Genomic DNA, 60,948 nt, shown 5'->3' with positions numbered 1-60,948 from the left:
AATGACTAGAAAATAAATTTAAGTCCCTAACAATTCAGATTAAGTGCAACTATGCTGATGTTCTTGGTCAGAACTCCATTGACTTTTACCGGTTGTTTTATGTATATGTAGATGTTCATTGCAATCTGAATGCAGAAACAGCATCTTGAAATGGTTAAGAAAAAAAAATGTAGAACGCATGTCTTGAAGACCTCTAATTAAAACAATGCTTTTCAACAGACATCACCATCTTCCCCTTTTTCCCCACAACTGAACAAAAACTGCATCTTGATCTCTGTAGGATTTTGCTTGTTTTTCTTCAAATTTATTAGCTTCTGTAATTATATAGTCCATTTTATTGTTAAATCAGAAACAGTAAGAGAACACTCTAGGTTGGTATAGTCATTTTACAATGAGCATATCAGCTACGATACCTTTACCTAATGTTTTCAGAAAACCAAAACAGAACCAGAACAGCAATTTTTTTTTTTTTTTTTTGACAAACCTGCTTATTGAGATATCACCTATTCTGTAAGGAAGAAAATACTTGAAAAATAAAAAAGTTAAAATTTAGTTAAAAGCTTTACTTGTCTGGGAGCAATCTCATAAAACTCTTTTTAATATGAGCACTTCACTTCACAAAATGAAAAACTATTTACAAATTTTGCTTGCAGTTTGGTCACATTATCTACACACATCTGCAGAAGATCTTAGGCAAAATAGGTATGTATCTTCTTCTGACATAGGCTATCAGATTGATTGCACATTTTCCTTTTATATAATGGCTCTCCTATAGTGCACTGAAGTCAGTGATCACTGTCTAATTACATTCTCATTTTAATTTATGGCTCAACAATAAAATCAATACCACTTCAAACCCAAATATCTGAGCGGCTGAATTATATATACTGTGAAACATGTGGATTCTACTTTTTTGGACCTGATTTTCAAAAGAATAATTCACCTCACTAGCACAATTAGTGAATTGTGCAAAGAAATAAAGGGTCTGTGCATCTCATTCATTTGAAAATCAAGGCATCTTATCAAATTCTCCCAACTGATTTCCCTCTAGTTACAGCTCATTTAAAAAATGTTCATTTCCCTATGGCACTATAATGAACTTTTCAGCACGCTATTACTGAATTACAGTATCTTTTACATATATACTATATTTTGGCCAATAACGTAATTTCCATGTTACACAATATCATTGCCTTCACAAGCAGAGTTGCTACATACATTCACAGTTTCAACAGATTGTAATTAGCTTCTCCAGTTGTGCTTTAAAAATTCCAAATATTTTCCAACAGTAAGTGCAAAGCAAATGTCCTATGCAGCTACAATTGGTCACAGAGTTATAAACTCCATAATTACGAGAAGAGCGTTCTCTCATTCTCCATTTTCATCACCTGCTTTTTCAGGTATGACCTCCAGACTTCGACGGGGCTTTGAGATTTCTGCATTTTCAGTGCCTGGCTTATTGAGTCCACATGAAAGAGTGGCATAATGGATTTGTTTCAGATTCTCCAGCGCTTCATTTTTAGCATATTTGAGAAGATCAGCTTGTCCCTGTAAGAGAAAAATGCAGTTAGAATACACAATTGATAATAGGATTCTCTCTCCCCCCCCCTTCTGTTTGTTTCAGATTGATAGTACAGTTGCCCTGCTCAAAAAGAACCACCAAAACCCCAAAATAAAACTCAAAATCGGATTACTTGAAGTTAGTAAGAACCAAGCTCTTTGCTTTCTCTGGAGCCAACCGGTTGCGTAAGCAAATGGATAGGGAGCAATCCACCTAACAGCTTTCAGGAAAGTAATCTGCGCTACATTTTTAATCCATGGGGACTATAAATGTTTCTGCATAGAGAAAATTGTGAAGGCTGATTTTACTACTTCAGGGAGTACTTAAACTGTTTTGGCTTTGGGTTCCTTGAGATTTTTTTTCCTAGCAATGTGATTCATTCAATAGTAGCATGGTAAAGAATCAATGTTTGTCAAAGCATGAAATAGGAAAATACAGGTTGGCAAGCAACATGTAAAAAGGACAGTGATGACAAAGACTTCACAGGATTGTTTGCAGTTCAGCGCTATTGCTAGCCCTCTTTACTTGCACTCTTCCTCTTCACAGTGATTAAGTTTTAAGTAAAGCTGTAAGAGAAACTGTCCCAGACTTAGGTGATTTGGCTCTGTCCTGCAGTGTTAGCTACTCCATCTCTCTGTGTTGATTAAAGCCCTCTAACAGCAACAGCTCTCATTAGCAGACCATGGACTGCCTCTTCTGCAGCCATTACCTGCCTACCCTGCTTATATGCAGGGAATGAACAAGCCTATAGTGCACGGCGAGCATGTGTGTCTTACTGGTGGACATGGGGAAGTTCACAAACACGTGCAGAAAGTCTGCAAGGGCCAAAGTGATTGCGCTGTGTCTGCACTCCCGAAGGAGAACTGCCCCATAGGTTACAGAAAAGCAAATGATGCTTCAAAATACCGTATCTTAAACAGTGTCATTTCCAACTGAATGGGAGAAAAACACACACGCAAACAAACAAACAAAAAACCCCAAGTACTGCAGTTCCTTGAGGCTGTCCTATAACGTCTAATAAGGTATGAACACTGACTGCACCTTTTCCTCTAACTGGCGTACTCATGTCTGTCCTGTGTAAATTCTGGCTCCAGACAGACACTTCTCTTGAAGCGGTGCTGATGTCTCTTCTAGAAACGTAACAGCTATGTTGCCTCTCCTCCTCTGCCAAATAAGGTTGAAATCCAACTTTACTTTTTGATTTAAAAAATAAAGGAGGAGAGGTAGAACAGCAGTCAGACAAAAACATGTGTGCACTCATGGTGTGACACTTCAGCCTTTCGTCTTTAGCAACTCAAAATATAAAATGCTATCCTATGAAGTAAGCAGAATTACGCACTTGAGGCACACAAATTGAAAACAAACATTGCTTTCTTCAAAGAAATAATGCCCCCCTCCTTATCCAAGACTATAATAGCCAAAGTGTTTTTTTCTGATTACCAGACAAGAAAAAAATCTAGAAGTTCACCAATCGCAGCACAAGCTTCAGTAGTATTTTCTTCTACAGAAAACCAGGGCTACGTTTTTTTAAAATCACATACTTTTTTCCAAACTGACAAACAACTAAAGGCTAATTTAAAACACTCCAGCAGACTAAATGAGTCATATCTGGAGTGCATCTGTTTCTAGCCCAAGTTCCATTTTACATGGATTAGTAGAATATAGTTCTGGAACTTTAATCAAGTTGTTTATTATAGGCAAAGCTGCTAGCAACAGTCTATTAATAAGGTTGCCCAAAACTTTTCATTAAAAAAACCCTGCTTTCAGTTGCTTATATGCTTGCCAAACTTTAACTACTTCAGCTGATACTCTCTATGCAGGATTTTTGCCATTGGCAGACTTTATTATTATTAATGTTCAATATTATTCTTTAACCTCATCTATATGGTTCCTTCAGTTCTGAGAATAAAGACAGGAAAATGCTGTCAGAATTTTTTAAGAATCTTCCATCCTTCCCTCCCCACTCCCACTTGGGGTAGGGACTTGTAATTCAAATGACTTCAGGGACCCAGAGTAGTGGATCCAAGTTACGAGCTTCTAATAACAAAAATCAGATTTTGAATGTTGTTAGTACAATCACTCAGGATTTCATTCTCGATCATTCTTCATCTCTTGACAGCTCCAGCAATGTGGCAAGACAATGCATATTCCATTCCCACACAGTAATGAATATGCATTAGAAGAAAAAGTTGGGTTTTTCCTGTATGGCTTCTCCAAGTTGTCTACCACCACCATTTGCTTGCCAATGCAGGCAGTCCAAAAGCCAGACTGGAGGAGGGGAAGGAAGAGCTGGAAGAGGGACTCTGGCAAGGAGGAGGATGGAGAAAAGGAGGGGGCAAGAGCAATCTCCGAGACTGACCTGGCAAGAAGTCTAGGACTGAAGAAAGGGAAGTTGGACTGTACTATACAAAGCAGAGACTAGATCTTACTGAAGGAGGAGATTGTGAAATAATGAAAAACAAACATAGTGTAGCAACACTGAATTTGGACCAGACAGGTGAGTGGAGAAAGGGGAAGATTGAGGCAACATTTCGGATTGGAATACAGAAAGAAAACGGATTGACAAAATCCACCATGTTGAAAGAAGCCTGAAAATGACAGACAAGTAGAAGGACTAACAACTCAAAAAGAGTGAGAGAGCTTGGTAATGAGACTAAAAGCAGGTGAGCGAGAAAAACAAACAAAAATGTAGAGCAGGGAAAAGACTGCAGAATACAATGAAATCGGGTAAGGTGATGAGAGAACTAAAATTAAGATTCGTCGTGAAGGATCTTTAAAGGAGGCAAAGAGGGGGCAATATGAACTCAAAAGCGATGGGAAAAAACTGCCAGAAGAGAAAATTAGGCACCAAGTGGGAAGAGAATACTGGATGGAGGGGAGCAGGGAAGGAGGAAGCCAGGAATTAGCAGGAATGGCTGGATTTTCAGCAGGGAACTGGGAATGTCTGGACGAGACTCATCAGGGAAGATGAACTTTGTAGACAAGTGAGGATCTGGGATAAGGGGCTGGATTATTGCAGACAACAGGGGTTCAGACTAAACACATTCGGCCAAGTGGGATCAAGTTTAGACCAGGGTGAAATAGAAAAATGAATCTGTGTACACTAGATACTCCCTTCTCCAACACTACGAATGAAGCAATTGATTTCTGAATGCCACTGAACTCAGAAAAATGTTTGTGAAACCGTGTTGTCATTATCTGCTGGCATGTCTTGATCCAAAGACAAAACAAGAGCCAACCACTGCTACCAAATATGGCACAAGCTCAAGTGAGAGAGGTCTGCACAATTGATGTAAAGTGCCTAACTCTGTTGATGTACCATCCTGAGGCCATATGCTGGGGAAAAAAAGCAGTATGCATATTAAAAATTCAAGTTGTAGTCATGGTGAACACTGTTGAACAGTAATACAATGCATCTGAAAGGCAGAAAAGTAAAAAAGTCATCCAGATCTGAAAAAATTGCTCCCCCCGCAATTAAAAGAACTCAAAGACCTTCCTTCTAGTTATCTATCAAATGCCTCTTGCCCAAGGGCTCTCAAGATTCAGTTTCAATTCTTTATATTTGCATTCTGTAGCTGCATAAGACCCTGTGCCATTGATTTAGTAAGTAAATTAACAGTACAGTCAGTTGACTACAAGCTGGAACACGGGAATCTCTCACATCTGCGGGCTACTCAGAGGTCTGTCACCTTCTTACCAGCCCCAAACGGCTGTACACTACTTGCTCTTAAAATGCATACTGTAAAGCTGTAAAATACTGTAAAATACAAGAAACCTATCAATGGCTCAAACCCTAGTCAAGCAGATTTATCATGAGGACGTATAAAAAAACCCTACATTCAGAGAGACAAAGCTGGTCCATAGGGACAACTCAATGCTGGAATCTGGAGCTGGTGCAGAAACAAACCCATATAATGTTTCTCACTATACGGTAGGGCTGGCTCTGTCAGCCTTTCACCTCAGGTAAGCATAAATGAATTCAGTCCTTTATTGTTGCCTGGCAAACACACCACAAAACTCAAATTTACTCCCAGGACTGCGGTTAACAGGCATTTTGTGATAATTCCCATCTAGGAACAGGACGAATACGGGTCTTGCACATCACAAGACTACTGTCCTCACAGCAGCAGACGGCAATTGCTGCTCCCTTTCCTTCATCATGGTTAAAATTCACTAACAGAACTGAGCACTATGTAACTTTAATACCTATTTTACATATTGACGCTTACAAGCTTCAGAAAATGAATCAAGCATCAAGCTGTTTTGTAGGCAGACATGAAAAAGACCTTAAAGAACATCAAAAAACAAAACTGATATTCATTCATAAGCTTTTAATAAACAGCAACAATAAAGGATGAGAAGTAATGTGGAAGCCCAATTCAGTATCATTCATACCTCTCTGTCCCAATATGCCTGCATCAACTACTCTGTTTTGTTTTTTTTTTTAAATCAACATTAAAAATCTTCTGTTTGTTTTGATGCTTTTGGCTAAGAGGCAGTGTTTTTATACCACACAGCTCCTGAAAGGTAATTAAAACCAAAACCAAAATGGTTTCTATCAGTTCTCATACCTATGAAATATCATTTCAGAGTCATTCAGATATAGCATCAACTAGAATGTGTCAGCTACCTTTATAATTTGATATGTATTCACTCATGATTTTTGGTCAACAGGTTCTTCAGTGAGCGCGTGAGCATGAAAGTAAAACTGTAGAGGTGACATTTGAAATAACTGCATGAGCACCCTTTACCCCCCAAAAGCCCAAGAAACTGTATCAGTAATGACTGGGCTTTAGCTCAGGTTCTGGGACCCAAAGCTCATATCAGGAAAAGTAAGAAGCCAGTATCCCTTTCTTAAAGCGTTTCTCTGAGCAGTGGCTGTTAGGTACAATGGGACATGCCACAGTGCTCCATGCCCGGCTGACGTATGCTGAGTGCACCTACAGAATCAGGACGTAAAGGACTTGTTAACTTCTAAATGTGGTTTTAATTACAAGTCAAAATCCCCTCAGTCCAGCAACATCAAGAGACTAGTAGTTTTAGATATTTAAATTGAACTGGGATGTGGGAGGTTTTCTGAGTACCTACAGGACTAGGCAGCAGCTATCAAGAGGCTTTACGAATGCCCCATGGTGCCAACAGTGCTGTCTGAATCCGCTTGTAGATTTGGTCCATAAAATTCAGATGATTTTTTTAAAAAAAATATATATATATATATTTAAGAAGTTGTATCGCTGTAAGTGCCTTGAGTGTTCCACTTATACATACATTTCTAAAAATAATGCAGGTGCAGAACCAACATCATTACAGAGGTAAGAGATACCATGAACTGCATGCCTTGGGATTTCTTTCAAGAGAAAGTAATTCACGTTGTCTAATGTGACATGTCTAAAAACTCATAGTCAACACGAAGCATCTAACAAATGCTGGAGTTAGGAGTCCCACCTTCACTCCAAGTACTTCCACTGAACTCTCCCTATGTGTTTAGAACAGCTCTTTTGTTGGAAAGACTAATTTAAAGATGCTGTTATGCTTTTCGTATAGGCATCTCAAATTTGGAGCCTATACAGGTTTTTTTCAAAGTTTTGCTGTGCCAGGAAGGTCTGTAAATTGTTACATTATGTTGTTTATAGGAGTCTGCTGCAACAGTACTTAGAGTGATTTTCTTTCTTCAACTGTGTACTCTTTCTGGCAGGAAATGTGATTATCTATGTTTAGAAAATATGAGTGCTATCAGTCTGAGTAATAACAATAAATAAATTTCAAGCAAATGATATTGCAAACTGCCTATTTGAAAGAGAGGAATACTCTAATACTGTACAATCTCTAAATCTCTCAGATAGGCAACAAAGCTCACTAAAGCAGACTAAATTTACTCTTAAGCGATGTTCTGAAGTTAACATATATGTGCACATACGGGGTGCGTAAGAATGGGAATGTGTGCATATATACATACACAAATTGAATAGAGATATTTCAGCTGAATTCAATATACTATACCAATAATAAATTTGGCTATGTGGCTTCAAATTAAGAAAAATAAAATCCTTTAAAATAGTAACGCATGTGCGCATACAGACACACACAGCTATTTAATAGCTATGTCAGATGTTCTAAACAAAGAGTTCCCCTAGAATTAAGCTGTCAATTTTGTTATTTTATCAAAGTTTCCATTGCATCAACTGTAGTCAAAATGTCCCAACTGAAAAAAAAGATCAGTATGTACCTTGAGGCAAAATGCAGCTTAATCGGTTTGGAAAATACATCAGCCACACCATGTGAGCATTCAGTGATTCCTCTGTGAGAGAGCTGAGGATGGCGCTCATGCAGAATTATTTAGTAATGCTGTTCAGAGCCACACAGCAATTCCTAAATCATAGCTTAGAGACCATGTAAAATACTGTTCTTAATTACAAGAATAAAAAAAAAATCTATCTAAGCATGGCACTGCCTTCAGTGTGTTGGTTGCTCAACTGTCTTGCTTGTTGAACAGCAAAATTTGGGGCCATTGAATAGACAGGGGTTTATTTTTGTGTTGTTCAAGAGAGAAGTTAACTTGACGTAGGCAGGGAATTCAACAGAAAAAAATTTTCTTCTTGAAGTGGCTCAGATTGTCACTCTCCCTATCAACGTTTACTCTAAAAAATGTGGGCATTCACTGTCCATCCCTGTCCTCACATATTTTTAAGAAACTGGAGAACTGGAAAAATGGAAAAACATAGTATTAGATCAAAATTATGATTGTAGGTCTTTTTCTCCAGACAGGAAAAGTAGTGTCTTAAAAACCGATAAACTCTATCTATTTAATTATGTAATGCAAGACAAGTTATGGTTACAGCCTATAGTTAAAGAGTCTGGAGTGAAAAAGCTCAATGTGCTACTTCAAACAAATCAAAACCTCTAACTTTCTGTACATCCAAATGTGAATAACAGCACTTAATAGATGCCTATGTGAACTGTAATACTTGTAAATAACTTTTAAGATATAACAACATACCAGAACTTTCTGTAACACCTCCTGTTAAAGTTTCGACAACAGGCTGATTAAACATGTCACCAATTTTTTTGATAAAGTATAAAGTATTAATTATGGGACAAATTGTACCCTCCTACCGAAAGGACCTTAATCTGTGAGTAGAAAAAAACACAAGTCAATGTTGAAGGGATCTTCTCCATAATCTCTTCGAAAGGAAGGCCTGCTAACTTCATAATTATGTTAATGCCAAGGATTTGCACAAAGGCCGTTCAATGCTCTGAAGAGCCAGATCTACCATGCGGGTTCTCCGATTCCTGGCTTAGGCAGAGATCACGACTTCACGTTTCAGTCACTCATCAACAACAAACTTCCGCCCCCCGAGCCCTTATGTTCTGAATGAAAGCAGAGATGAAGCAAAGGTACTGCTATTTCAGGCAGCATTAAAACAGATTTGCTGATATCCAATACCTTTGATGGAAAAGTGAAGGGATAAGCATTTATTTCCTTGACATTTGCCCAAACCCACTGAACTGACTCCCCTCCTCCCTATCCCTAGGTAGCACAGGCATGGTACTTGACACGTCCCATACACTGTCTTCAGGAAACTCCGCTCTAATAAAGCAAAACTGATAGTCTGGTCCTTTTACCTATAAGCAGAACCTGCACGCATATTTTTAGAATGTATTAACTGTACACGCTGTAGCAAATTTAACTGCTTTTTGATTCTCCTCTGCACTGGACTTGTGCAGTGTAACACAAGGGGGACCGGAGTACCAAGCAATACCGTGAAAAGTTTAACAGTTGAAACCAAAATGGAAAGCTGGAGAAATACATGTGTATTACTGCTTTTCTGTAGTAGTTCACTGTAAGAAGTGGTGATAGGGAATTCTATTTTCAGTAAACTAAAAATAAAAAAAAATATGTGGGAGAAAATAATTTTATTTATAATTAAAACAGACTTTAAAGTTTAATGTAGTCATGACATATCTGATTGAGTGGGAGAGAAGAACTCATTAGTGGATGTAAACACAAAATTTGAATAATTGGGGATAGAAGTATAGTGTCAAGGGAATAAATTAAGGGAGACAGTTTTGCTATCTCTATAAATTTTGATATACTCTGCTGAGATGAAAGACAGGGATAAGAAACCTGAACTGTTCCACATGTCCCTCTAGTTTCCCGAGGGTCTCTGGCTGAACGCTTTTTTATACTTCATCACTTACTCTTGTGTCAAAACGTAAGCAAATGCACTCAACAAAATGCAAAGAGAATCTCCCGCTCATACACACTCAACTTACTCCAGTCTCGATTACTAATATAATTCATATGTATCATTAATCACCATTCATCACTGACTCCAGTTTCAACAGCTTCCCTTTTGTTTCACAACAACTGCATTAACCTTAAACACTCTTGCTCCCTTTCAAATCACAAAGCAGGGTTTAAACAGCGGCGTAACTTTCCCCCAGCCCGAATCACTTCACCAGAATCAATATTCATTGCTTCACCCATGTAAGATTACAGTGGATCCCGTTAACAAACTAAATGAAAGTGCCCTACAACAATAGAAAGTAAGAAAAATTCACATTGCAAGTCTGCTGTGTTTTCAAGTTATATAAGCTAAACTGAATATGGTTATAAAAGTGAATAAATCCAGTTGAACTGTGACACATAAGAATGACCAGTAACAATATTAGAATGTCAGTTATGAATGGAAAAATATAGTAACTAACCAAAGGAAGACACATTACCTTTAAAATTGTAATGTTCCATGTAAAACTTTCTACGGATTTTTGCAGTTTTCTTTCTTTTAAGCCTTCTCTTGCTCCTATATTGTGCAGGTTTTCATGAAACTCCATTGCTGTGGAGAATAAGAGAGGGAGGAATATAGTATCTATTTTAATGCACATTTGTGATCACAGAGAGAGTGATTTGAAACTATTAAGGCAAAACGACAGTGAAAAAGCTTCAGAAATTTTACTCTTCAAGCACAAATGTATCTGATCTAGTAATGTGCAATGTTATACAACATGCCAATATACACAAATCTCTCTAAGCTAAAATCCACACTGAAGTACCTGTTGGTTCACTGCCATACAAAGATGGAGCCAAGCAAACATTTACTATACAAAAATATTCTTTAAGCACAACTGAATTTGTTGCACCACATGTAAAAACCTTTTTGTGAGTTGCTATAAAACAAACAGTAATTCAGTAATTTCATGAAATACGCTATCCCAACAAATTTATTTTGTGCCTTGCTCTTTTATGCACTAAATTTACATCACAGTTGTCCAGCTAACAGCTTATGTGCAGGGGCCAGCCCCTGAGGAGAAAAGGAAAAGCTGTGAAGGAGGAGAGCCAAGCAAACCCCCAATGACATTTTACCACACCCATGTAAACTACTGTGTTTACAAACCAAAAATTTTTGGCAAAGTTCAGATTAGCTTGATCTAAACATTGAGTAGAGTGACCAGAACTTTAGTTTTAACCCAGCACACTGCACAGATGTAAGAAAAATAATCTGCTTTCCATGTTGCTGTTACAAGTCATACAAAAATATATTTGAAACAGTTTCCTTCATACAGGGGAAGTAAAATGTCCTTCCACGGGTACACACATCAACCCAACATGGATTCCAGCAACTCTCCTACGGAAGTCATACATTAAATTTCACTCTCAGGATCTCCATCAGTGATAATATAAAGGATATTTTGAGGGCAAAAGTTGGCAAGTGGTTGTGACTTACATCTATGAACGTAAAACCAAGTTATAGCTTAATTACAAATTATAATTTTGACTATGTTGATTGAGAACTTCTATTTGCCCAGTGAATATACATGCTTCAAAATTTACATGTAATTAATTATCATGGAATAAGCATACAAACTTGCATTGGCTGTCAATCCTAGGGCAGACTGACTTTTAAGGACATTATAGTATCTATTCTCCATAATCTCTCTACCCCACACTCATGTCTCATTACAAGAAAGAGATGTGACTGAATGTTTTCATTGTACATTCCCTTACCTTACTCCCACATATATATACACACATTTTAAAAATTATTCATAAATTCATTTGCAAGACAAGATTGTTCTTTTTAGCTTTTCTTGCTATTTTACATTTTTCTGCAAGGAAAATAAATGGCAAATATTTTCCCTGAATTAAACTACTGTATCATTTTTATTTCAAACACTTCTCCATAGCTCTGACTCTGCCTCTAGAGTACAGCCTCAAGTAAACCATTCATACTATATTTCCCCCAGTTTTCTAACCAGGTGAGAAATTACAGCTCATTCATCCATCACAGTTTCCAAATATCCATTTGCTGTTCACATCATCCAAAAAAATAAACTCCCAATATGATCATGGAAAGATTATGCACAGATCCATATTTACAACATTGTATTTCTAGAGCCACCATGAAAATACAGATTTTCTGATCTGTACCATGAATTCTGACACTATATTGCTAAACTTCTTCCATCTTTATCAATACTGCCCTTCAAATCCATGGGCACTAGTGATCGATGATAACCTTGAACTGAAGCTGCTCACAGAGAGATTAAGAATAATCCTGAGGGCCTGCATGATCGATGTGAAATTGGTGCTTTGCAGATTTCAGATTATTCTTAGGTATAGAAAGTCACTAGTATCTCAAACGCAAAGGCAGTGGTGACCACATATTCTGCTAGCCAGAAGAGCTCTTTTCTGGTTCACTGAATACTTTCTATGGTGACTCTCTTCCTTCTTTACACTTATGCCATGTTACATTTCTGTTCTGTCAAAGTCACTCCACTCTAGCTAAATATTAATACTCAGCAACATCTCAGTGCCCTTTTTCAGAATATGAAACAAAGTCAGATCATCCTACCAGACCACACACATGTGAACCCTCAGCAAACAAGTGCCTTCTGCTTAAAGAGCACTCATCATGCCCCTCTCCTCAACACCTCTTACAGAGTGGATAGGGCAACTCCCCATTACCGTGCTAAACTAAAGCTATCCTACTCAGCCAAAACATACAAGCAAGGACAAGAAGATATGAATTTTATTTCTATTACTAGCTTGCCTGATAAATTGAAATGGATTATTTCACCTCTAAGTCTCAGTTTTTCCATCTGTTGAATGGAAGGAATTATATTTGCTATGCAATATATGGCCAGCTTAATTTTAAAGTATGAATACAGCACAGCATTTAACTGTTGGCTACATCTCTCTTGGTATTCGCCTTCTACGTTCCTGCTTGTTTTTCTTGCATTTTGTCTTGGAACTGACTATTTAATGCATTAATAGTGGCAAGGTTATAACAAAAGTTTTAAATTCCAAACCAAAACTGACTACTTAGAAGATAAAAGAAAAAGGAAAAAAGAGTGAAGAGCTTTGCATTTGCAGCAAAATTAATAAAATGAAAAATATGTTCATATAAACTCATGCAAAAATGCCTTTACTATTCATGAAAGAGAACTGGATGTTAACTATCTTTTTTTTTTAATAAATATGCATACTTTTCTATCTCCTTGCAAGTAAAAATTAAGATACAGTAAGCAAATTACTTTCACGAGGCTTAACTATTTGTAGAATTACTAGTCCACTAGTCACTCACTAAGAGCTCTTGGATGATAACAATAATACTAACCTGATTTATCATTCTTTAATATATTTCTGCATATACCACCTGCTTAATCCAAAAAGTACATTACTCATGTTTTCCATTTTTACTGGCAGACATTAAAAAGGATATCATCTATAAGCTTCTCAGTGATCATGAAGATTAGGTAGGATGTGTGTTCTTCTTGTCCTCAGATGGAATTTCCTGGTTTTTAATTTGTGCCCATTCCACAAACATTTTTATCTATAATGAAGTTACTATTCATTGTTATCTTGAGCCAGAAAGCTCCGTTCTAAAAGTTCTTTTTCATTAGAGATGTCAACTTTACTAAAATCCTTATTTACATACAATCGTTGAGGTTGGAAGGCACCTCTGGAGATCGTCTAGTCCTTGCTCAAAGCACGGTTAGGTAGAGCAGATTGCCCAGGACTGTGTCCAGTTGGCTGTTCAATAGCACCAAGAAGCGAGACTCTGCAACCTCTCTGGGCAACCTCTTCCAGTGTTTGACCACCCAAGATCCCCACTGAGCCTCCTCTGCTCCAAGCTGAACAGTCCCAGCTCCCTCAGCCTCTCCTCCTATGAAAGATGCTCCAGTCCCTTAACTCTCTTTGTGGCCCTGCACTGGACAGTAAGTCCATCTCTTTCTTGTACTGGAAAGCCCCAAACTGAACTGAACACTCCAGCTGTCACCTCACCAATGCCAAGTAGAGGGGAAGGACCGACTCCCTCGGTCTTCTGGCGATGCACTTGCTCAGGTATGTTCAACTTGTTGTCCATCAGGACACCCAGGCCCTTTTCTCTGAAGCTGCTTGCCAGCCAGTCAGCCTCCAGCCTACACTGGGGTGTGCATGGGGTCATTCCTCTCCAGGTACAGGACTCAGCACTTCCCTTCGCTGAACTTCATGAGGTTCCTGGCACCCCACTTAAGTCTACAGCTTATCAAAGTTCCTCTGAGTAGCAGCACAACCATCTGCTGTATCCAACCACCTCCATGTTTTGTACCTTCTGTCAACTTGCTGAGGATGTGCTCTGTGCCCCGTCATCCGGGTGATAAATGAAGATGTTTAATCAGTAGTAGCTCCAGTATCAACCCCTGGGGCACACCACTGGTGACTGTCCTCCAGATGGACTTCATGCTGCCGATCACAATGCTTTGAGCCTGGCTGGTCAGCTAGTTTTCAGCCCCCCTCACTGCCCACTTCTCTGGCCTCTACTTCCTTCCTTCGTTTCTCTCTGAAGATGTTGCGAGAGGCAGTGTTGAAAGCCTCAGTAAAATCAAAATAAAAAACATCCACTGCCGTCCCCTCCTCTGTCAAGCCACTCACCACCTCATTGTAGAAGGCTGTCAGGTTGGTTAACTCTGATTTCCCCTTTGCAAACCCATGCTGACTTTTCCCAATCACCTTCTTGTCCTTCATGTGTTTGGAAATGGTTTCCAAGTGGATTTACTCCTACCTTCCCACGGATTGAAGTGGGGCTGACTGGCTTGCTCCTACTTTTGACCCTTCTTGAACTTGTTAAATTGTGGTAACTCTACCACCTATGTCAGTGTGATGAGGTTTCAACTTCCTTACTTGATTCTCTTCTGAGTTTCTGCTTGTGGAATATCAGGGCACTTAGTTTGCCTAAACTGCATTAAGAAGGCTGGTCACCCCTATTCCTCTGGAAGTAAGGGCTAGTTGACAGAAGCCATACAATTTCCTAAGTGCTTGTAAAATAAAAACACTTCCATCTTTCATAATCTGATTTATCTTCCATGTTAAGGGCCAGCTTTTCAGTGAAACATTCATCCCAACTATTGTAGTCATGTAAATACAGTTACATATGTAACAAGATAGCAACAGCATGATTCAACAGCAGGTTTTAAAACTGAACAAAATACTACCAACAATTTTTCCCAGTCATAATCAAAGATTTCACAGCATATCCTTCTCCACTGCAGTACACTTATTTTTTTTAAGCTTTATCATAAGCAGTTCTTCAGTATTTCCTAATATTAGTTTTCCTCCCTCATTGCAGAATCACTTGCTGGTTCCCCAGTGAATGCTGATTAGTTTAGTTTGAATTTTACTATTGTCTCAGCTTTTCCTTCTCTCTCAGACCTTCTCTCCCACCCCTGGAATGTATTAGATGGCTTTAACACTTCATCCCTCCTGGGAATACCTTACCATTGAAGATGCTCTTCTGAGATTTTATGTACAATTCTTTTCACCCATTTTCAGTAACTTCAAACAGCATGGGGAAAAGAGAAGTGCTATAAAGTTATCAATGCAATAGGAACCCTTCATCATGCGAGGACACTAATAAAATTTTGCTTGGTTAGTCTAGCAAAAAGAAAACCAAAAGAGGAGCAATTGCTCTCTAGACACACATCAGTCAGGTAAGACCTTGGACATCAAAGAGTCATCATTTCAGCTAAAGGACAATATTAGAATGAACATCCATCAGTAAAATTGGAATTTATGCAAAATTTATAACTATTGTAGATGTGATTCTGTAAGCAGCCTTGAAAAGGAGAAAATTACTCAAATAAAAAACTCATATTCATTTTAAAATTGAGCTTGATATATTCAATTTCCAAAAATTGTACCTGGGAGTAGACTTCAGGACCTACCAGTCCTGTGTTTCCTCAAGCAGCTGTGTGATGAATCCTCTAAATAATATTACATGGCAGACCTCAAATCTGCTATAATTTATGCTCAGCATATTGTGATGGAGTGTTTATGTCCATAAACTGAACAAGAACTGATATGACAGTATAGAGACTGGGGTGTCTTATTGCTATGACATAATGCAATAACAAAAATCTCTTTCCTAAATAAAACATACAAGGCAATACAACAGTCTTCATGGGCTGCTAAGAATTCTGCGCTATCACTTGTCAGAATAACTTCCAGATTAGAACCTTAGCTTTATTTTATAGCCTGGATTTTTTAATCAGTATTTTAATTGTTACAAATATGTTCAGAAGATACAAAACCTTAAAAGTATGTGAGCTTATAATATTTATGTTATTCTTTTGCTGATGCTTGAAATGCTGCCCTGAATATTGGATATGTTGGCTTTGTAGTGCCACCATTGTACCTTCAGGAAAAAACGTTTTATTTGTGGATATATTTCAGAAACAACATTGTAGATACTATTAAAAGTTACTAATTTCCAACTATATTTAGCTTGGAAAAAATCGCTTCTTAATTTCTTCAAAATGAAATAACCTCATATGAAATTCAGTATCCTTAATTACTAACTAGAAATGACACCTATTGAAAGTCAGTTAGCAATTCCTCCTACTACTGGGCTTTCACTATAGTTCCAAGGTACTAGACTGAAGATATTGATTAAAATGTGACATATAAAGCAGCATTAAGTGATTCTGCTATTTTTAAACTACTGAAGATGCATATATTAAAAAAGCAAGTAGCCTTAAGTCAATGAGCTCAATGTAAGTCAATGTATTTATATTTTTGCTTTTGTACTGTACCATACACATATATCTGTTGGAAAACTCTCATGTTAACTACATGGTTATTAAAATCAAGATGTGAAGAGAGACCGAAACATGGAGAATCGGAGTGCATGCGTGTAAGGCAGGAGTTCAGACCGTTTGGAACTCTGCAATTTGTTTGCTTTTGTAAGAGTTACTATCACAAAGCCCTGGCATACAACTTAAGTTGATAGGAAAAAAATTCACACCTTTTCTTTAACTGAGAGTTTAGATACTAATTTTCAAGGAATCCTTAGCAAAACAGTCAGCACAACACTTGCTATACTGTATTTCTAAAGCCAAATTTCTACTTGACATACTCGTTTGTTGTCTTTGATGAAAGCTTTCTTGCCGAGAGCATGATTTACAACCTAGCCAAGACATGACTACACAGCAGGTGGGCTCCTCCTGGTATAGGTTTTTTCTCTTAACAAAGAACTTTATCAATGAAATAGCACAATGGTAAAACTTTGGCAATAAATGTATATACTGAGTAGGCCTACTATGAAATGGGCAGCAAACAACGTTTGTCTATACCTATATAAAAGACACACTGATTATACTGCAGGTAAGCATTTAACTTCAGTCAAGCCAAATGTATTTTATTTCATTCTTGGTAGAGAATTTTGATTTAAAAGCAAACTTTTCAGAAACAAATTTTTAAATACTTTTCAAGAGAGTAATAAGTAAGTAATAAAAATGAAATAAAGTTTAAATATTTTTAAAATGGAAGGAAAATACCATACAGCTCTTGATTAGGTTACCACATATTGCAGCTCAATTACTATGTACACTCATCACGAATCTTACAAAGTTCTGTATTTCTGAATAATTTGCACACAGATTTGTTCTTTACAAGAAAAAAGAAATCCAAGAAAGCACTTTATACATTAAAATATTTCTTCCTACACTCTGTAGGTTAAATGGTAATATAGGAAAGGAAAGAATTCTAGGAAAGAGTTTATGCTGTAAGTACTCATTTCCACATATAAATATTTCATCTGCACATACAACTGGCACACTTAGCCACATCTTTGAAAGCTGGGGCTTTAATTTTTTACAGCATTAAATTTGTTTCTTAATATTTTTATTTCAGATTATATTCCTTCAACACTCAGGTATTTCAGCCTCTCAAACAATTTCCTCTTAAAACAAAGTTTATTAGAAAAGTGATTGGGAAAGGAGCCTGACTACCAGATCACCTCAACAACAAATCAAGGAAGTCATGTTAGAGAAGCAACAGAAGTCACTATACTTGTAAATTCTCGCATATTTTGCTTACAGAACACTTTACACAAAGATTTAAAATGTACCTTAATAAATAATACTTAGAGCACCTCTGTATTATCTTAAGTATCACTACTAACTTGAGAAACTGAGTCTTAACAGGAACAAGGATGAGATCCTCAAGTACTTCCAAGCACCTACTTCCCACTGAATTCACCCAAAACATTTTATGTCATAACTAGAGAATCAGAATTTCTTTGCAGACTCTGAGTGTGCTGTGCTTCAGCTTCAAGAAGCTCCAGGTCTGAATTATTTGCATTCAAAATACTTAGATTAATACTTGACAAAATAATGCATTAAGTAAATTAGTTGTTCAGTATTTTTTCATTATTTCAATTTCTTTGGCAATGTGCAGGATCTCCACAGTAACTGGAAATGTTCCCAAGACACAGACAGCCTCTACTTAGATGGTTAAAAATACATTTTGGTGCCTGTTGCCCTTTGATTCTTTAAAAGCAGCAAAGACAAATTCTATGCCTGACATAACCTTCTTATCCCAACATCCTAAACAACAATGGCATCATAGCCTGCTGAAAGCCATCCTCTCTGAAAGGACTGTATTAGTACTTAGTCTTCCAATCCAGACTCATACAGTTCCATACACAATCACAGTAATTCAGTTGTCAACATAAGACAATTTCTTTAATGCTGGGGAACCACTTATAACATAAGATGGTCACCAACTTCTTTATGAACCACTATCAGAAGAGATTCAAAGTCGTTGCAGCACCAAGCTTACAGTTGCGAAGTTACAAAGAGGACATCTGTGACATTTGGCCTTCATTTAACTAAAAGTCGGTTACTTCCAGGGGTTGAGTAACCAGCTCCACCTTCCTCAAACACTTTCAAGAACACTCCTATGTAACATTAATCTTCTAGACACCAAAGTCAACAAAATGCATATCAAGCTACAAAACACATAAAATCCACACACCAACACTTTTTGTGTACCTCCAAAACAGCAGTCCTACAAAATACACAGAAAACCAGGCCTTCACATTTTAAAACATTTGCTCTGAAAAGAAGATTCTTGGTATTTCACCCCCAAGGTAGGGAAAACTTTGATCCACAAGGACAGTCCTCCAGGCAGTCAGACTACATTTCTGAACGTGGGTGAAATTAAGCAACTACCATGTATGAGAATTAATTAATCCTGTCAATAAAGGGCAGAAACACAGAGCTATGAAGGCAGAGGATTTTTTCCACAAACTGCTGTTTCCATCTTTTATTTATCAGCCTTGATCCTCAAGAGAGACCAATGAAAGTCTAAGGAAAAAAGATCCTGATTTTACTGAATGCTAGAAAACAGACTTAATAAAGACATTGACTTATGGCACGTTATAATTTCTCCCAGTCTCCAGATCCTGCTAAGCCAACGTTGTTTCACTGGAAATAGTAATGACTATCTCTTTCGCTTCCACAGCAATGTAACTTCCCCTTTCTTTAATATCACTTTCTGCTCCGTAGAAGTTGGGTACCTTTTTCTTTCAGATTGCCTGATTAACACAATTAGTTAAACCCAGAGCCATTTCCCCAACATGTAACTGTTACTGTTGGTAGCTATTGTTTAAAATATGAAGGGGAATGTGTATCTGAAAGCCTGTTCAACTTTTCAGCGCTTCAGCTAATAACACGTTACAAAATTTGTCTTTTGACCATACCGATTATAACGCTTTACTAACTCTGCTTTTTTTTAAACCCTGTCTATGGCTAGTAAAAGAAACAGCTCAGTAAACATGTTGCTTTGCTGAAAAGCTTAAGCAGTAACAGTGGGGAACTGAGAGTAAGAGCTATTTGAACAGAATTGATTACATTAATTTTCAACTGCAAGAAGTATTTGCAGTGCTTGTATGGCCATCATCCTAATCTTTTTCTGCATGCAGCTCAGACATAACTTTTTCCCAATGGATATTGTTGTGCACTGTGTTTATCTTTGACAGCATCCAGAATAGCTGGATATTCCCTTTCTGAAAACTGTATCCTGTTTCTGACAGTGGTGAAGAACTGCTTTGGAGTACATTTTAGCAAATGTACTCATTTTACGTCTTTTACTACTTGCATTATTTCATAAACTAAGTCCCTGCTGTTTTAGTCACTGTACAGATGGAATAAATAAGACAGTGTCTGCTCCAACAACTTAGAATCGAAGTATGAGGTAAAAAGAGAACAGATGGATAAAGGAAGAGTGGGGAGTACAAGGAAGCAATGAAAACTATTTTGGTTAAGGTGGTAGGAGGGCATGTGTCAATCTAGCTATAGTTGTGGGATAATTTTAAAAACCAGTTCAAAGGAAGTAGCCTGGTGGATGTTTACAGTGAGCCTGTGGGACAACATGATAGAACGCATGACGATGGCTGACAATCTATCAGGCAGTGGAAACTCTTGCTACCAAATGAGCAAACACAAGAAAAGTGAAAGCAGCTCAGTCTTGATGTACAAAAAGGAAAAAGTAGAGAAATTAATATAGGAACAAACATCATCAAAACAGCAGCCGGGAAAATGACATACATAAAGCAAAACTATAATGGTCAAACTGAGAGAAAAGGATAGTGTAGCTGAGGTCCCAGACGATAAGAACCTGAACAAAGAGTTCTGGCTGCACAGATGACTACGGAAGGTTATACTTCTAAAACCAGACAGAAAAAAAGTGATATGAATTATCAGCACATAGTGCTGGAATGCGTATTTATGTATGATATTAGAAGCAAACTGGCACTGTTAGAACTGTATACAATAACTTCGTTTCCTGAATTAAAACAGAAAACTTAGAGACCATTTCTTGTAGGTATTGTCAAGGCTACTTTTTCCCCTACATACATTAATTTAGTCTTACTGATGTTACATTTCACACGTTGTTTTATAATTCTCAGTGTCACAAGATCCTCCTTACTGTTTCACAGTCATATCTACATTTGATCATGTTCAATAATTGTCACCAGCAAACTGTATTCCCTCATTATTTGCCCCCCAATCATTTAATGAATACTTGGAACATCACATGTCCTTTTGAGCTCCCACTGCTGAACACCAAAAGGAATTCCTAAGCTGTGGTTCTCTCTTTTAACCAGTGATGAGCTCAGGCAGTATTCAAATTATAAAGCAAAAGAATGCAAGATTCAAAGGAGCAGTAAAAGAATGATGGGAGTTGGGAGCAAAGGAGGCTAGGGATGGGTAAGGTGACCTGGACATTCAAATTCTTTACTCTAGAGAAGATACAGGGGAGCTTTAGGTCTTTAACAGATTAAGGGGATGGACTGGATTGTCTTTAAATTCCCTTTAGCACCTACATTCTATTTTCTTACAGGTTCTTTAGCTGGTTTAATAGCAACAAAATAAATGGCACTGCAATCATTTTGAAGTTATGCAGACCTTTTTCTCAATTCTGTTAAAGAATAAGAAGTACAGTGGGAACCAAAGCAATATTATGTTCCCGTATCATTTCATTAGTTAATGTATCTAAAATGCTTTCAATAACTATTTAATTAAGCACAGAATGTGTTGAGCTGAAATTAATATGTTGACATAAAGAAAACAAATACTTTTTTTCATGTGGTTTAATTTTAAGAAACCAAAATGAGGAGGGAAGTTTACAGTTACATATTCTTATGAGAATATTAATAGCAAAGAACCTGAATTCTGAAAAGAGCCATCTCAAGAATTCTATCTTTGCTTATTCAATAGGCCATCAACCTAAGTAAGAAATAACACTGCATTTATTTTAAAACTAGTTCTGAATTTTAAAGGAGGCCAAAAGTCTTACTATTAAACTCAAGTTAGAAAATGGTTTAATACAGTGAGTCAACTTTGCCTGTTTAACAGATTTCTCTTATAAGCCTGTTCATGGCAACAAGAATTTACTGCTTATTGGCAGCTTGAGTATTTCTTCTTACTTTAGCAGCTTTTTCACTCTTTGAGCCACAGAACAAAAAAGCCTAGACATGGGCATAATTGTGCTTTTTCCTTATCAAGAAACTACATAGGAAAACATATACTCTTTTACTCGGAATTAAACAGAGTAGCATCTACTGAGATCATGAGATCAATTAGTCATAAGAAAATCATCAAAACCCATTGATATTAAAAGGTAGTTCAATTCAGCTCATTCATCTTAAGAAGTACCTTGACCCTGCGGGGCTAAAGCTGCCCTAAATAGCAGGATCTATTACATAATCCATACTTAGGCTTATGTCACCATGCTGGAGGTTTCTCATTTAAATGAGATCAAAATCTCTCCACTATTTAGCATGGGCTTTAAGTCTTTAGCATTCTTAAACAAAGGATTCTTGGACCCAGCTGCACTTCATGTAAAATAAGGTTGTAAGACTCGAGAAAATCAGACATATTCAAGTTTACTGGAATCCGTATGAGCTAGTAGAAAGCAATTTTTTCTGAAGGGCAACAATTCTAAAATATGAGGTAAAAGAGGCAATTAGCTTTTGCCTTACCTCTAACGAAGGATCTAAACTGCTTGAAACACTGATGAAGCGAAAAAAATATGGCACACTATCACCACAAAAATGGGAGATGACTCAAGAAGTAAGCGTACAAGTCTACAAGACAATGTCCTTATGGCAGCATGATATATTTTGAGTTTGGCATTGTAGATAAATCCCTGCATCTACCAACAAGATATGTGAAACAATATTTTGCCACTCATGGTATTCATGATTATTTATGTTTGACAGCTTGAAGTAAATAGGACAAATTAGAATTTTCAAGTATTTTGACAGTTCTGTAGTTTGACTAAATTTAGTTCACAGAGTTTGAGGAATGCGTGCTGTGAACAAAGGGGAGAACTAGAAATTCAGAGTGGGTAAGCCTTCCTGCTGCTGATCTGAGTTGAAAGACACTGCTAACAGAAAAGAGTTTGTAAAGGAAGGGTGAGGGTGGAAGAGCATTATTTTTTTCCTTTCCAGGAAAAAGAGAACGAATAAAAGAGACTGAAATTTACAGGAGAGCAGAGAAGCAGATCACAGAATGGAAGAAAATCATGGAAGATGGATGGGAGCTGCAGGATGCTGAATATCAGATAGATAAAAATGTATATAAAAAGGTTTTGTCCCTATTGAGTCACGCAAGACATGGTTGTAGACAATTTGACTGTCTCTCTGGCAGACTTCCTGTTTCTGATGCAAAATGCAATGCATCATTACTCTGAGCAAATTGATAACATTGTTTAAAAAATACTTAAGAAAAGAAAACAAGTATGGTTAAACAACAAGGTCAGACATGCTATTCAAATTAAGAAGGAAACCTTCAAAACTCAATCCTGTCCAAATGAGAAAACCATTACAATGTATCAGGTGAAAAAGGGCAATTTGTGAAGGGATTAAGAACTATCTATACAATCTGTTTCAAATCTATATCAGAAACAGAAAAACCTTCAGAGAATCTGTGGGACCAATAGGTCATAACAAAGTTTAAAAAAAGACTTTTTGCATCCATGTGGTTTGAAAATCCTGACACAGAAGATGTAATTGTCTGCAAAACCGGTTTTACTCTGAATAGATAAAATAGTAACAAATCAGCAGAACCAGAGGTTATCCACCCAACAGATCTAGAGAAATGCAGGGATGAAATATATGAACTACTGTCATGTAATTATCAGAAGGCAAGGTACTTCACCAAGGCTCTTGAAGGCATTAGGCTACCATGACAAAAGAGGAAAAGTTCTCACGTAGTAAAAGAGGACATAGGAGTAAATGGTTAAAAAATTTCATTGTGAAGGAAGATCATTCTCTTTCTTTCCTGTAATCCTATGTTTGCATTTGTGGAAATGACTATATTGACAAGCTACTGTCCATATATAAAATGCTCACAATTTCCAAAGTCAAGATGTAATTCTGTGGATCTTTGATTTCTATAATTTGAAATGTCCTTTTCACTGTTACTGTTTTGTTGTTGTTGTTGGTTGGTTGTTGGGGGGTTTTTTTGTTATGGTTTAATAAATAAACTTGATTAAAAATGTTGGAAAATAAAGAAAGATGCAGTAAGTTCTTTATAATATTTTTAAAAAACAGCTTGTACTTACCTGCTTTCTGACACTGTACTATCTTCTCATATAAGCTATCTGTATTTTCAACTAGAGTTCTGATAGTCTGAATCATCTGTAGAGAAAATAAATTAAAACATATAGAAATATCAGTAAAATTCAGTTTTTACTGAAATTTTTTATCTGTAAAAGATGCTTAAATTTGAACTCAAATCCATAATCTAATATTTGTTGTTAACATAATGAATACATTCATTTTCCCAGTCATGACCAGGCAGAGAATTGTTCTAAATGTAGCATAAAGACATAAAAAAATACAATGGTTTTGGGCTGGGATCTGTGAATATTGAAGCAAAATGTCTACTCCATAATTCATCGCCTATCAAAGCAAGTGGAAATTATACAACTCTTTACCAGGTAATTCATTTTTGGAGGCTTGGGTGAGATAACCTGGATGCAGGTTTCCTCTTCCTCACTCACTCTGACATTCAGGATGATGACGTGACTGCTCACCACCCAGTGCTTCCTTTTTCCTATGGATCATCCCATTGCTTTTCCAGATTTGTTCCTCTACATTTTCCCTTTTTGTGGCTTGACCTGTACATATGTATGAGACCACAATCTATGGAGGAAAACAAATCACTCGAGGCTGGTACTGGAGGATAAGTGTCATGGTTTAACCCCAGTCAGCAACTAAGCACCACACAGCTGCTTGCTCACCCTCCCCCCCACCCCCAGTGGATGGGGGAGAGAATTGGGGAAAAAAAAAGAAGTAAAACCCCTGGGTTGAGATAAAGACAGTCTAATAATAAATATACAAAATAAGTGATGCACAATGCAATTGCTCACCACCCACTGACCGATGCCCAGCCGGTCCCCAAGCAGCAATCGCTGCCCCCCAGCCAACTCCCCCCAGTTTATATACTGAGCATGACGTCATATGGTATGGAATAGCCCTTTGGTCACTTTGAGTCAGGTGTCCTGGCTGTGCCCCATCGCAGCTTCTTGTGCACCTGGCAGGGCATGGGAAGCTGAAAAGTCCTTGACTAGTGTAAGCACTACTTAGCAACGACTAAAATATCAGTGTGTTATCAGCATTATTCTCATGTTAAATCTAAAACACAGCACTATAACAGCTACTAGAAAGAAAATTAACTCTATCCCAGCCAAAACCAGGACAATAAGGAAAATAAATTATTCCTTTATCTGATCTGTCTAAACAAAAAGCCTTTCATGGAAGCTCAGCTGAAAGCACACCAAATAAGATGGAACTGTGCAGATTTTTCATCCTAGGGTATGTATTGGGAAGTAACAACTTTGCTTCACACCTTACCCAGTGACGTCTCTGGTATCCACTCAAGCAGACAGATTTCTTGCCACTACAACAATGACTAACGTTTGACATGTTACTTATGTGGGTATTCATGTGGAACTTTCTTCTCCTTAGGAGACCACAATTGCTGTTGTGAGCAGGAAAGTTCCATGTTACAGGAAGAAAACCCCAAACCTGTCTAACACTCTTCCTCAGAGAAATATTACTTTAAGAGGCATGACTATGGTAGTCCTTCCTCACATATATTAGAAGGAGCCTTCTCCACTTGAGTGACATTGAGGCTGTTTTTCTGAACATTGCTCTAAGTGAGGCATAAACCAATTTGGAGAAGCAGGCAAGTAAGCCTCAGATTTTTGACCATGGCAAGTGTGAAAGCAAGTGACAAGGAAGAACATCTGCATAGGTGTAAACTACTCTGCAGACTTCTATTATTTTCAGCTACACAAAAATCTGGTTTAAGCAAATGACAAAGCATTTAAAAGTAATTCTAGTTCTGTTTCTATTATTTCAATTTAAAATTATAAAGAAAATGATGCAAACCCCCAAATTTTTAGTTTATGCTACATATAAACAACATGTGAACATGCAACTTCAGGGTACGTGGAAGTCATCATACTGGGTCATTTAACTTAACCTTCACATCCTGATTAATCTGTATTTAATTTCAAAGTATCTATTTATCCTGATTTACATTATGTCAGTTTTAAAAAAAATAAATGCAAATTACAATAAATGAGGAAAAAATAACAACTTGATCAGGTTGTTAAACTGCAAGTGAAATAATTTAGCTTGCCCATTTTTAAGTGGACTGTTCTTTGAATATAAATATTAATATTCACTCAAGCAAAAACCACCTATAAATAGAATTATGCCGATTACTATTAGGTGTAAGAAATTGAAGACAGCTATTTTAAAGAGAAGCATACTTAAATAAGAGAATACTATATTTCACCCAGATAGGATTCTTTAGGGAGCACTGCAAACTGACTATTACTGATTCGTTAAGGAGAAAGCTGTACTTCACTCTGCTTCATTAGTATTTGGTCCTTAAAACAGTATTCAGAAATTGAAGTGAAGCCACTACAAATTTTCTTGAAAGGCAAGGATTTTACCTGTTTCAATATGTATGTCATGTAACACATTTGCTTCTGTAATGCACTTAAATGAAGGGAACCAAAACACAGCTGACTTCATTCGCAAATATACTTCCAATAACTGATGTTATTTTCCCAACTAGCTGAAAGGATACTGTAAAGCATCCTATATTGAGCTTCTGCTGCATTGAAAATCACCTTGAAAAATGAAATGCTGAGCACTTACTGCTCTTGTTTTGTCAGGATGCTAATACACAATAATAAGGACTGCAGTAGGAATCTCTGTTAATAAGAATCCTTTCACCTGAGAACCCTTTTGACTGAAGTTCATAAAAGAGAGAGACCAATTGTGCTGCCTATTTAAGGTATTTGTTCTGGAGGAACTGTAAGAAATACAGCAACTGCCCTATGTGAGTTTATTCTGTGTTCCTGACCCCATGTGTGTAACAGTGTAACTTCTAAGTCATCTCAGTTAGGTCCTATTCCAAACATGGAACATCTCTATCTGCTGTGTTGCCTTCATACAATACATTCTATATGCATATCAGATAATTTAGAAGTAGTGGAGAACAAGTCTCAGCAGATTAGAAAACTTATTGAGACATTGAACTGATTTTCAGAAATAAGATAATTCAAAGATGAATAAAAATGCTTACATCACTGCTGCTTTGTTTACTTTCTGTATTGACAAAGCAAGAAAGTTGTACTAGTTCTGCAGATGAAAGGAAATGAAACTAATCACTGTATTAGTGCTCTTTCATCAGGGCAAGGCTAACATTGAAGAAGAATTTATAAAAATGTGTGCAGACTTAATATTTCAGTTTTGGTATGGAAAGTTGCTTTGGATTAATACTCTCAGATCAAAAGCAATGCCCTCTTTGAACTTTTGAAGAAAAATGTCAATGCATTTCATGTGACAGAAACGATCCTAGTATCAATTTTTATATTACCAAGGCCAGTAACACTTACTTTCTTTATCTTTGGTCTCTAAAATACATACAAAGCTGTATTTGAGATTAACAGCACCACTAAGCAAAATTGGCTGAGCTAGCAATAATTCAGGGGGTGATTGCCACAATAAATATTATGCTACACCCCAATTTTGTGGACGTCCTTCACTAAGGAAATAATGGAGCAGTATGCCATGTACATGAGTAGGTGTCACCTGTTAGTCGTGTTTGATTAATAAAGTAATAGTATTAGTTCATTATAATTTTATTCTTACATTGCTCTTCAACATGCAGTCACCTTTTAGTACGTATTCAGCTATTTGTTCAATGACTATTATGGAGTGTTTGAACATACAAATTCTTTTTGGTGTTCAAGCCAAAATTGTAACATCATGAAAACATTCATGTAGATATTAACAGAGACTGAAAGACTTTTGGTAGACACAACATATGGAACAACTGAATATAAATGGTTATACTTAAACAGAAAATTAGCCTTATCCAAATGATACTTTTATGCATGTGTGTGCTGGGTATAAAAGCGAAGTAGAAAACACCGAGTAAGCAGGAGCTTCAGTGTGAAAAACAGTGTGTCTGCAGCAGAACGGGAAATCAAATTCTCAAGGCAAATTAGTTGTGGAAATTGAGGAGAAAGACCAAGTAGAGTCTAGTATATATTAGACTAGTCTATACTGAACAAGCCAATCAATAAGCAGGTATTTGCTAACCACAGCCAACTTTGAGAATATTATCAGTGACAAAACTGGAAAGAGAAATGCAAACAAACTTAAGAAGGAACAACCAGTTACCAGCTGATCATTAAAAATTTACTGCAAATTACCCATGCCTATTCTAAAAAAAGAAAAGATATTATATGAAATTTAGTAGCTATACTTTCTAGCAAGTCTTTTACAATATTAATTCCTATCTCTAGCCTATGCTGCTTTTTTCTGGAAGTAAAGGTTCAAAATACCCAACAAATCTATTTTAAATACAGAATGTGTAACACTTGCTGGAATTGCTTCAACTCTCCCTTCAGTTCCTGCACCCCCACCCCACCCCAATCTTAGTATGACCAGAGAACTGCTCTAGTACTCACTACATACTGGACTATCTTCCTCTTTGTTTTTTCTTTTTGGTCAATGGAAAAAGTAAAACGGTACGCTTTATCAGCCTTGAAGTCACCACATTTTTGCAGAGGCCAGGCTGACAGTTTGATCTATTCGTCAAATTCTTATTTGTTAAATCATGCAACCATTTTACCTAGTTATCAGAAAAACTGTCAGTAATTCTAAGAAAAGGACAACCGTCAAGAAAGATGTAAAAAAATATTTAAATTATTCTTAAGGGGTTTTAGAAATAAAAGCTACATGATTTGCCAGAGTTCTCAGTGAGGATTAAAGACCTGTATTATTATATATTGTCTCTGCCTTAAAAAGCATGACGACGATAGTTAGAAATCAAAACAATACTTGCTTCAAACTGATGGAACTGTGTTGCTAAGAGTACCATTCAGCATTTATGTGACAGTGTCTTAACAAACCAAATGAAGAAGTCATACACTTAAAAATACATCTATCCTTTCTCAGCAAAATAGAACTCTCTCATTAAAAGAGACAGTTACAGAAAATTAAAAATATACATGTATACACTACCCATTAGGCTTATTTTTATGTCGCAAAGCTTTAGTAAGTCCGTTCCCGTTGCTGTGTTATGAAAGAGGTGAGTGCTAACACTGTGTATGTGTAAGTGCTCACACATATGTACACATGCATGTATTTGAGACCATTAATTCGATTTCAGCTGAATTTGAATAAGTGAAGATCATTTCTACGAGGCTCATGAAGACAGGTCTTCTGATAGAAGACAGAACATCCTGTTTATGCCCCAAACTTAGGCAGAAGATGTACATTGAGCTCAATCCTAAATATTTTAAACGTCACATTTAACAAAGAATACAGACCTTGAGAAAGAAATCTTTAAAAACCACCAGGATTTATTAATTCCTCTGCATGTGGAGCTGGTTGGTAGCATACCAAGAGACATCAGCTGCCTTTTAAAATGGAAAAAACAGCCAATGATAAACTGTGTCTGGCTGATGAAACTCAGAGAAAATACCTTCACTGACAGAGTTGCAACACCAAGGATGAACTTTATTTTTAGCAAAAATAGTAAAGCACACTACACATTTACATTTTGAAATCTGTGAATATGTGTTGCCAATACTGTTAGACCTACATTCTAACAGTAAAACTGAAACCATACTTACAGTAGGTATAAACCAAATCTTTATTAAAATGGCTCTTTCCACAAAATGCTGTTCAGATTCTTCTTTTGTCTCTAATCTCAGCATATTAGATACACTTCTGAGACCACAAACTACACCATTTCTGAAAACAGTTTAGTATTCAGTGGCAAAACCGGTGCTTTTAACAGTAGTAATAAAAATGTAATTTGCATTTTCCAGACATTTTATTAAGTCCAGAATAGTACAAATAGCACCAATAGCAAATAGCACTTCATAAAAAGGAAAACCAAACACAGGCCATCCTAAACTGCAATATATAAACTGCTAACAGTACCTGCACCATTTCAAAAGATGTGTGTGACCCAGGGAGGATCCAAAGTTGCTACCACTGCCCGAGGCAACAAAAGCAAGGAAAGGAACTCTGATAGGGATGGTATATAAACACTTTGTATTGGTTTTGCATGGCCACGTTTTGGTAGCAGGGGGCACTACAGGGGTGGCTTCTGTGAGAAGCTGCTAGAAGCTTCCCCCATGTCCGATAGAGCCAATGCCAGCCGGCTCCAAGCGATAGTGGTAGTGCCTCTGGGATAACGTATTTAAGAAGCTGGGGGGGGGGGGGGGGGGGAAGAACCCAAGGTGACACAAACTGCAGCCAAAGAGAGTGAGAATATGTGAGAGGAACAGCTCTGCAGACACCAAGGTCAGTGAAGAAGGAGGGGGAGGAGGTGCTCCAGGCACCAGAGCAGAGATTCCCCTGCAGCCCGTGGTGAAGACCATGGTGAGGCAGGCTGTGCCCCTGCAGCCCATGGAGGTCCACGGTGGAGCAGATATCCACCTGCAGCCCGTGCAGGACCCCACGCCAGAGCAGGTGGGTGTGCCCAAAGGAGTCTGTGACCCCGTGGGAAGCCCACGCTGGAGCAGGCTCCTGGCAGGACCTGTGGACCCATGGAGAGAGGAGCCCAGGCTGGAGCAGGTTTGCTGGCAGCACTTGTGACCCCGTGGGGGACCCACGCTGGAGCAGCCTGCTCCTGAAGGACTGCAGCCCTTGGAAGGGACCCACGCTGGAGCAGTTCCTGAAGAACTGCAGCCCGTGGGAAGGACTCACGTTGGAGAAGTTGGTGGAGAACTGTCTCCCGTGGGAGGGACACCATGCTGGAGCAGGGGAAGAGTGTGAGGAGTAAGCAGTGATAAAAACCTTACACCTACCACCCTTGAGACCGCTAGCACCACTAGATCACTGCTACTCCTTTTCAAGAGTAAAGGGACCTCAAGTTCAAACAGGAGTAATACACAGCAAAGAAATATGTTGAAGTGATTGTAAAGCAGCACCTTAGCAGAACAGAAAATATACCTTTCTCTGTCCCAAGTTCAAGTTACAGTCTTCCAGAAGACTTCTTAGCAGAGCTTTAATATACCTGAAGAATCCCTTGTTAACTTGCATGGAAAAAGATAACTGAAAAAAGATAGCTGAACACTTTTCAGAGATTACGACTTTCTGATGACTACTGCTGACAAGTGATGAGACAGGAAAAAACCTGCAAAGGCCCCAGCAGACTACATCTTTATTACTTTTCTCCCATTTTTCTTCAAATCCCAGAGACATTTTAGAAATTAACACAGAAAGACCACAGCCAGTCAATGAGTTGAGTAATCCACATAAAGCAGGTATTCATTGGCAATAAATACACTAAGTCTTGTTTAACAACAATTTCATCAAATGCAGAGACATGTATGTGGGATGTACCCATGAGTCCTGAGGGGTGGATTAATGCCATTGCAAGGCAACTCTCAGTTATCTTTGAAAGGTCATGGCAATCAGAGGACGTTCCTGAGGACTGGAAGAAAGCAAATTTCACTCCTATCTACAAGAAGAGTAATAAGGAGGACCAATGAACTACAGGCTAGTCAGCTTCACTTCAATCCCTGGGAAGGTAAGAGTAAATCCACTTGGAAACCATTTCCAAACACATGAAGGACAAGAAGGTGATTGGGAAAAGTCAGCATGGGTTATACAAAGGGGAAATCAGAGTTAACCAACCTGACAGCCTTCTACAATGAGGTGGTGAGTGGCTTGACAGAGGAGGGGACGGCAGTGGATGTTTTTTATTTTGATTTTACTGAGGCTTTCAACACTGCCTCTCGCAACATCTTCAGAGAGAAACGAAGGAAGGAAGTAGAGGCCAGAGAAGTGGGCAGTGAGGGGGGCTGAAAACTAGCTGACCAGCCAGGCTCAAAGCATTGTGATCGGCAGCATGAAGTCCATCTGGAGGACAGTCACCAGTGGTGTGCCCCAGGGGTTGATACTGGAGCTACTACTGATTAAACATCTTCATTTATCACCCGGATGACGGGGCACAGAGCACATCCTCAGCAAGTTGACAGAAGGTACAAAACATGGAGGTGGTTGGATACAGCAGATGGTTGTGCTGCTACTCAGAGGAACTTTGATAAGCTGTAGACTTAAGTGGGGTGCCAGGAACCTCATGAAGTTCAGCGAAGGGAAGTGCTGAGTCCTGTACCTGGAGAGGAATGACCCCATGCACACCCCAGTGTAGGCTGGAGGCTGACTGGCTGGCAAGCAGCTTCAGAGAAAAGGGCCTGGGTGTCCTGATGGACAACAAGTTGAACATACCTGAGCAAGTGCATCGCCAGAAGACCGAGGGAGTCGGTCCTTCCCCTCTACTTGGCATTGGTGAGGTGACAGCTGGAGTGTTCAGTTCAGTTTGGGGCTTTCCAGTACAAGAAAGAGATGGACTTACTGTCCAGTGCAGGGCCACAAAGAGAGTTAAGGGACTGGAGCATCTTTCATAGGAGGAGAGGCTGAGGGAGCTGGGACTGTTCAGCTTGGAGCAGAGGAGGCTCAGTGGGGATCTTGGGTGGTCAAACACTGGAAGAGGTTGCCCAGAGAGGTTGCAGAGTCTCGCTTCTTGGTGCTATTGAACAGCCAACTGGACACAGTCCTGGGCAATCTGCTCTACCTAACCGTGCTTTGAGCAAGGACTAGACGATCTCCAGAGGTGCCTTCCAACCTCAACGATTGTATGTAAATAAGGATTTTAGTAAAGTTGACATCTCTAATGAAAAAAACCACCTTTTAGAACGGAGCTTTCTGGCTCAAGATAACAATGAATAGTAACTTCATTATAGATAAAAATCAGCTGTGGTTTTGTGCAGGCAGTCCAGCGCTGCTCTATACTGAAGAACAACTGACCTTTCTACTTCCAAGTATAGTCCAAAGCACCAAGATAAGAAAACAAAGCTGCTAACTGCTACTTCTGTACACACAGAGGACTCCTCACATCAGACTAAGTTTGCTCCAAAGCAGTAAGTTTTTTTGTAAACATATTGTCTAAATGAGAAATTATTTCTCAAACTACAAAGAAAATAAATTTAGCACAGAAACACAGAGTCATTGTGGTTGGAAGGGACCTTGGGAGGTCATCTGGTCCAACTCCCCCTGCTCAAGTAGGGCCACCTAGAAGCAGGCTGCCCAGGCTCCATGTCCAGATGGCTTTTGAGTATCTCCAAGGGTGGAGACTCTACAACCTCCCTGGGCAACCTGTGCCAGCGCTCAGTCACCCTCACAGTGAAAAAGTGTTTCCTGATGTTCATACAGAGCCTCCTCTGTTTCATTTTGTGCCTCTTCTCCTGTCACTGAGCACCACTGAAAAGAGCTTGGCTCTGTCATCTTTGCACCTTCCCTTCAGGCATTTATACACGTTCATGAGATCCCCCTGAGACTTCTGTCTTCCAGGCCAAACAGCCCCAGCTGTCCCAGCCTCTCCTCATAGCAGAGATGCTCCAGTCCCTTCATCACCTTCGTGGCCCTTTGTTGGACTCTCTCCAGTATGTCCATGCCTCTTCTTGTACTGGGGAGCCTAGGACTGGACACACTACTCCAGGTGTGGCCTCACCAGTGCTGAATAGAGGGGAAGGATCACCTCCCTTGACCATAACATATATCATATAATATGATATCATTATGTTTCCCTTCAGATTTTAAAACACTGTCCTCTTTGAGACAAATGCAGAGGAAATTTCCGTTATGCTTCCTGAACTCACTGGCGTATTATGATATAAATGTAATACTGTACCTAATTGACAGTGGCAGTATATCCCCGTAAGTGGGAGAAACATAGGAACAGACTCATGGTTTCACTTTTTCAGCCTTCCTTTCCTCTCTCACCTCTTTTTGAGATGTTTTATATTCTAGGAAACAAAAATGTGGAACGGGTTTTTTTGTATTCAGAGAGAAGCAAGCTGAGATTATGCCATAATGCAGTGCAGGAGCATAAGACATGAAATGCACTTACGAAAACTAATTCTTGTAGGCCCAAGAAAAAATAGGACATCATCTGTTCTTAATTCTGCAGTATCCCAAAATGAATTAGATTTCCACAGTTCAAGAAAATTTACCAAAGGAACAAACAGTCCACAAGTTCCCCATTAAAAAGTCTTATGTTCTTTCTTAATTCCTCATGAGTAAAGTATTTGAGAAAGACTAGGTTGAAGACAATAATCAGCAGCTCTCTTCTAAACTATGCACACAATGACATTGAACTCTCTTAAATCCAACAGTCTTTTCTCCTTGTTTTCCTGACACTCTGGCTGTTACAGCAAAACGATTTTCATCATTTTTAAACTAAAGCTGATAGAATGAAAACACTATGTAAAAAGTGGACAATAAGGAAGTACATATATATGAAAGGAAAATATCTTGTATCTGTAATGAGAAGCAGAAATTTATCATCCTTGTAAAAAAATTAATAGGTAGTGTTATTTTTTAAACTAAAACCATCAGTAACAGTTCCAATAACGCAATTTTTTCACACAGGAGTCAAAAGGACAAACAGAAGATCAAGAATTTACTGAGAAAGAGAACTACTATAGGAAATATGGAGTACATTTAAGAGAAGTTGCTATGCATCTGACCTATTTTTATGCTCTTCCATAATCATTCCATTGGACTACATTAGAAACAGGGCAGTAAGCTAGATGAACTGCTCTTCCTAAGTAGTCGTATTATTTTATGCTCTTATGAATACTGTGAGTCAGCCATCAGCGGTAATGGGATTAGTGAGAGGATACAAAAAGCTTCACTGTTCATGCTCTTAACAAAAAATGAAGAAATCTTGACTTCCCAGTAGCATCACGTTGTCATTATCAGAGCTTTTCAATCAATGTAAAACAGCCCATACTTTACAACATTTGGCACTGGAGTCTGAATATCCAAAATTAGACGTTTGTTTCTGCCCTTTTGGACTGAAAAGCCCAACATAAGCTGAGGTCATCATCTGCAGCTCTGTTTTTGGAAGCATAATTGCAACCTTCAGTTTAGAATGACTTTCCTGTTATAAAACAGGAAAATAAAAACTGATAATAAGCAACATAACTCTTTTTGAAGAAACTCCCCAAGCTATTCACTATATTTTCCATCAATACTGTGTTTTCCATGAGTTTTTGTGATAGACTAACAACTAGACAACCAGTAACTATTTAAATTCATCTCAAAAACCAGGATCTACAATTACTATAATTTATTAAACATGGTAAAAACCATTACCTGGGCTACCTGCAATATTAAATTGCAATGAATGATGTACGTTTTCACTTAGATCTCTTCACCACTGAACGGTATCCATTTATAACCTAAATAAAGACAGTTCTAACGCTGCAGAGACTTGATAATGAACGTAAACATACTGTACAAACCCAGAGGCAATACTGGAAATAGTGAGACAGTGTGTGTTACCGGTATTTAAATACTGCACTTATATTGTGAACTCTGAAACTTCCTGTTTTAACACACATTATAACAATCTACCACTAAGACTGAGAAAGTTGTTTAAACTCTAAGCACCCACATACCTCACAACCTTGATGATCTTTGCAAATCTGGGGGCATCGTTAAGTCACACATCTTCAAGAGCACTTAGCTATTTTAACTACATCAAAGTTGTTGGAACTATACCTACCATCTCTAATCCACTTACTGGAAAAACACATCCTAATGCAAAAATCAACAGAATCAACTGTCTTGCACAGTTCGTTTCCTGTTGGAACATCAGGTTAAGTTCAACATTTACTCCAGCTATCAGAGAAGAGCTAAAGATGTTAAAAGGCTAAAACTTTAATAGTAACTTAATTTCAACACAGAAAATCCAACCAGACTAATATTCTATGTCTACAAGCTTCTTGACTTCAAAGAACTCAAGAGATTAACGAGCCCTTCACTTTATAAAAGCTGTACTGACTCTTCCCCAACATGACATATTTCTCCATGTTTCCTCTAATTTTCTTCTTCAAAACAGTTTCTACCCATTTTCACAGTACAGATGTCAGCCTGTCTGATCTGTAATTTCATGATCTTCCCCGGAAACCTCTTAAAACGCTGGCACCGCACTAACAACTTTGATAGTCAGTTTTAAGTGAGAGGATACACACCACAATTAGCAGTTTGGATACATCAACTCTTGAGATCTTTCAGAACCCTTGAATCAGTATCACCTCTTTCTGGTAATTTTTTTCTCAGGCATTTCGCCTTGCCTGTATAATATCTTCTATTGGCATTTCAGTTAGGAGATGAAATCTCCAATGAGTCCTTCATAAAGAAGGGTTTCATGTGAAACCTTAATCTCCACAGGTAAATGGATGCAAAAACTAATTTAGTGTTGTGGCTTTATTTCTTTTCCTGGGTCTTTCTTTTATACTTTGATCAACTAGTGGTCATACACACTCTTTGACAGGCTTCCTGTTTCTGGTATTTTCAGAAAAGAAGTTACTTCTATTTTTAAGTCTGTGCAGGTTCTTATTAAATTCTTCACTGTCGGCTTTCTTCTATCTTTTATTTAACCATGACAGGGTTAAATATCTATCCTATCTTCCTCATTTACACATGACTTCAGCTTTTTGGAAGATGCCGCCTTCTTTTGAACAGCACCTCCTCTTTTTTGTCCTCCTCAAGTGTTTTTTGATAAATGGTACAAATTTACTTCAAGTTCCCTGTGTGGTATCTTTAGAGTGTCTATGATGTCTGTTCTTTTGACTACTTCTCTTACCTTTTTGTTTTAATAAGGTTCCTTATTCTTATGTAGTTATGCTCCTAAGCATAAAAGCAAGGAATAATAGCTTTTCAATCTTCTGTGCAAAGACTAAGTTCTTTGCTTTATAAACCAGATAATGCTAAGAGTTTAACTGCAACATGGAACACCCATGGAGCTGGACTCCAGAAGACATGGGCTGAAGAACAACATTCTGAACCAATGAGGAAACAGAACACAGCTATCACAGTCTATGCCAGTCACGTATGCCTCAGAAAAGGCACCAGATGGAGAAATCTGGATTTTCTTCCAGTGCACAAAGCAGATAGTAGTCAGACGCTATCATGTGATTTAAAAACACACGAGATGCAAAGACTGAGTTCAATTACAGGAGATTGGTGACCATCTTGAATTCAGCCTTCTCTGCCACAATCAGAAATTGAGTATTTAGATCAAAAGAAAGTTACACAAGAGTTAAAGTAACCTATTCACTCAGTTTTATAGAATCATAGAATCGTTTAGGTTGGAAAAGACCTTTAAGATCACCCAGTCCAGAAGATGAACTGCTAATTACCAGCCCTGCATCTAGTATTTTTTGGTTACCCCAGAAATTTGCAACCTCAAAGGGTAATTTGTGGAACAAAAGCTTCCCCACTGAATAACTCTGGCACATAAGTAAGCTGCAATGAAGTAGAAAAGTCTTCATCTACTTGATCTCTCATGATACAATTCTATACCACAGCAGAATGACTGAAATCCCTCTTACTGTATTTGCAAAGTAACCATAACCAAGGACCTACATCAACAAGGTAACTAATACAGATTTTACAAACTAAGTGTAACTCAAAACAGATCTGCTAATCATTCTTTTTTAGGCCTTGTGAAAGACACAATGGATATATTCTTTGCTTCCTTCAGAACTATGAGCTTAAATCCAACATGCCCGATACCCAATTCACCTATATTGATATGAAGATGAGTTTTAAAGGTAAAGACTATTTAGGATTTTGAGCAGTAGCTGAAGAATGAGAGGACTATTAACATTTTACCGAAACCTTGACAACCAGTCGTTTTTAGATAGTCATTTTTTAGTAAGCCCTACTAGTACCAGTCTAGTCTATAACTCTTCAAGGTATAGCGTTAAACTATCTACTTCCCAACAGGATGGACATGTTCAAGCTCAAAATATAGGCTATCATATTTAGATTATGTCATCGGCCAAATTTGCAACTCCATAACATGAAGTTAACTTCACGTGATTACATATGCAATCTGCTGTATTGAGTCAGTAGTTGAAATGAGCCAACAATAAGATAGCCCTATTTAAGCTTACTATAGGGCTACTAGTCACAAATCATACGGTGTTTTCCAGTCTACTAGCTTTGCTGTATTTTAATACCTCTCATTTTCATCATCTCACAACCACCACCACCACCAATAAGCACAGCCCGGCTCTCAAACCTATCCTTAGGGTGTGTATACAAAATCTATTAATCTTACTTGATTTCATTTGAATCAAATACAGACCTCCTATACTGTAGCCTGCAGACATTTTGAATTACAACAGAACCTCAACATTAAAAAAAAAAAAAACCCCACACCAAAACCCACCACCACCAAAATCTGTGAAAAAATTGATCTAGCAGTATTATCTAATTAAGATTTAATAAAATTTAATCCTAATTATTGTAGCAGCATTACCTTATCTTCTTTCACACATGTGCTAGCTTTCCTCTTAGAGGTACATGCCTGCTTGCAAAGTTCAGAAAACATTATCTCCATCGGATGGGACACTTCATCCTCCACTAAGGGCAGAGACAGTCAAGTTCTCAACAATATCTGGCTTCATTTGTGTGATCCTCTAGCATACCTTTGCAGTGCTATTATACTCATCACTGAATAATGCTGCAGACTTAGGATAACTTTTTTTCTCTTGCCATAGCATAACTTTTTAAGGTTTACTTACTGTTTATCTTTAAGGTTATAAGACATTTAAAGAAAAACATGCAATGGTGTGGAAGAGGCACTTGCCTTAACTCCAAGCTTCAGTCTGCAGCACTGACCAGTGATGGGTGTGATGACACCAACAGAGAGCATGCTGAAGTATCACATAAAGGAAGCTAAAGTTCATGAACAAGAGGGAAAAATAAAACATTGTTAAACAGTGAAAAGATGTTAGGGTGAAAGATACTCAGGAGCATGGAGAAGCTAGAGAAAAATACACAACTTAAATTTCTGTCTTTCTCAACAATTCCTAGTTATATTTGGTTTTCATTATTCCGAAAAGACACCCCAGCTCCTATAAGATGGATAAAAGCAAAAGATCCTTTTCTTTCCAGGGTGAACATCTGGTTCCAATAATGCTGGTGACAAATGACTCATTAAATTAAAAAATAAGAGTATTTTAAGCCATGAATAGTACTAGCCTTTATCACTTACAACTCCTCCATTAATGTAGTAATGAATGCTGACAATTTAAGAAAGCATTATGTGCTATTTTTTTACACGTAAAAAACCCAAGTATCTAGTGATATGCTAATTAATTTATTATCATTTGCCTCATTGTTTCTTTAAAAAAAAATATGTACCTGTGCTACACTGAAGATATTCTCACCTTTCCATGTGCCCTGCAGTATTGTAATCTTTTGTAATTATTTCAGTGTGGACTGACTCTTCCACTATAAAGGTCTTAAATCCTTTCTCATCTTACAGAGCAACAATGAGTCCTTTAAACACTCCCAATGCAAACAAATTCTGAATAATTAAAAATCTTGGCTGAATATTGCCCGCTATGTTTATTATCATTGTATAAAAAGCAGAGTATTTCTGACAAATAAGAATCCCTTCACTAGCCAAAAATATCATGATCTTGAAACAGCAGTACTTTGAGAATACCATTACGTGTGCCACATTGAGAATGCACACAAGGTGTGCCTGACAGCCTATGCATTTATGGTACTAACCAAGGTTTACTCAATAAACATTTAACACAATCTCTGTTACCAACACAATTTGATACTTACAGTACTTGACACACTGGAAGAACATAGCTACATCATTTTGACCTATACTGAGGCCTAAGCCAGCACAAAATAAGACAAGTAGGTAATCATTACTTGGACAATACATCTACCCTTTTTTAATTCTGTATAAGGCTTCTCATTATTAAGCTGAATTTTACACCTACCTGTTATTTAATCATGTCAAAAAAATCCCCAAGCCAAAACCAACCATTGAGATAAAATGTGTCATTTTGAGGGCTCACTATAGTAACTTACACCACAAAAAGAACGTTATCTGTGTTAGTATCAAACTCTCAACATCTGCCACTATAGCAAATATCAACATATGAGCTAAATGGCTTCACATCGCCTCTCCTCTCCTTGAGGAAAGGACAATATGGATGTCTCCCAGTGTTTCACAATGTGCTTTCAGAAACAAGAGCTATCAGTATGGCTCCCATGGCTCACTTCGTTTTCCAGTATACCGTACAGATTTTAATTGCTTAAAACCTGTTGACAAACTGGACAGAGTATTGACAAGACCAAAGTTTTACAAATTGAAATGCATCTCATTATTATAATTCTTAAGTTTTATTTGAGGAAAATAATCTTAATTTTTACTTATCTTCAATATCATTTAGAGCTAGAAGCACTATCATACTCTTTGTATAAAATTGAGTCTTTATCCTTTAGGGAAGAGGAGATGGAAAAATGCTTTCAACATGCCACTAAATAAATATTCTGTTATTCTTACATATGAAAATGAAGTATAGATTTCTAAAGTACACAAATATTCAAATCATGTGTAGACTACAGGATGCAGGGGAAAAAAACGCATGTGTGAGACAAAGAGCAAACTGAACTTGGACTGTAAAGATTTCCAGAGTCATGAGTCACCTCTGTCTAAGTGACATTCAAACAAAAAATTTAATCCAGACTTACAAAAAGATTTTAAGTGTCTGGAATAGCTTAATAACTAACAAGCAGCATCACCACATCAGAACAAACTGCAGGGAGAGATATCTCCATCAACAAGACAGAACTTCATGACGCACGAGTTACAGGTATAATCCCAACAACCAAGCTTGTTTGCATCCTAATTATAGTGATGTCCTATGAACTACCACTAAGAGGATATACCACTATCTTCTTGTAACTGTGCTACCATTCCAATCAAATTCTGTTGTATTTACATGATCACTGAACTACATAAACTTTATCTAAATTGCTAATTATTAATATGAGTGCTTTTTGGACTTTGGTATAGTGTTATTCTAAAGCAACTTTTTGTTTAGAAAGCAGTTTAAAAGATATATATGAAACTAGGCTACTGGTTTCTTTTCCTTCATTTTCTTTCTTTAAATGCAAGGACTGCTTTTAAAACACTGACTTGATCCTGCCAGGTGAGGTTTCTCATTTTAGTCACAAGATTAATGCAAAATGATCCTAGAAATATTCACGTATTGTCAGATGATATATCAAATCAAAGAAATCATTAAATAAATAAATAAAGGCTCAATTACTCTGTGCCAGATTACTTCAGTGGAAGTAAGGAGGACATTTCAAATCACACTCATCTGTATCTTTTTTCCATACTTTAAATTAATGCAAGGCAGATGTAAATCATTATTTCTCAGTATATTAGTTTTTCTTTCCTTCTTGCAAAATGTTTAATTTCCTGTCTCTAAAGACACAATTTACATATTTACTGCCATGTAAGGGCTGCAGTTAACATTACAGCTGCTTACAGATGTAAAAATGCCTAATCAAATGAGATCTGTAAGAAACATATAGCAAAGGAAAATTAAAAAGCATGCGTAGAATTTAACACTTTGAGGTGCTTATAAAACTACAATTCCTAAAAGCAGTTCCTGGCGTTCTTCTATTCTATGCTGAGTCAAAGCCAAAAGAAATGAAGGTCCACAAACTGGAAACTGTAAAGTAGCAAATTAATATAAGAGGTTTATAGATATGCAGAAAGTTTCAAGTTACTGCAAAACAGGTAAATTAATACACCCTCTTTGTGTTAAATCCTCTTGATTAGAGCCACTTTGCCTTCTGAAGTGTACGGACATTTACGTATTTGCATACAGTATATTAATCTCTATGTTTTACTCAATATGAAAACACTATCAGTTGCTGTACATTCATGGGAATGACTGTGAAGCACATGTAATGAAGCATGAAATAGGAAGTCACAGGTTAAAATGACCTTTCAAAACAGGCATGGTACTGTGTATTATAAAATAAAGTAAGTCTTTCAGATAGCATATAAAATAACCACAAAGGACTACTCACCATGTCATATGCTGTTACAATCTTTTTCAAGACTTCTGGAACAATCCCTTGGAGCTCCATCGTCGGATACTGATCATTGAGATTCAGTACTACCAAGGGCGCATTATCAGGCCCAACCAAGCGCGTAGACACTGCCAAAATGCACTGCATAAGATTTGCTACAGGAGAGAGGCCACATAATTCTTTGAATGAAACTACTGCATTCTGCAAAAAGGAAAGAAAGAGTTTCCTTTACAGTTAAATATGGATTTTAGTGTCTCATTCTTTCAGGATAAAATACTTCACTGTTACAGTTGAGCTACAATGTGGAATTACCACAGCTTTTCCCTGAAGAACTTGCAGTTTTCCAAAGCAACCAATATTACACATGTATTTTACTGAAAACGTTAAAAATTCAAACAGAATTCAATACTAGCCACAGGAAAAAAAAAAAAAATCTATTTAGAACAGGTATGTCTGGTTCTCTATCACTAGTAAAATTAACCATGCAAATAAATTAATTCTAAAACATACTGGTTATATATTTTTGAAGAATTCTAAAAGACATTTCAAAGTAATTTTTAAAATGCCACTAAGAGAAACAAAGTATTAGGTGCTGAATGTCCAAAATAAGCAAAGTGAAGTGGAAGGAGGAATTCAGCCCATTTGTAACTTTAAACATACCTGAACTATAGTCCAGACGTGCTGTGGATCTGCTGGCTCCCATTTGGTGTGATTCACAAACCCAGCACTCCACTACCGATGTCATTCCTACCACAGAATCACACTTCAGTGAATTTTTAAGGTACTTTAATATCAATACCAATTTTGTACCTTTCCCTAAAATTTATTATAGTTGTATTTTATATCCAATATGGCAGAATATAAAACCATACACTTAAACTTGAAGAAAATTTCCAGTATTAGAAATACAATGTGACTCCAAGTAGCCACTGAAATTCCATGATGGGAATATTTTCAGCACTGTAATGAATTTAGGATTTTTGTACCAAGTGGGAGCTGGTGATCTATGGCAGGTCTGGAGTTTGTGTTCCTGTAGGAAACAAAAACAAAAACACGGTATATTTAAGTTACAAATGTGCTCAGTGCTCCTTTCTCTCATGTCTTACCCGAACAGGGTATCTGACACAGATTTTCATTTTAATCAAAACCACTTTCCATCTTGCTGGCATGGTAAGACTCATTTGTGGACAAATTTCTGAGACACACTTAATACCAACCTTAATGCAAACAGGAATCAAACGTGAACTATTTTGCTGTCCCTTTATGAGACAAAATACCCCAAGTAGACTTCAAAATATGTACACATAGCATATTCAGGCAAAATTATGTGGATACTGAATTACATCTACTACAGTCACTTACAGGGTACTTTAAGTAAATGTTTAGTAGCATCTAGTAAATGTTCATGAAACAGAAACTACTTTTATTAACTGGACTACACCTTAATGACACAATAATTACATAGTTGAAAAGACAGACATTGGGAAGTCCATTCAAACAGATTTTGTTTGAGATAAACGTCATGGGTAAGCCATTATGAACAACAACTTTACAGAGAGGTTAATGAGGACCCAGGGAATGTACATATTAGCTAATGGCAGGCAGGACAGAACTACGGTTTTAACTCTTGCCTTTGGACTTCCAGCCCTATATCCAGAGACTATCCCTTATACTGTCAAGCAATTTAAACATGCAACATCACATCCAGTTGAATCACTCATTATACTTTTAGCAGTGATTAATATGTAACAACAAGTTATGATATCAACTTTTGTCACAGTAATGTATTACTAAAGGAAGAAAAAAGGCTACCTATTTGTATACAGATTTAGAGAAACAAACTCACTGCTGCACACTTTCTTTTTTTCTCTTCTTCCATCTTACATAAAAAAAAACCCCAACTTTGCTCTTTATAATCTGGCTTTTGGGGACATTATTTCTGTATCATAAAAATCATAACAATTTATAACACAAAATTTCAGTAATATAGAAATTAAACAAATCTCACATTCCATAACTTGATACCTGAGTGGTTTATTTACCTTTATTAGCTGTAAAACCTTAGTTATGCAGAGTTTAAATTGTGCACATTATATAATCTGTCAGTAAAGCTATGCAAAACTAATATTCCCTCATGTACCTGAAATATCTTCTTGATAGAATTTTGAGAGACGATAATGATGAATTTAGTTGATAGCACAACTTTCAAACTGACTGAATAAACTACATAAAATACCTTTTTATATCTCATGTTCAAAGAAACCACACAGTAGAGCCTGTTTTCAATTATATTAGTTCTGGAAAATACTGCAGCATGCACAGTGAAGAGTTTAAAAGTAGCTACAAAAACTGTATGTTTTCACTGTTTCCTCAAATCTTAGGTTCACTTCTTCCTTTAAAGGTATCTTAAAATACAGTATCCTTTATATGACAGAATTCTAGCCTTCAATAGCTTAACTACAGGTAAAGTTCACTTTATATGTAGCCCATAATGTGAAACATTTATGAGTCAAAATATCATCCCGATATATTTTAATAATCTTCTAGTATATCAATTTTTTTCCACCAAGTGGAATGGGAGAGCTTCACAATGCTGGACTAATTTCTTCTTTCACATGAAGAAAAATTAGTTTTAAAACCATATTATTATTCCAATCTCTTCCATATAAGATTATTCGCAAAGAAAATTTATCTACACTGATGTGCCTTTAAAATCCAGAATCGAGTCTCAGATATTTCCTTTCATCAGTTGCCTTTTAACATTACGTAAGAATAGGTCACTTCATTTGAAGTGACTATGCTTAATTTTATTAATCACTTCTGGTATTCCATTGGAAGTTTACAGATAGTTAAAAGCTTTATTAAATGAAACATAACTTTACAATTCACTTCAATCTATGTCTAAAAGGGTTTATTTACCTGGAATCTATATTGGAATCTCCAAAACATGCATTTTTAAAGTGGGATGTCTTGGCTTCCACAAAAACAAGCACCTCAGCCTGTACTTTTTCCTGAAATTCAATGTATTTACCTTGCGTGACCTTTCAGGTAAGGTAATTTCTTCTAGAGGATGCCTTCTAATACCTTAGCACTAATTCCATATATTTCTAACATACTGTTGCTAGGAAGAATCACGGTCTTTCTGAAAGTACTGCCTTCTATTTGGGAATGAGGAAAAAACAAAACCTCAGTGAAACTATGCTAAACATACTTTCATGTACGAGAAGTTTTCTAATAAGCACTAAAGGCTCCTTTTCCTCTCAGCTGTATTTTCCTCCTGCATTTCTATTTAACTTAATTTTCTAAAACTAAAATATTGCCATACTTTCCTCTAGTGTATATCTAATATAACTTCAAAGGCATAGGACAAGTCAACAGGCTTGAGTTCTAACACTGGAGTTGTATTTCCAGTTCACATTCAACAAAATACACATATGCATCCAAGGTCACCTCAGTAGAGAGTATCACCTAAAAGGCTGCTCTGACATAATCCATTTTTAAAACTGTTGAGCATTAGACTCGAATAACGTAACTTACAAAACACAGCAAGGCTCTTAAAAACATGTATTCCATATGCATCATCATACAAAAATACACATAAGAACTGATAAATTCATTGTAAAAACTGTACCTGCATATTTTCTCTCAAATCCGTGGCATCCCGAATAGGTTGGAGAGCATTCTTGAACACTTCATCTATTGTTTTAATCCACAATGTTCTCATAGAAGCATATTCCCTTGATTTCTTGCCCTTCCTCACAGAGAGGCCCCGCTTATGAGGTTTCCCACCACCCCTTCGATTAGTAATGGCCACATGCACAAACAAGGAAGCATGTGCTAAAATTTCACCAGTTAAAGACTGCAGAGGAATGTGCCGGTAACCAGTCTGTAGACACTCAAAGGGAATAGTGTATTGCCCGATAAACTCATCCCCAATGTAATCATCATCCAGTACTACAAAACGCACCATAGCTAGTTCTGGTAAATTTATTTGAAATTCAAAGCTTTCATCAAAAATGGGATTATCCCCATTCTGATGCATAGTTTTCGTCCTTTGCTCTGCACAGTCGGCAGGGATTCCATGTATTTCAACATAGACATAAGGATCCACAACATCACCTTTGGCACCTGATCCTTTGGGTTTAGGAAAGTTTTGCCCACTAATGATTTTAATATGAAGCAGCTGAGGCGAAACTCCAGGCACGGTGTCTTTCGTATTTGCGCTAAAGAAGGATACTTCTTCTCTCATGATAGCAGGACGAAGGACATAGCCACAGTTTCCGTTTTGTCGAAACCAACCAATGTTAAGATCCATCATTAAGCCAGGCGTTTGAAAGTTCATTGCTACTATCTGACAACCACATTTCCAAAAGTCCTGGGGATTCATATTACTAGAGTCAATCCTCATAGGACTGGGGAAAACTCTTGCAAGAAAACGTTTGTTATAATTTACAAAGTCTCCTGGGTTTTCATTAGCATATTTGCTAGCAAGCACTTCATTAAACGAGCACACTTCCCAGTACTTCTGGAGCTGAAATGAAACTTGAAACTCTTTGAACTGAACGGATTTACATATGCTTACCAACTCAGAGAGTTCTTTGCAGAGCTGAAATCGTTTCCCCATCATTGAGTTTTGCTGTTCTACCCCCTCTTTCCCCACTCTTTGTGACATTTCTGCTCCTTCATCTTCATCTGTAACATCTCCCTCTAGTCCAGAACAATTAGAGGAAAGCTTCTTTGCTTTAATTAGTATTTTCCCTTTAAGTGATTCTGGTGATGGAAGATAAGACTCTTCAATGTTTGGAGACTGTGTATGTAGTTTGTCCCCCAAAATTTTCTTCATGTGTTGTACCATAACTTTCTGCTGCTTAATAGAACAATGATTTTCTAAACACAAAATAAGAGGGTATTCTGAAGCAAAAAACGCATACTTGTTAATAATGTCAATCACACTACGGAAGACAATCTGCGATGTCATTGTATGCCCTGTGTAAATCACAGGCTCATTATCCGGACCATCCCATACATCCAGTTCAACACTTCGACAACCCATTTTAAGAGCACGAATGTAACCTGTGATGTCAGAAGGCCCTCGAAACTGATCCTCTATCAAATACGTATTATGAGATGAATTTATAAAATAATGAGATAAAGGTTGTTTCATATCTTGACAAACTTTTTTATGTTCTGGATCAAATATGTGGCAGTCTGGTGAAGTAAGGTAATTTGTAAACCCATCTATAGAAAGCCAACCCTTTTCCTGGCCCTCTTTGGCTGGCTCGTATTTCTGAATAATTTCAAGGCTTATTTCTTCCGTGACGTGTGCCATACCCTGTTCTGCTTCTAAAAACATCATGAGGTCCTTGGTATCTAGGAATTCTTTATTGCTCGAAAACTGAACCAACAGGAAATAGATTTCAGGTCTGGTACAAAGTTCATGAAAAACTTCAATAAACTCTTCTTTTGTTACTTCAGTACCAGTTTTTTCCTTGGATCTATGTAACTCCTTGAATTTTAGTTCGATTTTATTAGTTTTTAAACCAGGATTTAAGTCTTTTATAAACTGTACAGCATTACACAGGGGTATATGTCCCAAATTATCTACATCTGATTCACTGAACATTTGTGAAAGCCATGAAGTCCGCATATTATCTTGAGTACTTTCTATCATATCTAGAGTATCTTTTCCGTAAGAAATCAGGTATCTTAAGCCAGTAACCCAAATATTTGCAATGTCTGCTGAGTTAGCAACAAGATCTAGTGACTCATAGTTTTCTCCATATATAATTGAAAAAGCACAATCTTCTGATACCTGGTCATATATTCCATTGCTGCGAAAAATATCTGTATTTTTTCCTGTTCTTACTTCTTTGATTGATTTAATATCAATCTTTGCTTTTTCAGAATCCTTTTTTGAAGGTTCCCAGCGTAGAGACTGCATATCTGCATCTAAAAGAAAATATCGGTGATACACCCTAGAGTTGGATCGAATCTTTTTCAGCTCAGAGCCTTCAACCATCGCGTTTATACAGTCACTTGCACTGCTGATCTTTTTCTCAGTTGGCATACTGCTAAATGACACAGTCTTTTTCCGTTCTCGCTTTTGTTTCGTACCATCCTGGTAAACAAGGGGAAAAGAAGAAAACATGTATCAGTATGATTTTGCTCAACGTTGAAATAGGTTTCAGCTTACAGCTGAAAGTTCACAAAGTAGTTCAAAAACATCTAGCATCTGTGCGATGACCAGTAAGATGGAAATTCTTATTGGAATCATCACAAATGAAAATACTAATAATGGCTTAATATTTGTTCTTGCCTATATAAGTAACATTCCAGGGCTTGGGTTTTTAATATTTCATATGAACAAAAAATTTAAAAAAGCAAGTTTTGAATGCTAATGAAATAATAATGCTGTATAAATGCATTTTATTTTACCAGTAATAACCTACTTTCAGATATAATGGGTTCTACAGCCACGGCAGTAGGACGTAAGTTTTCCTCTGAGTCCTTACACAGTTCTATAGATACTTACTGAACTTTGTCAGTACAGAATATAAGGCTTTAATACCATGCCAACAGGGTCCTCATGAGCACCACAGCAACATTCACACACAATTAACTACATAAAATCCATAGGACATAGTCCTAATCTAAGTATACAAGATGTTAACAGTACTTATTATGCATAACTCCTTTCTCTACTGCACCCATCCATGTTCTTCCCACACACCGACCAGAGCATTAACAGATGCACCTCTTCCCCTATACTAGGAAAACATCCACATTAGTCTTAAGAAGCTACGCTGAAACGCAAGTGACTGGACTGGAGCAGATATAATTCACTGCAAGTTCTGAGTTTCAGGAAATATGACAGTAACTCAAGAGGGAACCATCTCTGATTATTAAAGTTTAACTGGTTCCAAAGAATCATTAGAAAGAATGTGAATGGAAAATGCAAGACCTGGTCAGGAAGGGAAGCAAAAGTGATACATACACCTTTGCTCTTAAAACAATGAAATAACCCAGAGGTCCTAGTTTACTACAGAAAGCTTGGGTAGACAACTGGATATATAAACCATTAAAAAAAAAAAAAAGGAAGAAAGAAAAAAAAAAAAAAGAAAAAAATGTCATTTAGCTACCTCTATTTGCTGTTTGTATTAATTCAAACAAGTGCAAATAAATCAGTAACGGATCACTTAAGTATAATCAATTTCATGAGAAAGAACTGAATTTAAGAAAATGGTGTGCTTTCATTATCTGCATTTTCTGAGATTGAAAAAATGCTGCGTTTTCGGGTTTATTTAAAAGCATTGTGTGTCTTGATAAGCTAACTTTTAGTCCAAAATAATACTTCCATGAAATAATCTTTTTATGTTAGATACCCTATTTAGAAATGTTCTTCTTATATTCCAGCATGGCTCAAAAAATTACTTTCCCAGCTTTATACAAAAAGAATGTTGATTTTCCCTCCAACAGTTTTCCATTTGAAGTATGTTCCAGTGCAAATCAGCATTGCTTATATGGCAGAAAGAAGAGGGAAAGAAAACTTTCAATGATTGCTATGCTGAACAGATGTTCAAATAAAAAACATCCATTACAGAATGCACTTCCAGTTCAGGGCATATGTACTGTATGTTTAATTTCATTATATTAAAAATGCAGAACTCTGGTTTTGTAATTTAATTTATAAGCAACTGAAAAGGCTTTCATTGAAAACAATGATTAGTAGAGTAAGAAGACTTATTATTCGCTGTTCCATGTTTGAGAAAATTAATCAACCATACGATTCTTGCACCTTTAATGAAAGCAGAATTTGCTTTATGCAAGTTCTCAAGAGACCAGTAAAAGTGAATAACCCTAGAGAAGACTGTTTTATTTCTAACTCCAGATCAAACACCTGCAACGGATACCACACAGGGTTGATTCTTGGAACCTCACTGCATGTACTTTGAGCATGAGGACTGATTTCAAAAAGAAAGCAAATTTCCTTAATTTAAAAAAATAATAAATTAAAAATGTGATTTTTGTTTACAAAGATTTTTGTCCTATTTTAAGCCTAGCTTCTTGTCTGGCAGCCTGTCTACCTACATCTCCTAACCTGAAAAAGTGACAAGGGACAGCCCCACAGAAATGAGCAATATCATTCCTATCCAGTATTTTTGGGCTTGGAATGAGGCATGCTGAAACTCCTTAATGCTCCAGATTTCTCAGTCACAGATCTAGGAGGGGAATATATTTCCTGAACTCTTCAGTGAGAGACAGCTGACATTATCTCCCAACACCAGAACTGTCAAGGCCTGCCGAAATATTACCTTCCCTGACCATGATCAGTATTTCCAAGAAGAAGGAAGGCCCATGTCTTTCCCTATGATAAGGATTGTGTCTGATCCAAGACACTGAATGGCAAGGAAGAAAAAAATCTGCCATTTCTTGATGTCATCTTATGTAAACACATCCACCTCAAGGCAATCCCATTCCCAACTCTAGACCTAAAGACTGAATTGGTGTTTACACATGCGGATCAGAGGAGTAATTCAATCTACCACACCTGCCAGACTATTTTGCTTGCCTGCCAGATGAATTTGAAGCCAGTTAGACAGTATTCTGCATTTCTGCAGGGTAAAGCAATCTCACCACTTGGCTTATTCATATAAAGCTGGTGGTAGACATCACTATCTGAATGTGATGACTGTGAAGGCAAATTTTAAAATACTCTTGCGAGTTTCTCACAGGTCTGAGCTCCAGAGCACCCTTCGTAAGTTTTTGCTTCTCCAGAGCTCAATGATCCTGAGCTACCAGATTGCCTGTGCGAGTCCCCATCCCGACAGAGATGTGGCAGTCACAATCAATCTGCATAAACAGAAGAACTTAAAGGGTATTTTCACAGAGACACTGGCCAGAATTATCCACCTGTCTGAAAAGAAACAAAAAAGAAACTCTCACTCATAAGCTGAGAATGTAATCGCATAGAGTGTGCACAATCTGTATGAAACAGGTTTGTGAGCCTCAGAGATACAGTCTAACATGGAGAAGGAGGCAGATATATTCTGCTGTATGATGTAGAGGATTTCACCCTGGAAGTGGAGTGGCATTCATGAACTGGGCCAGGTCTCTCATGGCCTTAAGTTTGTTTTGAATCAAAGACTGGCACATCAGAAAACTGTATGTATCTGAATGAACACAGGAGTGACTTCCCAGCATTCATGAGACTTACAGTGTTCTTGATGCTGTTCAAGATGCTTGAAGCGAGACTCTATCTACAGTGCAGATGCATAATTCTGTCCATGGCAGAAGCTACAGTTTTTGTGCTGAAACAACTTTCAGAGTCCTTCTAGGATCTCTCACACAATGAAGACCATGTCAATCCTCAGATTGTAACAGGTACTGTCATCATAAGTCAGGACTTCCCCTAAAGACTCTTCAGTAGACTTCAACATTGAAACCAAAACGACCACTTCATCAATACACTTCCTAAAACTATGTGTGCCACATCAAGGTCACCTGCAAGAAGTTTTGAGAAACAGACCAGACCACAGATAAAACTGTTGTGAAACTCTGCGAATATCTGCTACAAGTGACAACACAAGGAGTTTAGTTTATCCAGGAGTTCGTAGCAACAGAAAGCAAAGTATCTAGCAGTTTAAAAAACAGAAATCACAGCTGACATCTACAGCACTTAAGAGACAGAAACAGCGGAGAAAACAGCTTAAAAGAGCAAACAGGGAAGAGTATTTCCGTGATAACTTTTTTTTTTTTATTCCTCTCAAGGTACAGACAAAGAAATGGTTGTGTGACTAAGACAGCACTATCTACAAAACAGAATTCTGGAGGCAACAAAGAATCTTGAATCGGATGCTGAGAGATATGCCCATCATTCCTGAACAGCAAAGCTTTTAATACATGCAACTTTATGATAAAATTACTGAAAGAGCAGTTCTAATAACCACAGGGACTGATAGGGACAGTGGTGGAGTTCAAACAAGAGATTTCATAACGTAATAGATCGGGATGATAGAGGAAACAATGAATAGTGCAAGGTTTGCAAACATCCACTACAGGAAAGGATGCAGAGAGCAAACTTTACAACCAAATGAATCATGCCCCAGAAGACAACACGGGGAAAGCAGTACTTCAAAAACATTCAATCCCAGAGTTACCGAGAAGTTTAGGTACTGCTTCTTACAGTGGAATCTAGAACACTTTGGGAAAAACCTTACAGCCCAAGCCAGTGGCCTGCCACCCCCCCGAGGTGGGAAGTGAGGGGCTGCAACCGGAGCACTGTGCAGGACACTCCTTCCATCTGCCTTACACTTGCCAGTGCAAACTGGAGATGGGTGTCTGCGATCCTGCCTCTCTCCATGACTAAAGCAGCTACCTGCAGCTTTAATGCAGCAGTTAATCTTCAAACCCCAGTTAGTATAAGGCCTCTGTCTGCATTTAGCCCACTAAGGTACGCCTTTTGGGACGGAGGACTTCACAAAGTGAAGACAATGGTAGGTAACAAGAGGAAGTGGCAGAATGACACATTTTAGAGCATTCATCTGGGAAGTGAAAGTCCCTGATGTCATTACTCCATAAACATTTCACTTGGTGAGCCTGAATGGAAAACATACAAGCAGTCCATGCAGCAGGGACCTGAACACTGAATTCTGCCCTCTGAGAGGAATGAATACCCACCTCCCCAGGTGACAGATCCTGCTGCTTCTTGTTTATGCTCTAACCATACAAAATTTCCATTTGTGCTTATATACCAGTGGTTCACCAGAAAAATGGAAGGCAGCTCCATCCTAGTCTTGAGAGCATGCAGCTAGCACATGAGGAGCTGCGTGTTTGAAGATCCCCAGGCAGAAAGACTAGAGCCCAATCACTCAATGAGTCGGTGAATGCTCTGCCAACCAAGCAACTACATAAAATACAGAGCACAAGACACCTCCCCTCAACCCCAGCATCTCACTGCAGGCTTTTTGATTGTAAATGGCTGAGCTTTGACAACACGTGAAGAAACACACACCTGGTGGCAACAACGGCACATGGTCTGCAGGAGCCACAGTCCCAAGAATGTCTACTTAATTAATCCCAAACAGGCTTAGAAACAAGATGGATGCTGAGCCATTCAGCCTAGCAAAGACGGCAATGTTCATACATATGTGTAGTAACAAGACTGCAATCACATACAATGTCTCAAGGGCTTTTAAATAAAGCAAATTTTTTTGCATGTAAGTTCTGAATTAAGTGACATGTTTGTGAAACTGAGGGTCAGTGTTGTCGCAATATTCCTAACAATTACTGGTGAGCACGTAAGAACACAGGCTATGCCTGAGTTTGGGTGTGTTTTTTTTTTTTTCAAATCGCACTATTATTTAATGTCATATAGCATAAAAGCTGGTTTAGAAGCACTTTAAATGTACATCTGTAGCCAACAGTTGCAATACAATTCACTACTTCATGACGAGAACAGAGAGTCTAATGATCTTCATGACAAACATAGAGCAAACTACTCTTCTGACACTACACAACTCATTGATAACTTGCTTTTATAGTGCATGTGATATTTAAGTAGCCAACTTGAGTATGAAAACTGCCTGTCTTCATCAAATGCAATTCAGCAGCAATTGCAAAATCACCTAGCTTAACAACATGATGTATAACATAATATATTTCAGGACATGATTAATTTAAAAAAAAAAAATGAAGCTTTGTTTATTTAATTAAGATTCCCAAGTGTTTTTCTTCATAACCCCGCAAAACAAAACCCCTCAATTTTATAGATTTTCTTTAGACTTAAGGAAGCATTCAGGTATGTCTATATATAGTTAGGTCTATTCAAAGGAAAAAACCACAGATATTTAAGGCAATATTTAAAACATTCAATTTCTAAATGCATTTTAATAAAAATAATATAGCATCAGTAATTTGTTCTCTTCCAAGGTTTCACCTGTGGTTTTAGAGACATAAATGCAGACATAGACCAGAAAATGAGTTAAAAATACAATGCCAGTTTCATGTTATCCTTCTCTTTACAAATATTTTCATTGCAAAAATATTTAGGGTTTTCTTTGAAAAAATCTTTAACTGATAGGGCAATAACAAACAGGACCACTTATTTTTGCAAACACACAAAAAAGGAATTATTATTATGTATAGGTTGCCTACGTACAGCTGCCAGCTCATTCCAGAACATAACATGCAGCATTATGAAAGAAGCTAAGCAAATTTTTGTGTGAAGGAGTCAGTAGAATAAAGAAAGGAAAGTAACAGGTAACTAAAATCAGCAACGTTTAATCTTTGTTCCACAGAATTTAGCATCGATTTCACAAGTTACATGCAGTTAAAGGCAGAGTGAGCGTCGTCTTTGGAAGAATGTGGGAAAAATGGAGGAAGGGGAAAGGAAAGGAGAGACAAGGTAGGGCAGGAAAGGCATTTCACTATTAGGAGCCATGTCCTCGAAGGCAGGAGGTCTACGTCCTTGGTGCACCCTCTCTCAGCCTAATTCTCCTGGAATCAACAACTCAGCAGAAGAGTCTGCTGACAGCCACCACTCAGCCTCTCTCCTCTAGCCAAGTATCTGCGTTCTTCCTAGTCAGTACCTTTTAAGCTGCTATTATTATTAGGAGATTCTTAACTAACACAGTGACCCAAATTCACTAAAAAGCATGCACTTTATAATGCTTTAACACAGCTGTCCAATGCTTGCAGAGCATGTGAAAATCAAAACAAGAAAAAACTCTCCAAGTAATCAGCGGTTCAGCTAACAGAATCCCAAACGCTTCAGAAACGGCACATATTAAATCACATCATGCACAATAGTTTCTGAATGGAACTGTAGCCACTGTTTAATGGTACACAGCACTGAGCAGTTGTATTTAAGACAAAGTAAAGAGTCCTCAACTGAAATAATAGGCATTTGCAGGGAAGACAAAACATCAGCTATTTGGAAAACACAGAGCCTCCCACTCATAGTGAATCACTATTATTTGAGCTCAGCATTTAAATATCTTTCCAAACTGGTATTCATGGCATATCTGCTGTTTGCCAAAATCTTTTAAGAGAAACATATTTTTTCAATGTGTGGTGGGGGTTGACCCCAGCCAGACCCAGTTACACAATGTTATAAATAACAGTGAGGGGGAAGGAAAAATATGAAGACTAGCTGTACAAGTAACAAGTAATTTTTTTTTTAATCTTTTTTCACTAAGAGAATTATTTTATTAAAGGAATATGGACACAAGGGCAAGTCTTAGCTCAATATTCAAACAAAAATTATCTATTTTATTTCAGATCAGCGAATTGCATGGTTTCATGATACAGCTAAACCAATTCCCTCTTCAAAACATCAGTTTTCTGTCCTGGCTCTTCCTCCTCCTGCCCCAGCTGCACTCCCTTCTCCCCACTCCAGCTCCTCAGGCACGCATTAGTACCTGTCTGACACACAGTAAGTGAATTCACCTCACTATCTCAGGAAACGAAAAATCTCTTTTTTGCTGAATTAGTTTTCTGCAATTTTAGTGAGCTGAAACAATTTGCCATGTGATCAGGTATCAGAGCTGGTTCTAAATAACCACTACAAACAGGGAATTGATTAAAAATGGGAGAAAAGAACAGAATCACTCACTTTAATCAAGAAATTAATTCAGTTAAAGTCAATGCAGTTGAAACTGTTCCGATTAAATTAGATCCTGTATGACCTAACAAGAGAATTTAATGTCATTAGAGAAAACAAAATCTCTCGTCGTGGTCTACCTCACAGAACACACATCAACAATTTCATAAACATACTACACATAAAGGCAAGGTATAAGAAAGAACTACCAACACCAGAAAATAACAGAATCGAAGTTCTCAGGGTTTCTTTGGCTCATTGTGTTCTGCATCGCTTCAAGAAAACAGGACATCAGAAAATTTATATTACATGAGAGAGCACTACTACACTACCTATCAGAAAAAGCAGAGAAAAATGGTAGCCTGTTTGTCCTTGTTGGTTTTAGAGCAGACAATTTAACTCAGTTAAAGACTGTGACTGAGATGAGCAGGGAAATAACAAGATACGGTTTTGCAAATAAAGTCTAGACTAAGGCTTTCTTTGTAAAACTTCTTACAGAAGAGCTCATTTAGTCATTTGATCAGTTTACCAAGAGTAAAGAAACCTTTTTTTTTAAATATGTTTTTTGTGTTGCTGTCTAAAGCATCCTTAGGTTCTTCAAAGTTCAAATGCTCTTGCGATATGTCTCAAGGGAGCTTTCCGTGAACTTCTGCTACGAGGCAGACGCTTCTTCCACCAAGATGCCCCAGACATCGACAGGCATGTTGCTGCTTGCTCCCTCTCGCTCTGCTCTTCAAGCTGACACAAGCTGTGCAAGGTAAGAGAATGTCCTAACTCCAATGCTAAAACCTGCTAAAGCAGTGTGAACGCAGTTCGTGTCTCAAAACGCTGTATTATAATCCTTCTGTTAGCATTTACAAGTCGTGTTCGTTAAGTTCTACAAAGAGAACTAACAAAGAAACGACAGCTTGCTTAGAAAATGTTCTTCAGTTAAATGACAGAACAGCGATTATACTGAGCACTCCTGGTTTTCCTCATTTTCAACTGGTGCTTTGAAGTTTTAATGCCGAGCCTCAGTTTTAACTTTAAGAGGCTACATACCAAAATAGTTTAGGCTAATGGCAAAATGTATGCCTGATCTCTTGAGGATCAATTAATTAGGTTTTCAAACACAAAATATTAAATTGAAGTGGTATTTCACTACTCAGCACATACAAATCCCTGTGCTTTTCCAAAGAAAGTAAACAATCTGATATTGCTTAGTCTTCTGAAAATAAAGGAGTTGTACCTACTTACAGTGTGTTTGATTTTGACCTAAATTTAAAAAATCAGCTATAGTAACTGACTTCTGCATTCTGCAGTTTCACGCTGCCAAGTATGTTTGCGTTATAGCAGCAACTACTGTCACTCACAGAAATGTGACTATGTTTATAAAGCAATACACATAATGACAGAACTTTATAGTATTATATCTGAATATTAAAATACAGTAGTAAAAATTACATTCAAACATCACTGAGGCATTCTTTCATAGGTAAGTACATCTGCATATATATGATATTAAAATAAAGGAGTACAGATGAGAGGGGAAACGGGAAAAGAAAAGACTAATCTCAAAAGAAAATCAGTAAGAAGCATCTAAGGAAACTGCCCAGACTGCTGTGAGCACTGAGAGCGCCAAAGCCTGAGTTATGCTTGGCATGAATGTCTAAGTTCTTAATTTTATTGAGCCAGTTACAGTTCAGGCTTCTGAAGCTGGATCTCCAGTGGAGCAAAAGAGGTATCCGGTTTTCACAAACTCAAAAAATCAAAAAATGTCTATTTCAGATCCAAACAAGCAATATTTTAACCAAATTCATATGAACTATGATAATTATTTATGAAAACCAGCAGCTACAATGTACTGTTCAGTCTTAAACTGTGAAAACTGCATTGAAAGTTATTAAAAATTACTTAATGGCATGAAAAGGCTAATAACCCTGGATAAGTAGAAAGTAATTTAGACTCACAATTTCTTAGTACATGAGAAATTAGATCTGAACTATGGCAGACAGACCATTTTAACTACTATAGAGAAACTCATGTTTATTATAAGCATTTATTTTTTCAGCCATCGATGATCAGAAAAAGGAATAATAGTTATATATGCTTTCAGCTTGAAGAGTAACTGAAGATGACAAAGCTGACACTGCAGAAGATACTGGAGGATTCTAACAAGCAAGTTGGCTCAACAGGTTTCAGTATGGCTCAGGAGTAAAGAAGCCTCTGAGTCTTCGCTGTCATCTTCAAAACCAGCAAGATGCTCTTTCATGCACAACTATTTAAACTCTGAGCATTTCCATTTTCAGTTCTTTGATAATGTTTTAAATACCCAAATATTACAGCTAAGATACACTTTCACAGACATTTTAATCAAGACCTGTCAACAAGATTTAATATGCGGATTACTACAGCAATCATTCTGAAGATGAATGTCAGATTTTTTTCAAGTATTCATAGCTGCAAGTCAGTTCCACTGGTAGAAAGCACAGCATTTTTCTATTGCTCATTTCAGGCATAAACAATGTGACTGAATTGGCAAAATAAGTAACTTCTGTAACACAGCTGTCAGGCTTCACAGTTTAAAGCAAAAATACAGCATGTGGGTGACTTATAAAGATAACACAATAACTGCATTTAAAATTTTTCTAATTTCAGATGCAGCACAGGCTCTGCAGAAAGCTGCTTCACCTCTCCCTGTGCTGCTCCTCTTCAGCATCAGAGAGGAAAGAGAAGCCAACAGCAGGACCAGCAAGAGGTGAGTGTGAGCACTGGCTCAAGCCTCTCTACCCTTTCCCACTCCTGTTGGTAAAGCCTTCCCAAGCAGCTTTTCCAAAGTTTCCCACAAACATAAGTGTTGGTTTTGTTTTGTTTAGGTTTCTTTTTTTACCAGCTTTCCTACCTAGCAGGCCCAGACACTATCCTACCTATTCACAACCCACAAGGCAATTTCTGTGCAGATTTGTGCAAACACGTGTTGATCATAAGTTAAAGACTGCCGTTTCTGCATTACTTCCAAATAAGAAAAGTAGAATTAAATGAGGCTTTGAAAAATTGGACAGTGGTGGAAAAAAAAAAGCAAGACTCATTGAAGGTGTTTTGAAACATGAAGGTGGCAGTCCTCTGTTCACAAAATAGGGAAACAGTTAATGTGCCAGCCTCTCAATTGTTACCTCTGAGAATCAGTTCACGAACCTAACTCTACAGCTTTCCTAGCAAATTAAAGTACTTCTGAAGAACTTAAGTTTTAATTCTTAAAAGTAACATAATTGTATGTATTTGTATGTACATGGTATGTTTCACACTTTTGTATGATTTAAAATGGAAGAATTGCAGAAGACAAGTAAGGAATCATTCTGAGGGACATGCTGAAGGACATTTTCAATGCCAAGAGGGAATTTATTTTCAGTCAGAGTTGGGGTGCCCAAGCCCTTCTGCAATTAACTGTATTAAGTTTCATTTTATGAATATCAACATTCCTATGTTCTGCATGTCACCCAGAGCTAAGGGAGACAAGAGGACAAACTACCTGACAAAAACAAGCTTGTAGGGTGTACATCTTAGGGTGCCATCACAGGTACATACTCCATGATGCAACTGAAGTTGCATAAATATAAATAATACAAAAGCAATAATATGGAAAAGGACACCTTAGTCCACGCAGACAAGATTAATATTTTTCAATGCTGCAAATGCAGCCAACAAATGAAAATAATTGTTTGTTATAAATTACTAATTTAGTCAGAAAGCAGAAAAGTACATTGTCTCTCCTCTACTGTGCTAAGTAGTCTACATGATATTCCCTTAACTGTCAAACAACTCTTGCTCACAAAAAATGAGCAGCAGCTTGACCATGGATGTGTTATATAGTTTAAAGGACTGACTTTTCCACACATCCATACGGGTCATCCCACCCAACCTCTCAGTGCAAGGTTCTGACTAAAACACACAATTTCACTTTCATTGATATGGCAAAATGTTCATTTCCACCTGTACTGCCAAGTCATATATTTTGTCCAAATTTCAATCCAAATGTTATCTGCTCTCTTGGAAAGTTCCTGGTGTCTTTTTGTGTCCTTTTCTGTCGCTGAGTGTCTTCCAGGAACAACAGAGAAGTAAAATTGTCGCCTAAAGGTTATTTTATCCAAGTAAAACATTCAGGTTTAAGAGGAATATAATGTAGAGTTTTTTATTCTAAAAACTATCATTACCTCTGCCCTGCAGCCTTCTATTCATCAACTGATTTCCTTCATTCCAGTGATTGATGAATGGTGTCTTCAGATCTGCTTTTTGACTAATGGTAATTGGACTAGCAAATTTCATAAGATAACTCTAAAGAAAGAGATGAACTTCACAAGCTGAATTGTTCTGCTTTTGTGGTTTGAGATAAGTTATTTTTTGTCAAGTAGGAAGGACAGTGACCATTACCAATATTAACTCTTCGATGCCATGTAGAGGTTGACGTACATAATTCAGTATTAAATTAAGTACAAAAGTTGGAACTTTTTAAAACATACTACTTGCTAAACAAATATTATCTTGCAAATTCTTCTTTGAGTTGCTACTTCAGCCTCATTACTTAGAGGGCGATGATAATTAAACAGTGATAATTAACTGGGTTTTTTTCAAGGAGGACAATTCTTATGAATTAGACAAAAAATATTTATTAGGTTACCATCGCTCAGCAATCACACAGGCAGAGAAGATGTGAACCCAAGTACCTTTGCTAACCACATACTGCTGTTCGTATAAATTAGACAAAAAATATTTATCAGGTTACCATCGCTCAGCGATCACGCAGGCAGAGAAGACGTGAAGCCAAGTACCTTTGCTAACCACATACTGCTGCTTCTGCTATGTCTTCCTTGTTGATTTTCAGATGCATGTAATTTACAGTTGTCAAACAATTATAGAAAATTCTGATTCTGAATGCTACATCAATGCCCTTCCTCCCCCTTAACTCTGTAGTTTAATTATTCATAACAGTTACAAGCACTTAGAAAAGAACAGTGAACTATAAATATTTAATACAAGATGTCTGTAACAGAAAGACATGAGAGACACTACAAAAATCAAATAATATAAAGTACTTGTTTATCCTAAGCCAACAAACAACAGGCAAGGCACACGCTCTTTAGATTTTAAATTTATATACGTCATAGCTTTGACAAACCAAATCTAATAAGTCATCTGTATGCTTTACCAAACAATTACAATTAACAAAGAGAAATTACCAGGTATAGCTGCTTTCTCCAGACTTTTACTATTTTAAAGGGGTCTATTTTGATTGTTTGCTACAAGTTTACCTTGTGAGGAATGCTGAATAAGCATCACTACAGTACATTACAGTTTCAAGCAGTTATATGATGCAAGAGTCAAGAGCAAACACACTGAAGACAATTTCCGAAATCCCATCTACAACAGTAGTATCTTAGCAAGCAGTTGATGATCTTAACAAAAATACTCAATACAGATTAGAATTTTAG

At 37.4% G+C, this 60,948-nt stretch overlaps 1 protein-coding gene across 1 annotated transcript; it reads right to left on the bottom strand.

The window, feature by feature from the left end:
- Positions 1-1,003: 1,003 nt before the first annotated feature.
- Positions 1,004-48,001, bottom strand: PLCL2 (phospholipase C like 2). The gene is made up of 5 exons (XM_075704814.1): positions 45,515-48,001; positions 41,881-42,084; positions 23,955-24,030; positions 10,289-10,398; positions 1,004-1,548 (listed from the first exon to the last, which is right to left on the bottom strand). The coding sequence occupies exons 1-5, from the start codon at positions 47,948-47,950 to the stop codon at positions 1,369-1,371; spliced, it is 3,006 nt and encodes a 1,001-aa protein (XP_075560929.1). The 5' UTR covers positions 47,951-48,001; the 3' UTR covers positions 1,004-1,368.
- Between the last annotated feature and the right edge of the window lie 12,947 nt (positions 48,002-60,948).

The sequence above is a fragment of the Pelecanus crispus genome, chromosome 2, assembly GCF_030463565.1.
Source record: "Pelecanus crispus isolate bPelCri1 chromosome 2, bPelCri1.pri, whole genome shotgun sequence".
NCBI classification, from domain to species: Eukaryota; Metazoa; Chordata; class Aves; order Pelecaniformes; family Pelecanidae; genus Pelecanus; species Pelecanus crispus.
Note: the sequence above shows the minus strand (reverse complement) of the source record. Positions and strands in the feature narration are given on the sequence as shown.

What these genes read in the sequence shown, in the direction of transcription:
- PLCL2 (XM_075704814.1), bottom strand. Translation starts at nt 47,950, where the DNA reads ATGCCAACTGAGAAAAAGATCAGCAGTGCAAGTGACTGTATAAACGCG. An exon ending in TTGTAACAGCATATGACATG is followed by an intron (nt 24,031 to 41,880) that starts GTGAGTAGTCCT and finishes TTTTCTCTACAG; the next exon opens with ATGATTCAGACTATCAGAAC. An exon ending in AGTACAGTGTCAGAAAGCAG is followed by an intron (nt 10,399 to 23,954) that starts GTAAGTACAAGC and finishes TATTCTCCACAG; the next exon opens with CAATGGAGTTTCATGAAAAC.